General features: G+C 33.9%; 2 protein-coding genes across 2 annotated transcripts; both read right to left on the bottom strand.

The window, feature by feature from the left end:
* Window positions 1–2,842: 2,842 nt before the first annotated feature.
* On the bottom strand, window positions 2,843–19,454 carry LOC149413630 (uncharacterized). The gene is made up of 3 exons (XM_089644521.1): window positions 19,343–19,454; window positions 8,767–9,461; window positions 2,843–3,353 (listed from the first exon to the last, which is right to left on the bottom strand). Exons 2-3 carry the CDS (start codon window positions 9,447–9,449, stop codon window positions 2,843–2,845), a joined length of 1,194 nt encoding a protein of 397 aa, XP_089500647.1. The 5' UTR covers window positions 9,450–9,461; window positions 19,343–19,454.
* Window positions 19,455–36,449: 16,995 nt separating this feature from the next.
* On the bottom strand, window positions 36,450–50,269 carry LOC149413631 (uncharacterized). The gene is made up of 5 exons (XM_089644649.1): window positions 50,053–50,269; window positions 40,376–40,634; window positions 38,261–38,384; window positions 36,873–36,995; window positions 36,450–36,607 (listed from the first exon to the last, which is right to left on the bottom strand). Exons 1-5 carry the CDS (start codon window positions 50,094–50,096, stop codon window positions 36,477–36,479), a joined length of 681 nt encoding a protein of 226 aa, XP_089500775.1. The 5' UTR covers window positions 50,097–50,269; the 3' UTR covers window positions 36,450–36,476.
* Window positions 50,270–72,089: the final 21,820 nt, after the last annotated feature.

Consider the following 72,089-nt stretch of genomic DNA (forward strand, 5'->3'; position numbering starts at 1 on the left):
ACACAATAAAAAATCAATTTGAATGAGGGTAAGATTATTGTTACCGGGAAATTATTTGTAAATGTTTAGATGGTCATGCGCTTGATAATAATGGTCCTGTTGTAACATTTCTTTCTTTTGCATACATCGGTCATGAGAAAGAGGGAGATGATACAAAGAATCAATCAAAAGATTTCCTGTACATACAAACATTTTGATATAATCCTGCCGATCAGTAGGCGACGCAATAAGAATAATTGCAAAAGCATGCACTTTTGGTTTGAAAATTTGATCACGTAGAAATATTTTCATACATGCTTTTATTAAATACTGCGAATGGAATAAGTCTTGGCCTTTGCTTAAATCAAGCATTTTAAAAATCAAGAAATAAAACAACTGAAAATAATAATAATAATAAAGAAAAGAAAATGAATAAATATTTATTTATTCAAAAACATACGGCACAACATGTACCATTAACATAGAATATAAAGTGCATGAAAATATCAAAATAAGATAATTTTAAAATGGAGTAGGTATTATTGAAATGCGATAAATTATTTTCCATTGATGCCGATCTGTACAGACCTATAAATAACCGTAATTTTCAAATTATAAAATTACGGGTGACTTAAGTAGCGTAACTCTTTATTTGTTGTCAGAATAACCAGTTATTTATTATAATATTTGGCTAATTTATATAGCGCCGTTTTCGTGAGAAATCACCTCAAGGGCGCTGTACAAATATATTTCTTAAATAGTTAATACTAGAACTACTGACTTATATCTAGTGACTTACGACTAAGACCTATAACTACTATCTTAACGACATATACGAGTATTTACATATTTAGCAACTTGAAAAATTACTAAAATTAACATTAACAATCTAATCTTATTAACGCCAGAAGAAGAATGAAGTTCTATTATATTAGGGTGTTTTTATTGTTAGCTGGATATATATGTTAAATGAATGAAATTAAGGAATAAAATCAATCGTCAATCTTAAACGCATTTAGATGATTCATCTGCCAACAATTAAACGGATTGACTTGTTATGTTCCGCTGATATTGTCGAGTTATGGTTCGAAGAAAGGCAGTTTGAAGTTGAAGAAAAAAAATTGCAAGTTAATCAATAATCTCTTAAGTGAGAACTTTAGTAAGAGACAATATAAACGTAATACTATCAGATAATACACAAAGCAGTTAAAATACCTGGATCAAAAACAAGAAATACAAAAGACTTCAAAAACATTGTCATATCAAACAACTTTACTTTGCATTTGGATGAATTAAGAGATTGTTTTGACTACGTGATTTCTATTTATGCATTACATATTATAATCTACCACAATATAATGTATTATATAAACAAAGTCGAAACTCATCAGAAAATAAATCATGAAATACATTCCTTACAAATTGCACAATCGATCTTATGATTAATTATCTTATTATTTTTTTTTTTTGATAAATTAATGTTTTTAAAGACAAGATTTTATTTATGCATAGCACAAAGGATAACAATTATTTTTATATTGAAAAAATCTCCTGATAAAAAATACATGACGCCAACGGGACTCGAACCCGTGTCCATTCAATTTCCGGTCGAAAGCTCTGACCACTGAGCTATGGGGGCTTATTTCTTATTTTTCTCGGGTAAGAAATAAGCCCCCATAGCTCAGTGGTCAGAGCTTTCGACCGGAAATCGAATGGACACGGGTTCGAGTCCCGTTGGCGTCATGTAATTTTTATCAGGAGATTTTTTCAATGTGGATGAGTGTTTCAGGCGAACAATTATTGCTTATAAAAATAATTATTAATTATCTTGCTGCAACTGTGTTTTTCAAAATTTTATTCATTGAGTGTACGTAAGTTGTTTTCAGATATTATAAAAATCGTACACAACTTTACTTTCCTGTATGTCCTGAATTATTAAATGGGATTGAATTGAAAATACTCACGCGGCAAACGTATTCGTTAATTATTTTTAGTGAAATAAACTGTAAACGTTGAATCAAAATGCTTAAATTGTGTTGAAAATAAAAATAAAATCTGCATTTAAAATGTATTCATATCCCAAATAAAGTATAAACAATATGTGGTAATTTTAAATAATATGTAGAAGGTGTAGGGTCTGTATTATTATTAAATACATAATTTGTTAGTATGGTAATGAAATCTGTAATTAATTTCTAATTTAAATTACACATTCACAATATTATAAACTGTTGTTTTTTCAAATAAAAAAGGTTACGATAATTTAATCAACACCATACAAAATGCAGTTAGTGAATATAGTACGCATAATTACTTATCTTTGTTTCTTGCAAATGAAAAAATATAAAAAAGCATCTTTTATAAGATAACAGACTTCCTTCATTAGTAATATCAGAATATACATTTCCTAACCTATGAAGGCAATATATTAATGAATTTTGTTCTGCGTAAGCGGCAGTATTGTAACAATAATATGGTGTTAAGAGTCGAGTTGGTCTACTAGGTGCATGATAATTTATCAAAGAGATTTGATCAGATTATAAAGATATCAAGACAAATTATTTGTTTTCGCCCGTACATAAGCAATATGAATATGAATAATGTAAGTTTGCAATATTGTTCAGCAATACCTTGCAAAAAGCAAATAAATTAATTAACGCCATCTATAAACACATTGATTATAACGAGCGTCGCGTTTAACAACAATTTAATTTTTCATTTTGAGATTTTACTCATTATTTCACTATAAAGAAAAATAGTTTTGAATATTTTTCACTTCATTTCTGTTTTTATTCCATGTAGATTGACGTTTTTTTTTACTGAATTATGAAATGTATCTATCTATTGTATTCTCATTAGTGTCTTAAGGCTTGACCTCACTAATCATGGTCTCCCTACTCAAGGACTCGTCGTCGATTAAATCATTGCCACCACGCAAACGGAGGACCAATTGAAGGGTCGATTGATTCTGGATATTGTAGTCGGGCAGGGTATGTCCATCTTCAAGTTGCTTGCCGTTGAAAATCAACCTTTGCTGAGCCGCAGGGATTCCTCCCTTGTCCTGAATCTTAGCCTTGACATTGTCAACAGTGTCTGAAGGCTCGACATTCAGGTTCATGATCCTCCCATCTATGGACCGGACGTAGATCTTCATACCAAGATGCAAGTGAAGGGTTGATTCCTTTTTGATATTGTAATCGGAGAGGGTTTGGTCGTCTTCCAACTGCTTGCCAGCGAAAATCAGCATTTGCTGGTTTAGAGGGATTCCTTCTTTGTCTCGAATTTTCACCTTCACGTTATCAATCGTATCAGATGGCTCCACCTCCAGGGTTATCGTCTTGCCAGTGAAAGTTTTCACGAAAATCTGCATGTTGTTTGTTGCCTGTGAAAAATATTTGAAAAAAATAATAATGAAAGAAGTCAAACAGTACAAATTGATCTAGGAAATCAAAACAAGATTTTGATACATGACCAAGAAAAATTTTGGTAAATAAAAGGGTGACCGTTAAAACAATAATTACGTTGATTATGTTCAAATTAAGGATATCTAGATGCGATGTCAAAAGAGGCATATTTGTATGGTTTATCGTCGATGATACTGCAAATCTGAGTAACCAACAATTGCAACACCGCGTAAGTGCTGAAGTTAAAAAAAAAATTAAATCCGGAAAATTAACTCTTTAACTCTACGTGTTAGTCATTTCGGTCTCGCGTATAACACGATTTAGTTATTAACCTTGTAGCTAAACAATTATGCAAGATATAACATAAAGAGGGAAATTATTTCTTCATGGCCTCCTGTGTGAAGTTAATATCCTGCGGGGAAACGGCGTGATGTTTAGTTACTTAAATTAGAAAAAATAGGCCTCTAAAGAATTCAATTTTAACGATTTTAGAGGGCCAATTTCGGGAGTTAATGATAATTATAAAAAAACCTAACATACTATGTAAATACAATTATATATGAATTAAAACACAAAACATGGTAAAAAAATGAGTTTTTGAGTTGGAATTTAAAATGAAAATACGGCCAATTTGTGTTCCAATGTATATAAGTCGGTCGTTTAAAAATTAAATTTAAACCCATCGATATGGTTTTGGTAATAATTTATATATTTTTTTTATTTTATATTTCATTACTTTGCAAAGTAAAAGAGGCAAGATTGTTTTTATAGTATTTACCTATTAAATCGTGTTTATCGATTTATGAATTGACTATGTTTTATAATTTAAAACAAAAATAAAGGTGCACAAATTCGTGCTACAATTTTAAATAAAATGATTAATTCTAGTTTTTTTCTTTATTTTGGCCTCAAATCCAAAATTTTCTTCAATAAAATTGTAAACTAGCGTCATTTTAATTTAATGAAAATAAATAACTGATCATAAATTATTCAGTATTCTCTACCACCATAAAATCATGTGTACCACTATTTACTCCTAAAAACACACATATCCAACTTAATTCTCATCAGAACTAATAGTCTCACTACAAAAAAAATACTTCACAAAAAATTCAAAGAAAATCGATCATACAAATTTCAGTGAAAGTAAGAAAAATGCAAAGATCTCTCTAAAATCTGTTATAAAACATATATAAATTCTATCGAAAACACAGCTTTAAACTCAAAAAATCTCTGGAAATTTATAAAAACAATAAACAACGACAAAAAACGGGAATCCTTCCTAGTTGGACAGTCAAAAGCGTAAAATGTAATCAATATTATAAAAAATAAATAAAATAAACAGCACAGACTCTCCTCCCGAAACGCATATGGACGACAAATACGCCAACAATACAAAATCTCTTTTCTGATTTTTTTAAAAATGTTTATGATGATGACACACTAGAAGAAAATATTCATTCATACACATTAAAAAAAAACATACATTTAACAGACTGCTACATCACCGAAGAATCTTGCAAAAAAAACAAAGTTCCTTAGACATTAACAAGTCTGCAGGCCCGGTCACCATCCCGCCAATTTTCCTAAAACAGTGCTCCTTCGTATTGTCTAAACCACTAAACATTTTATTTAACCACCTACGATCTTCTGGATATTTTCCCGTCTACTGGAAATCCAGCTATATTATTCCAATATTTAAAAAAGGTGACGAGACTCACATTTCAAACTATTGACTGTATATATGCATATAATCTGAATTACCCAAAATCTTTGAATCTTTAGTTCTGGAAGAAATATATCCCACACTAACAAAGGTAATAAATGACAAACAACATGGCTTCATTAGATGCAGATCAACTACAACAAATTTACTACTTTAAAACTAAGTTGACTGTATATACACTGATTTCTTGAAAGCTTTCGATAAAGTGTCTCACAAAGTACTGATCCAAAAACTTCATGCTATAGGAATCAGAGCAAACACGTTAAGCTGGTTATGTAGCTTCATATCTGGTAGAACTTTATTTGTTAAAATAAAATCTTTTTTATCTAAACCATTTTTGGTCCAATTTTAGTTATTGTTTTTATAAACTACATAGTCAAATGCTTTAAAAATGTCACTTTACTGCTATTCGTGGACGATATTAAATTATATGAAGAAATAACCTTCTTAAGCGACTGTCAAGTTCTTTAATCTAATATAGACAGCATGCTAAAAATAACAGGTGTTCACAAAACAATTTATATTGAAAAAAAAAAATTTTTGATCCTTTCCAGAAAAAACTTCACAATTTTTTGGCTATTCAATAAATGAAACAAATTTAGAAAGAGTAAAGGAAATTCGAGATTTGGCGTAATGATGGATGAGAAACTAGACTTTACGGTCCACATTCAACAATTTGTGGTTTTAAGGGTATTTAAACATTAGGATTTATATAAAAAACAATTAAAAACTTTGAATCTTTACAAATCATAAAATTATTGTTCATATCCCCCGTTAGAAGCCTGATAGAGAATAACTCCGTAGTTTGGTCGCTCTTCTACAATGTAAATATTCATAATGTGAAAGAATTTAAAGAAAATTTCTACGCTTCGTAAATTTTAAACTTAACACCCCTTTAGAACACATAAATTACCTGTCGTTAATGAATCTTATTACCTGTTTTTCCATCTGCACAGACGGTACGGTTGGTCTTCTAATAAATGTAATATCAATGGTAATGGAGTGTGAAATAGCTGATGTAAAATCTCTTTTCAGTATTTTACCATAATGCCCTCTGTGTGTAAGGTAGTAAAGTTGTTAATAAAATTGTGTGTTTTTTTAAGTGACCTTTACCGCCAGGTTAGTATGTTTTTTTTCTGTATCTGTTGGTAAATAATAAAATTAGATAGAGCCTAGGAACTCGTAAATAATTGTACAGCGCCCTTGACGCGATTTCTACAAACTATCCAATTATTTTTATTATTTTTAATGAAGTGAGTTAATTATCCGTGGTATTGTAACACAAATTAATATTTTGTTTTGTGCATTTTAAAAATTAATTATTATGAAACGCTTACAATCATAAATGATTAATGAATGTTCAAATAATACGTATATTTATTAAGACTTTTAGAAAAAGTTCAATATAAATAAAAATCGTTTTTGTTTATCTTGGACACTGTCTAGGTTATAAACCAAATCTTTAGAACTTTGTAATCTGGCTAAAATAAATTACAATCGATCTACAGAGCTGGCCCGTGAACGAGGAACAAGTGACCGCTAAAACGTGGTTAATACAATTGAACAAATTTCATCGCACCTTTTACAAAATATTAATCATCATTACAATCAACGTCGCGTCATGAAAAGTCAAATTTTCACTTTTTTATTACATGAATATTTATAATTTATTGCAGAAGGTATGCGTATGCAGGGCTCCATCGAAGCGAATATAACCACTCGGAAAGTGAGCGTACTGTAAAGGGCTCACAGATACTTAAAAAAAGTCCCACTGTTACATTTGGCAGCCACCTCTGGTCTGGAACCCCAAAATACTTGAAAAATCCCTTGACAGCCCATCTTCACAAAAGGATTGCAATCTTAAGAGCATAAGCGTCAGGTAGTAATAGTGTCCTTGTTCTACCGGTATAACAATGGAAGAGGCTACGAGGAACTAGCGTCACTAATCTCTTCGGCACCAGTGCATAGTCGGGAAACACGCCAAACGCGCGCACATTGACATTTGTGTGGAACTAATTGAAGGCCTCAGTGTTTCCTCCCTACTACAACGTGGGCCTCTTCAGGACCAATTTTAACTCCTTCCTCTCCTTAAAATAACCCTCCACGCAGCATCCCCAAAGGTGATATGGGCCCAAAAGGAAATTATTTGCGTATGGGCCTACTGTTTAGAGTTAATTGTAAAAAGGATAGTGCAATGTAATAGATAAAGAATTTTGTTTATCTTATTTTTTCAAATTCGAAATAATAAAATAAACAAAATATCAATTCCTAGATGGAATAAAAGCATAAAAGAAGTGAAAATATCCAATACTATTTTATAGTGAAATAATTCAATTAGTAAAATCTCAAATTAAAACATAGCGACGCTCGTTATATTCTATGTATTCATAGATGGCGTTAGTTAATTTTTTTAATTAAAATATGATGTTTGCAAGGCTTAGCAACGTTAAGATAAATAATTTTTTTCGCCCTTACATACGCAATATAAATATAATAATAGTTTTATCTGGAAAAACAATCAATTCTATCCCGAAAGGTATACAAATACAATATTGGATTGAATCATTGGTAGAATATTGTATTTGTATGCCTTTCCCGAAAGAATTAAGTTTGTTTTCCTATTGCTTACGTACGGGCGCAAACAAATAATTTGTCTTAATGTTGTAAAGCCAATACCTTGCAAAAAGCGAATACATTAATTGACGTAATCTATGAACAAGTAGAATATCACGAGCGTCGGGTTTATCCCTAACAACTCTCAAACGAAAAATTTAAAACATAAAAATCAGAATAAGATTTGATCACATCTAGGAATTGAACCCAGAACATCTTTCCTTCGACACCCAACCGTCTGGAGAATAAGGCATCCCTAGTCAGGACCGTTGAGAGTGAAAGGAGATTATGAAGGTTGGGAAGTACCTGGCTCTTCAGATCTGGTCACCAAATACGGCTAAAGCCATTTCAAGCAACTTTTCCGTTGTGAATTGTGGTATTTCGCCGGGGTGACTCTGAAAGTACCTACCATTCTGGAAATCGCCGCAAATATGCTATATATACAGAGTGTTGTGGGGTAACGTGCACAAACTTCGGGAGGTAATTCTACATGATAGTAGAAGTAAAAAAGATACAAAACTTTTTTTTCAAAATTCCATTAATTTTTTTCCTATCCAAAAATATTCTTCCATAGAAGTTCTTCCATAATTAAACTTTTTTACCGGAAAATTACCTTAAGACGTTGAAATTTCATCTCTGGATATATTTATCATTTTTAATCGTACTATATACATATTATTTTAAATGAATAAATTGTGAATTAACACAAATAGAATTTTATTTGCGCTGGGATATAAATATGTGACCTGCCATTTTGTAGTAAAGGATTGTAATCACTGAAACATTATATTCTTGTGAACAACGGCGAAAGAAATCAAAGCGTCAAAATACTTGTACCTGTTATTTTTACAATGTTAATGCGATAATAATAACAATAATGTATTTAGATATATAGTACTATAATTTAATATTATAACATAATAAATCATAAGAAATAATCATCATCGTCGCTTCAGCGTCAGAGTTATTTCCATCAGTTATTTTCAATAGTTGAAAATCGCCAAAGATAACGTCGTTGGCGTTGGATGCAATTATGATCATCAACCACGCCGAAGAAGGTCCAAGTGAAGAGTGGATTCCGTTTTGATATTACAGTCGGAGAGAGTACGTCCATTCACAAGTAAATGCTTTCCAGCAAACTTCAACCTCTGCTCTTGTGGGGGGACACTTTTCTTGCTATGGATCTTGGCCTTCACATTCTCAATGGTGTCTGAAGGCTGGACCTCAAGGGTCATGGTTTCCCAGCTTAGGGACTTGACGTAGATCTGCATACCACCACGTAGACGGAGGACCAAGTGAAGGGTGGATTCCTTCTGGATATTGTAGTCGGACAGGGTACGTCCATCTTCAAGTTGCTTGCCGGCGAAGATCAACCTTTGCTGATCCGGAGGAATTCCTTCCTTGTCCTGGATCTTAGCCTTGACATTGTCAATGGTATCTGAAGGCTCGACTTCCAGGGTGATGGTTTTGCCAGTTAGGGTCTTGACGAAGATTTGCATTCCACCACGCAGACGAAGGACCAAGTGGAGGGTCGATTCCTTTTGGATATTGTAATCAGAGAGGGTTCGGCCGTCTTCCAACTGCTTGCCAGCGAAAATCAGCCTCTGCTGATCTGGAGGGATTCCTTCTTTGTCTTGAATTTTCGCCTTCACGTTATCAATCGTATCAGAAGGCTCCACCTCCAGGGTTATCGTCTTGCCAGTCAAAGTTTTCACGAAAATCTGCATGTTGTTTGTTGCCTGTGAAAAATAATTGAAATAATTATTCAAATAAATTAGTACGAAAACCAATTAATCGAGGCAAAAACAACAAGATTTTGATCCATGACATAGAAAAATTGTGATACACAAAAGGGCAACCATTAAAATAATAATTACGTTGATTATTTTTAAATTTTGGATATCTAGAAGCAAAGTCAAAAGAGACTTATTTGTATGGTTTATCGTCGAAGATACTGAAAATCCGCGTAACCAACAATTTGTTCACTTTACTTAAACACTGCGAAAGTGCTCAAGTAAATTTAAAAAAAAAACAGAAAATTAACTACGTGTTACTCATTACGGTCCCGCGTATGACTCGATTTTTAGTTATTAATCTTGTAGCTATACAATTATACAAGATATAACACTTACGCGGTTTTAACCGAACAAAATATATTTAGAATCACACCAGATTACCAGATTTGCTACTTCCGCGTACATGAAACTTTTTTTTCACCCCAGTGTTTAAGTTCTATTTACCCGACAAATAAAAAAATAATACGTAGATAAAGTTATTTTACCAATTTATACACATTTTGTTCTTCACACATATGTAATTCACTTATTTAAGCTTAACTGGACTAGATGCAGTAATTTTTTTAACAACTACTAAGTAGGATTCTAAGAAAATAATTTAAAAAAAAAACTATTGCTTCACAAGATAGTCGTGAAGCTTTAGACGAGGAAGACACATTTTTAGATAATTATTATTTTTTTGGTAAACTAATGTTTAACACAAGATTTTTTATGCATAGCAAAAGGGTAACAATTATTTTACAAGCAATAATTATTCGCCTGAAACACTCATCCACATTGAAAAATTTCCTGATAAAAGATACATGACGCCAACGGGACTCGAACCCGTGTCCCTTCGATTTCCGGTCGGCAGCTCTGACCACTGAGCTATGGCGGCTTATCTCTTATCCGCGAAATAATTCAATATATAGGTACTAGTGTTTCATTCAACAATTACTGCTCGTTACATTTTTTCACCTGAAAACAACCAACTTTATTTTATATGAGAAAGGCATTGTAAGTGCTAACTCTCTCACTAGATGGCGTCGAGGCAAATTGTCTACATTTTTAGGTGAAATATTAGAACTTGATATAATAAAGTTGGTTGTTTTCAGGTGAAAAAATGTAACAAGCAGTAATTGTTGAGCTTTGGCCAACTCGTTTTTTTTTAATTAGCTGAATCTTTGAGCTTTATGTGGTTATTGTAATGATCTTCAAATATATTTCCCACTTTATCAGGACAGCATAAATCACTCTAATATTTCTTTAGTTTGAATATGGAAATATTTTCTCTATTGTAAGCATCATCAAACTACTTCCTGGAAGCCACTAGAAGCATTTATTCTTTGGCATCCTGCTCGTAAATACATATGTGTTAAAATATTATCATAAAAGGTATAAGCGGTATTTTATAATATTCTTACACACCAAAAATGCTAACTATATATATCTTGTTCAACTGACAAAACTCGTGGCAGCTTGCAAACCACATGCACGTGCAAGGGCGGATCCAGCTTTGGCGCCAGGGGGGGGTCACGTAGTCGTGGTCAAGTTTTTTTTTTTTTTTAAAGAAAGACAAACATTCCCGGGTTACGAATAACCCAACAATAACTCCTACCACCACCACAGAAAGCCGAAAATGCTTGCTTGTGTTGTGATGGAGGACTTAGGTCCGGTCAGTTACAGTTACAAGAAGTTATAATTTAATTTTGATAATAATATATACAAGAAAAAAGTAGGTATTGTTGGATATGGTAACACTAGGTATATCATTAAGATTGTCTTTTGCTCCGCAAGCCCGGGCGGCGTAGGCTCGTGTAATGTCAATTGTCAACCAATACAGTACAGATTACAATTATTAATCGTGTTCTTATTTCACCACAATATAACATGGTGTCAGGTGTGTCTTCAACATAGTATTGTGTGTAGGAATCTTGCAACTTTTTGAATTTCCTTTTCCTCGTGGTAGTTATTCGCCATCATATATAAAAGAAATGATTGCTTAAAACGTTTCCACTCGCCAACCATATCCGTAGCATTCTGCATTTGCAGAATTTGACTCGACATTATTATTGTAACACTTTGCTTGTCACGACAAAATAGACAAATAATAACAGCTTGTTGACCGTTATTTCTTTGCTTCCTGGTAAAGAATTTGAATCGTTCCACTGTAATATTCACTGTAGGTATGAAGTGTCTATCCAGTCTATCGAAGAGTAAAATAATGCCTTCCAGCGTGCTCTTCTCAATAGTGAGGCCGAATGAATTAAAAATTTGAACTCCTTTAGGACCAATCGTGTGCAGCAAATGTTATTAATAAATGTAAGTACTGTACTTCCATATTTAAGAGGAATATAAACGCTGGAAATATTTCGATTCTTGTGCTTTATAAATTTTAAAACCGAGCGCCTTGCACCGTCATATTTTGGCCTGATTTGCAAGAGGCAAGTAATTTGAAATAAATATTGTTGCCATGACGCGGTGCTTGCAATACGTAAGAAGCGCCCAGCGAGATCTCCGTTCGCCGATGCTTCCATACGCTTGTTAATACCTTATTACTTGGTGGATGAATACCGTCCATTCTATTTTCCCAGCAGCGGCCGAGCCGGCAGCGTAGTCAATATTATCGACAATCCTCAAACTATGGGGAACGCTAATAAAAGTAAATATTTATAAAATTTGAATTGATTTTATTTATTTACAATCCAAACAAAAATATTCTGAAAGTGAATTATTAATAGGTACATATAAATATTAATAAAAAGAAACTTGATTAAGTTAAATATAATATGTATATATATTAACAAAATGTAACTAATACGTTCTTTTACAAAACTAGGTATATGTACTTTTATCAAATTTACATACACTTTATCAAATTTCCACATCTAAAATTTTTGTAAAATTTATTTACAAATAATTTTTTTGGAAACAAATCAACAAACCAATCTCAATATGAGAAATGATGATGGAACAACTCACAGCTAGGTTTAAATATATTCTACAATAGATGCATCAATTTATGGATACATACACTTTAAAAAAAGGTTAAAATAAATAACTTGCATCTAGCTATTCTGAATTTATCCTAAAAGAGCATAATTAAAACAAATACAATAGATATCGCGGGTTCGAACCCCGGCAAACAAATCTCAGTATTAGACATTTTCAAGGAACAGCTCACAGCTACATATATTTAAAAATTATTTTTATAAAATATTAACTCTGATCTACCAATACTGAATTTAAGCATTATCAACCTAAAATTTCTCAAATGAAAATATTCTACATTAGATACATCAATTTATGGATACATAGACTTAAAAAAAAACGGTGAAAATAAATAACTTGCATCTAACTATGCTGAATTTATTCCAAAAAGAGCATAATTAAAACGAATACAATATATATTATTTTAAAACAAAAAGTAAAATTTCGACGGCCTCCATGGTAGAGGGGAAAGGCTGCCAGCTAGCGATCCGGAGATCGCGGGTTCAAACCCGGCAAACAAATATCAGTATTAGACATTATCAAGGAACTGCTCCCAGCTACATATATTAATAAAAAGAAACTTGATTAAGTGAAATATAATATGTACATATATATATATATTAACAAAATGTAACTAATACATACTTTTAAAAAACTAGGTATATGTATTTTTATCAAATTTACATACATCATACTAAAGGTCCCCATAAGGACGTCAACAACAGAAATTTTTAAGCATTTTGACGTTCCAAGTATACAGAAAATCTATGCCAAAAACATTCAGGTACACCACCTCAAAAATAATTCAGAAGTAAACACCTCACATACTTATAAAACCAGAGCCAAAGAAACAGAGATACAAAATATACCAAAGTGTAACTCTACTTTTGGACAAAAAAGTTCTAATTTTTTAGCAATAAAGGTATATAACAAACTCCCACTTAGTATCAAACAAATTAAAACCAAAAATCACTACATTAAGGACATTAAATCTTGGCTTAAGGAACTACCGGAAAAAGAACTCACTAGCCTATTAAAAACATCGTCGTAGAAGTTTCTGGAAAACCTTACCCAAAACATGAAGTCGAACCATAGAAGTCGCTGAAAAATTATTCAAAACCTAGTCCCCCTCAGCACAGGATCTCCTAGTGAGGAGGACTATAAAAATCTATATCAATTAATCATATAAATATATATAATTCTTATAAAAATGTTTAAAAAAATGTAATATAGTTACTAAATAAAAAAATAAAAATAAAATAAAAAAAAACGTATAGCTTCATCTTAATTAACAAAATCAATTTTTCGTTTACTTCTTCTCCCGAAACGCGTTATCACCTCATCTACTTCAATTGGTAAGTTTTTATGAACGTGGAGAAGTGCCAGTCCGGTTAGGCGTTCTTCAACCATTGAAGCTCTTAGCCACGATTTGATTCTTCGTAACGTAGAGAAAGATCTTTCCGCTGTCGCTACACTAACAGGTAGTGTAGCCATAATACATAAAAATTTTCTTACATTAGAATACATCTCAACGAAATGTGTCATAATAATATGAAAGGTGGCGGCCGAAGCGCGCGCCGGTGGCGGTGCGCGGTGACGCGGTAACATTCGAATTTTCGATGCGTTCGTTCCCGAATAATGCGTTTGCCGTCAAACAAAGTATTATATTAAATTAATTAAATATTGAAAGTACTTAAATAAAATTTATATTGTGACAAAAAATATATAAAAACATTATGTTTAACAATTTTAATTAGTGGTCCACCTAGGTCCTGGATGGGCCCAGGACCTAGGTAGTCATGACCCCCCCTGGGCTGGGGCCCAGGGGGGGGGTCATGACCACCGTGACCCCCCCCCTGGATCCGCCACTGTGCACGTGTACTAGTGTTTGAAATTAGATACAATATTGTATTTGTATGCCTTTTTGAGAGAATTGAGTTTTTATACCGACCAAACTATTTATTCATATTCGTATTGCATGTGTAGGTACGGGAGCAACAAATAATTCATTTTGATTTTTTAAAAGCATTACTTGAAAAAAGTGTATTTAATAAAATAATTAAATTAAAGCCATCTATAAACGCGTAAGTTATAACGTACGTAACGTTTAGCCTTAATGATAGAACGTCCAGCGTCCTGCCAGCAGGACTTTACGTACTACCGGTAGGACGTAAGTTTTTTGTTTATATGCGGCTTTGTAGGCCTGCTAGCAGGATGCCGTTAACTGCATTGCATAGTGCGTCTCTTTCTGATTCAGCGAGTTTTTGAATCGTATTTCTGCGATCAGTCTGGCCAAAATGGCGGCGAGTATAAGACGTGGGGTCCGCGTTCGCGTCAAAGCCACGTATTTCGACGAAAATGATGGCCTAAACACATGGAGTCGCAAACATTTTGGTGATAATTACGACATTAGTTATTGTTGGGGCACTGTAAAAAAGTTAGAAAACAATTATGCAAGGGTATATTGGGAAATTGACAAAAAAATATCAACCGTGCCCGTTGGAGTTCTAATTGCTGAAACCGAAAATGACAATTTAGTGGAAGCAAATACAAATGAAGAACATTGTAAGTACAAACTTTCTTATTTTATTCATAGGCTTACGTTTATAGTAAGCCTAGTATATTCCCATAGAAAAAATAGTACTTGGAGGTTGCTTGTTCGTTTCCATTATTTACGTGATTGACAATTTTTTTTTGACAGGCACAACATAAATTAACTTTGCTAAGTTTGACTTGTATGGGTATGTATGCGTATGTATTTGCGTGTCTGTGTGTGTGGGCGCGTGCTTGCCTGTGTGTCTGTGCCTGGGTGTGTGTGTATTAAAAATATTTTTATTATTTTTTAACTGATAAACTTTATTAATGTTTATAAGACAAGGTTTTTATGCATATCACAAAGGATTACAAATTATTATAAGCAATAATTATTAGCCAGAAACACCCATACAAATTGAAAAAATCTTCCGAGAAGATATAATAACTGCCGACGACGAAAAATAATAATATTTGACAATTCTAAGTATTCACCAATAAAATGTAGACATAATTTGTCGCGACGCTATCTAGTGGGGAATTTAGCAAGTAAAATTGCCTTCCCTACTATAATAAAGTATGTTGTTCTTAGGTGAAATAATAAAATAAGCAATAGTTGTTGAACGAAATATTTCTAATACATATTGAATAATTTGACGGGACAGGAGATAGGCCGGCGTAGCTCAATGGATCGATCACCTGACCGGAAATCAGGAGGGTGTGAGTACCGTCGCGACGCGTCGGCGGTTATTATTTCTTCTCGGAAGATTTTTTCAATTTGTATGGGTGTTTCTGGCTAATAATTATTGCTTATATTTATTTGGAAAATAATTTTAAGTTTAAATATATTGAGTACCTACACCCCTTTGCGTCTGTTGATCACTAATAATGGATTTTTTTTCAGCATCGTCTGAATCGGGTTCTTCTTCTTCGAGCGAAGATGACGAGACAAGTATTTCAGTACATCCGAATTCAAGTACAAGCAACGTAAATTCTGCTCGAAATACAACAGTTGCAAAGGGTGTTACCTGGACTTTTCATGAAGCAATACGTGTCGATCAACGACAACAAGGCTATTTCAAAGCTACCTTGCTAGTACCATTGGGGCCCGCACGAAGTATCAAGGATGCATTTTTCATGATATTTCCGAGAGAGAAGCTTAGTTACATAGTCCATTGCACCAACTATTCGTTTCCAGCAAGACAAAAACTGTTGAACGAGAAGGAATTATTAACTGTTTTTGGCATATTATATGCTATGACTCTTCAAGAACTTCCAGATCGACGATCCTATTGGAATACCACCTCTGATGGAATATATCCCCCTGCAAATTTTGGACAAAGATTTGGTATGAGCCGCCAAAGATTTGAGATCATTCTCATGGCATTGCGCTTCACACAATCCTCAGACCTTGATTTTTCTGATAAATGGCGTAACACTAGAACATTAGTAACGATGGTGAATGATAAACTAAAAGATACCATCCATCCTGGGTCAAAAATAACTGTAGATGAATCCATGTTCGCCTGGTATGGAAGGGGTGCGTACTTCAAAAACGGAATGCCAGCAGTTATGAAGATTAAAAGAAAACCAAAAGGAGTCGGTTGTGAAGTAAAAACAGCGTGTGATAGTGACACAAACATTATGATCAGAATGGAAATTAATGAGGGCAAAGAAGCAATGAGTACGAAGAAATGGCAAAGAGAATTTGGCGCAGGAACTGCAACTACTTTGAGATTGACAGAGCCATGGTATGGTTCTGGCAGAGTTATAGTTGGTGACTCTTGGTTTGCTTCAGTCAAAACAGCTGTGGAGTTATTCAAAGTTGGATTGTATTTTATTGGACTGGTAAAGACAGCACATAGTTTCTATCCTGTGTCTGAGATGGCAGCTCAGTGTCCTACGCATAAGGGGGCATCTGTTGTGAGTACAGCAGAAAAAGACTCTGTGCAGCTCACTGCCTGTGCCTGGAGAGACAAAAAGATTCATACATTTGTAGCCACTTGCGAAACGACACTGCCTGGCCTGCCATCACGCAAAAGAAGGTGGGACGATGAAGGAAATTTATTTTACCGAGAAGTCGATCGGCCTAAATTAGTCCAGCAATATTTTGACGGGGCTGCGGCTATCGATATTCACAATCACATTAGGCAGGATGGATTGGCATTGGAGAAAGCTTGGGGCACACAAAAATGGGAACATAGAATATATGCCTCAGTTCTGGGCATTATAGAAACGAATGCGTATTTGGTTTTTAATAATTTCTTTCGCTCCGAACATGATCAGGTGTCTCACAGGTGGTTTACTACCAACCTGGTATTAGCTCTAACTATTAATGACGATGATAACCTACAAGAGAATGAGCCGCCACCACACGAGAACATCGCTCACAGCGGAGAACACATTCTTGAGGCCCTGTCAAAATCAGATGACAGAAAGAGAGTTCAACGCAAATGTATAGTTTGCTCCAGAGTCAACAAAAAACAGCAGAAGGCGAGCTTTTTTTGCAAGACATGTGGTCCGCGATGTGTTTTATGCTCTCCACAGACAGGAAGAAACTGCTTCACCTACCATATCGCGAATGGAATTCCAGCATAATCCTTTTTTTAATTTTCTCAAAGTAAATACAATTTTCACTTACGTTTTTTTTTCTTCATTTTCTTGTTTATTTTCTACCCTGTTATATTAATAAGCGCCCATGTCTTATTTTATTATACCTTTTTTTAATTTTCTCAAAATAAATACAATTTTCACTTTCGTTTTTTTTTTCATTTTCTTGTTTATTTTCTACCCTGTTATGTTAATAAGCGCCCATATCTAATTTTATTAAATAAAATACAGAAAGTTTGTCACCTCTGCCTATTTTTAACATGCATAAAAGTCGAGTACTGCTAGAAGGACAGCCTCTTATATTCATACAAAAACCGCAAAAAATTGCGTACTGCTGGCAGGACGCACACTCGTCGAATTGTCCTTCCGGAAGCTCCTTCCGGCAGGACAAGGGTTTGGACGTTCTATCATTAACGTCTGTAATCGGACCACAACCGGCATGTCAACATGCGTCGGCGAATAATCTTGACAGCAATAAATTATGAAGAATGACATGATTTATCTATCACGTAGGTACATAAAAGTTATTCAATAGATCAGACTTCGAGAATATTTGGTAAATCAGATAAAACTTATCTTTTTATTAAATGATTGGTCTCGCAATTTATTGATAAACGATTAGCAAGATAATGAAAAAGTCTAATTTGGGAGACGGGTTTGGGAACCGCTGCCCCGTAAACCATATTGGGGAACCAACATCTCTGCCATAGGTCACCCCAAGTTGTTTGATATGTTTGGTGACTTAGCAGGGGTGCCCAGGATCATAATGTAGGTCTGGGCGGCGGATGAAACCGCCCTCCTACTGCTTGGCGGGCCAGATAGGAAGAAGCTCGTAGATAGATGCGTCCGTCACTCCTGCATACACTGATACCCGGATTTCTACCATCCCTCATACCCTTATTATTCCCGGAACTTAATTTTCATAAAATTATTCACCACACAGCATCCCTAAAGATGACATAAGTCCTGAGGGAACATATTTCTTCTGGGCCTCCTTTGTGGAGTTAATGTAATAAAAAAACGGCATTGAGATATTTGTGTCGGTATTATTTTAGTTTTCTACATACGATATTCTACAGGTAGATAGTTTATTATGTGCCCCTAAAAGCCCTTTACCACAGTCTATCTCGGCGATCACGCCTGCTCTTTTATGTAGGTAATTAATAAGCATATTTACTTCTTTAATTAAACTTACATCGATACGTTAATAAACAGTAAAAATCTATTTAACAATTACATCCAGTTCGCTGGAAATCACAAACCGCAAAACTTTTCCCCAAACGATCTATGATCCCTAGCAACGCCAGGTACACTACAGATTTTTGACTGCCTCTGTCTAAGTCTAACAAAATTTTATTTGATTTATTTGTGTTATTTGATAAATTACTCTTTTAAAATAATATACAGTATGGCGTGGCACATTCCAAAGTGGAAGATACTATCAGTATCGCCCTGGTATAAGACCACAATTCAGAATTTAAACGTTGCTTGAAATGGCTTTGGCCGTGTTTGGTGACCACGTCTGAATAGCCGAGTACTTCTCCACCTTCCACTTCGCACCTCCTTCCACTCCCTACTGCCTTCAGCCACACAACATACCGCAATTGGGGATGCCATAGATTCACTGGCTCCAGACGGTTGGGAGCAGTAAGAGGCTTTTTCAGTTTCACTTTTAAAAAGCATGTAAATGTTAAAAATATGTTGTCACTAACCTGTAATTCGGTTTGCTCACAATGTCACTTTTCCGCAGCTCTGAATACTCTCATACCTCACTTTTCAATTTCAGCAATAAACTAAGCGTCAGGTGACAGAGCTATCGATTAAATAGCTACAGAAAATAGATCAATAACGATATAAAAATAAAGATAACAATTTTTTTTTAAATCTCGATGGTATTGTTAAGAGGAACGGCTGCGCGACTTTCGTCATACAAAACTTAAATTCGGATTTTAGGCCAAAATACTTGACCAAATTGAATTTCTTTATTATTTAGTTATAGCAAATATCTAGCACGTATAAAATACGCCGTTAAAAAATTCAAGTTTCACGATTTAAGAGGCAAGTTTGACAAGTTTTTGAGAGTTAATGCTAATTATTAAAAAAAAAAATTTATCCTTCCTAAGTAAATACAATGTAAAGAAGGAGTTTTTGTGTTGGAATTTAAAATGTATACACGACAAATTTGTGTTACAATGTAAATCGGTCGTTTGAAAATTAAATTTACACCCATCAAAATGTTTTTTTTTAATACTTAATATTTTTAATTATATATTTTATTTTCATAGTAAAAAAGGCAAGATTGTTTTTTTTAATTATCATTAAATCAGAAATAATTGCCAACTTTTCCTTAAAATCGTAAATCGAACTTTTAACTGCTTATGTTTTATAATTTGAAACACAAATAAATAAAGAAGCACATACCTTTATTAGATTTTTGGTATTCACCCTTTGATTAAAATAATTATTTTTCATTTTGGTTGAGAATTTTGTCCTCAAATCCAAATTTAAGTTTTCTATGAAAAATCCGCGCTACCGTTCCTCTTTAGTGATATCTCTTTTTTACGCAGGCCTCACAATTTTTTTTTTTGGTTTTTATGGCTAAATCTTGCATTAATTAGACATTCGAAACGAACGACGATCGGTAAATGCACCCCAGATGTTTTCAACGAAATTCTCGGAAACTGGGCATGTTTGGACCCTAGCAAGTTTTTTTACTAAGCCCAGGGTAATTTATTATCCTGAACGTCGCTTTTTATTGCGAGCAGAATGCACCATTTCAACAATTACCAGGAACAGGATTACATGGAGATAAATGATGGACTAGCCAAACGTTACAGCAGTGCTGCCAGGGTCTCTTATCTATGTGAGGAGTCAGCGCTTTATTAGCAGCAGATACATACCTGGACGATGTTGTTGGACGCGGTGGACTCTCTTGTTGCAGCAGCTGGTCCAGTTCCTTCACCACCTAGGATTCTTGCTGCAGAGTCTCCATCTTCTATCTTCGTAGAACGTCACAGCGGTGATGCCAAGGTCTGGTATCTGTGAGAAGATAGTGTGTCAGCGCTTTATTAGCAGCAGACACATACCTGGACGGATGATGAATCTCGTGCTGGCAGTGTTGGTGAACACGGTGGACTCTTTCGCTGCAGCAGCTGGCCCAGTTTCTTCACCACCTAGGATTCTTGCTGCAGAGTCTCCATCTTCTATCTTCGTGTCACCTGTTCCTATACTTCATTTTACTTAACTTAACTTCACTCTATTTTTGTAATATTTATATTTTCTGTAATACCTGTATCAACGGTAAAGCGCCGCTGAGGTGATATCTCACAAAAGCGGCGCTATACAAATTATCCAATAAATAATAATAATAATAAAAATAATTGTCAGCCGGGACTAGCGCCATTAGAAGGCGACATAGCGAACTAGCAGAAACGAGTATCGGTATCTACCGGAAGGATTTTTCTTAGTTTTAATATTTTTTCTTCAATAATTACAAAATTTTTGTAGCGTCATTTTGATTTCGTGAAAATAAATAACTCAGTCCGAATATTTTTTAAATTTATTTAAAATAAATCAAATTAAGAAATGAGTATAATTTTATTTTTTATATATTATTTTTTCATAATTATTATTTTTTTTTTGTATTTTTTTTTAATTGTTATTATTATTGTCTTCGTTTATTGTGTATGTATTATCTTACAATATTTTTTTATATTTACTTTTTTATATATTTTATGGATAATATGGATAATGGGATTGCACCACTCCCCGAGATCTGGAATGAAATTAAAAAAAAAAAAAATTATACAGGGTGTCCAAGAACTAAAAAAATAAGTTAATTTTTTCGAAATTATGATGTTTTCATTCACTTGCAAAATTATATTTCCATAGAAGAATATTTATTTTCCCATTCAAACAATGCAATTTCTTTACCTAAAAACAACCTTAAAACATTGGAATTTTGAGAAGAGTTAATTTCTGGTTTTACTACTAAAATCATTTATAACCCCATGTCACAACAACACCTACTATCGTTTAGCAGTTGATAAGCAGTGGTCTCTGTAATTACTGTTCTTCTAATTATCTGATCTTCAAGCGCTGACAAACATCAATATCCAAATAAATAATCCTTGTTACTATTATGTGCAAAATAATAATATTGAAGTGAGAAAATAGTGTCGTCACCGCGGAGATCTCTCACTGGTCATTAAATCTCCACCCGTACTGTTATTGGTTAAGCGTTTGAAATTAAACCAATCATTATTATTTCTCAATAAACAAGTGATGTCTAATTTAAACAACAAAATGAAAAATAATACGAGGGCAAACAAACAAAGTACTGACGATAATCCTATAAATTTAAATGAAATCGAAGAATAATCAAGAATACGTATGATTATATTTGATTTAGATGTGGGTGTGGATGTGATTTTAGAAGCTGCCATTGGCCATGGTCATTGATCGCACTCTATGAATGAAGTCAATGTCCCCTTTTTGTAGTTGATACCCAACATTCTGGGATATATTCGTTATAATATCCTGAAGTTTTTCGCGTCTTGACATCGAAACTCCGTAAATTTCAACATTACGTAGTCTATCGTATTGTTCGCGTTCATTAATTTTCACATTTACTTCCTTTATAACTTCCTTCAAATGAATAACTTCGCTTCCAGAGAATCAATTTTTGCGGTTTCAAAGCTAACATTTTGGTTATTTTTTAATGATAAACTATATATATATATATATATATATATATATATATATATATCCCGCTACATTTGTTGCGTCCGACCCCTAAAAACTCCATAGCATTGCAGCGTCCACCGACTTACAGCGTCCGATATACGGACGCTGCAATGTTTTGACCTCAAAATTGGCCAGAACGATGCTTACCCCATGTAGAATCGTATGGCAAAAATTTTTGTGGAAGCAAAAAATGTCTCAGAATGTCTGGAAACGAATATTGAACGTTTGAAATTTTGCCGACAGGTTTGCTACACGATGTATATATCGAGCAGTGTATGTTTTTATTCATTTCTACGATCTTGCCGCGTCCACGAAGTAATATAATTTTCGATACATAACGACGATCATGCTGCGTCTACGCAATACATCGTTAGTATTGCGTCCTCAAGACCGATTACGAGTAGATATTATTTTATATACATAACGACGGTCGTGCTTCGTCCACGCATTACGTCGATAGTACTGCGTCCCCGTAGCCGCTCATGAGAATATACTATTTTTAACTCATAATGACAATCATGATGCTTCCATGCATCACGTCGATAGTATTGCGTCCCAGTGAACGATCACGAGTAGATATTATTTTGAATATACAACGACGGTCATGCTGCATCCACGCATTACTTTGATAATATTGCGTCCCCCTGGCCGATCACGTTGAAATATTATTATGAATACATAACGACGGTCTTGCTGCGTCTACGCATTACGTCGATAGTACTGCGTCCTCGTGGCCATTCGGAGTACATTGTTAAATATTATTTGAGCGTTTGGTTGAGTAAATCATCAGATTTGGCAACATTTGGTTAATTTACAACGATGCCGCTTGATACTCAGAACTAAGAATCGTCTTGCGTGGTTTTTAATGCATAACGATGATTTTGCTGCGTCCACGCATTACTTCGATAGTACTGCGTCCCCATGGCCATTCACGAGTACATTTTTATAAATTATTTGAGCGTTTGGTTGAGTAAATCATCAGATTTGGCAACGTTGGGTTAATTTACAACGATGCCGCTTGACACTAAGAACTAAGAAGCATCCTGCGTAGTTTTTAATGCATAACGACGATCGTGATGCGTTTACGCATTACGTTGGTAGTATTGCGTCCGTTGTTGTTTTTTTTTAAAGAAAGAGCGTTTTTTTGGGAGCGAAACCCGGTCGGCACATAGTATAAAAAATAAAAGTGGTGTTTACAAAGTTATTGTTTTATTTTAAATTAAATATTGTTGTCAATTAAACAAACAATTTATAAGTTACCGAATATTATCTGAATATAAAATAAATCTTATAGAATAAAATAAAAACCTCAAGATATGAATTGAAATCTAGCAAGAATATCGTAACACAAATTGTGAGGATTATTATTATATATATATTTATAGAATTATAAATATATATTTTATCACACCTTCATAAATGCAATGAAAACTTTAACTTAAATGAAATCAACAAAAAATCAAAATATAGAAGAATACGTATGCGAAACATACAGCGAATGCACTAAAATCGAGAACAATATAATAAATCTACTAACAATCTTGCACTTAAACGTAAGGAGTATAATTTGAAACATGGACGAACTTCTGGTATACCTATGTATTTAACATTATGTCCACAACCAGATTTTTTAATACTATCCGAGGCACACTCGCAAGCAATACATAAAAATATACCAAGTATTCCAAACTACAAACAATATGTCACAAATTATCACAAAAATAAAAGTAGTGGAATTGTAGTCTATGCTAAAGAAAAATTTACTGATATCAATGTTAACGAAATCCCAATATGTAACGCAAACTGTTTGTCAATTAATGAATCTAAATAATTAGCCAATCAATATAATCGCATGTATCGAATACATAGCTCGTTATACCCTTATAATCCAGTAGGTACCCAAGCGATTCCTTCAGAAACTTGATCAGGGTGCTTAGGCTGTGAACATCTTGGAATAATTATCGATAATAACATCAAATGGAAAAGTAAAATAAACTCCACAGTAGACAGAATGAGAAAACTCATCTTTATGTTTTTTAGACTTAGAAATACTGTATCATTAAAAATACGTAAAGGTATTTATTTTGTACTTGCACATTCTACACTACTACAATATGAAATCGTGGTTTGCGGGGGGGGGGGGGTGCGTACAAATCATACCTACGTCCACTTTTAACAATTCAAAAAATATTAATAAAAATCATATTTAAAAAAGCCATATAACTATCCAACAATAAATGTTTTCCAAGGTTTCCCGGTTCCCCTTCTCACAAAAATTTATGACAAAAATACTCGTACATTAAGAACTTCAATTACATAAAGATTTATTTGATAAAAATAATATTCCATAATTAATTTTAAGATAAATAATTATTTATATTGGAGGACTAACCGTACCACTAGTTCGAACTACAACAGCAAAACATCATTATTTATTTAACGGTATAAAATTATTCAATAAATTACTCCTGGATATATCTGAGGAAAATTATGACAGTTACAAAAAAAAACAATTTAAAATTCTCAAATACCACCTAATAAATTTTCTTATTGTTTTAAATTATTTATTTATTTATTTTATTTCAGGGAAATCAACAGTTTACAATGTGGTTCATTTATACACGTGTAATTTACCTAACTGAGAAACCAATTGCAGATTTCCGCAATATTCTATTCTATTATGTATGTAAAAATTTAAAAACTATACTTACAAGAACTAAAAAATATTAAATTTATCGAAGAAAGCAAACACTTAGTGGCTTGACATTATACAAAATGAAACAAATACTTTGTTTTAAACCACTTTATTTTTATTTATATTTCGTCGACCGGTTTGGATTGAACCCAAATATTGTATAAAATAAATATAAAGTGGTTTAAAACATAGTATTGTTTCATTTTGTAAAAAATATAACGTTATTCAAGAGGGAGATTATTATAACATGAGATTATTTCAACTGGAGATTATTTTAACAGGAGATTATTGAAAACAGAAGATTATGATAACGTAATACTACATAATATATGTCATTACATAATATAATAACATTTTATGCAGTTTGGTACACGTTTAATACATTTTTAATATAGTTTTTATATTTATTTTGGTTACATCGAAGATAGAATCAGAGAGAATGTTAATGTTATCAGAGAGAATGTTACATATGTTGAACATATTCTTCTAAGACAAGCATTTTTATTTTACTAGATTACATGAGCGTGTGTGCCGTGTAGGTACTTTCAAATCAATTCTGCTTAATAAACTCCACATATTATGTTTCTGCTTATCATTCCTTGGTATTATTTATAACTAACCTGTTTTTATTACTTTTATTGTATTTTCTTGTAAGGCTATTAATAGTTTTTGTAATAATATTTGCAATATAAATATGTAAAAATATATTGTTGTCCTCTCCTAAGCACAAGCATCTTACTTATCAGAAAAGAGATTTAAATATTATTTAATATTATGTTGTAAATATTGTAACACTAAAGATGTTAAGAAATAAAAAAATAAAAAAAATATTTTTAATTTGAACTTAATGGTATTAATAAGTTTAACTCATTAATTAAAATATTGCAATTTGAGGTTGAACTAATTAAGTTAAATATAAAAACAGATATTATTATATTGAATACGTAACGACAGAAGTTCTGCGTCGATGGCATTGTATCCTCGTGACCAATCACGAGTAGATATTATTTTGTATACATAACGACGGCCGTGCTGCGTCCACGCATTTCGTCGATAGTATTGCGTCCCCATGGCCGTTGGCGAATTTGTACATTTTTATGTATTGTTTGAGTCCTTGGTGAAGCAAAACCTCAGATTTGGCAACATTCAGTTCATTTACAACGTTGCCACTTAGCACTCAGAATTAAAAAGCGCCTTGCGCGGGTGGACATTTTTGTAAGATGGTTTACAGTGGACGGTAAATTGATATCCCGACCTAAAAATGTCCGACCGCCCTCTGCAATGGAGCGAACTGGCGCGTTATGAAATGATACATTTTTACTAAGAATATCGTTGTAAAAAAAAATGTCGCACGCCTGCGCCCAGTAGGTACGTTTGTATACAAGGTGCAACAAGATATTCATTAAAACTTCTCACTATCAATAGACAGTTTGTTGTCAGGTCTGGTGTGTTTCTGGATGTCAAAAAAATAAAACATAAATATATATACATATATTTTTTATATACCGCACAAGAGTCTCAACCGCTCCCGTCTGGAACAGCGAGACTGTGGCATCCCCAATCTGAGTACTAGGGTGAAGGTATTGGGGAGGGGAAGAAGATGAGGAAGAGAAATGTAGAAAAGTACCTGGCTATTTATATCTGGTCACCAAACACGGCAAAAGCTTGGAAATAACGTTTCCATTCGGAATGGTGGTCACACACCAGGGCGATACTGAGAGTATATTTCACTCTGGAACGTGCTGCAAACACACTTTATATTATGTTTAATGTATTAATTGTGAAATAACACAAACAAATAAAAATTTATTTGCGCACGCCGGGTTTGACCGTCAGATTACGGGCTTCGGATTGCGAGTCGAGAGTCTTATCTCTCAACCACAGATGCTGTAATTAATTAATTAATTCACTATGAACGTGAAAACTTCACTAGAAAAGTAAGAAATATTTTGTGTTGTTTATTTATTTGTTAATTTATTTATTACACCTAATAGACGTTTACATTCTAGTTTAATAGTTGAGTATCGCAGTTATTATAAATTCTTCAAAATTAAAACAATAGAGAAAACAAAATAGAATTAAAAAAAAAATGTTACAACAAAAGCGTATAATAAAATAAGATACATTGGTAAAAATGATAAGAAGTCTCAAATAAGTAGATATTCAAAATAAAGAAAAGATTGCAAAAATTATAGATGTCTATTTGTCTCGATATATAAAAGAATTAAAATAAACAATATTTATATGGATTATTTTTAAGGTGAAATATATCTCCCATATCAGAATAAGTCATGTAATCCTAAGGGGTTTAATAATATAAGGGGCATAACAACGGCCTAAATTTACCTTTTGAAACTCTCAAAACAAATCCAAGAGTCTTAAGGGCCGTATATACGGAAGACGTAAAAATTAAATCGACCTTCAAAACGCCATGTAACAAACAAATAATATACACTCGGACGCAAGAATATATTATTCAGTATGGACGTGAAACCTTTATTAGAATAGTCAGCAATATACGGCAGACGTAACAATTAAATTAGAGTGAACGGACGTGAAACCTATATTAAAAGGAACCTTCAATATACAAAAAATATACACCCGGACGTGAGTATGTACGTGACGCTAGAAATGTATGAGAGTGTAATAAACATCAAAACCTGCATTATTATGAATATTAAAAAAATATGATATTAGCGATTATCGTGAGTAAAACATAGTGCAATATTCACAAAAACAATCTAAAAAGAAGAACTAGAAGTGCTGGACGCCCAAAGACGGATTTACGCACGGACGCAATAAATGTTGTAGGACCTATATATATATATATATATATATATATATATATTTTTTTTTTTTTTTTTAATTATTAAAATTAACATAATAAGTCGTATTTCAAATTATAATTAAACATATTTACTTTAACGAGAGTCAAAGACTCGTATGTATATATTATATACAGATATAATGTGTCTCGGCGTCACCTAGTGGAAAATTTAGCACTAACAAAGCCTTTATACAAAAAAATAGTTGGTTGTTTACAGGTGAAAAAATATAATAAGCAGTAATTGTTGATTTAGGTACTAGTACATATTGAATTATTTGGCTTTTTGGAAAAAAGCCGACGTAGGTCAGTGGTCTCAGAGCACCTGACCGGGCATCAGAAGGCAGAGGTTCATTCCCGTAGGTGGCATTTATTTTTACTCGGGAGATATGTATGGATATTTCAAGCGACTAATTAATGATAATAATAATCTGTTATCCTTTGTGCTGTGCATAAAAAACCTTGTCTTATTTAGTTTATCAATAAAAAGAAGACATTTTTTAACGTACTGTTTTTGTATATGATCGTGAGCTGCATTATTGACTCACCAGCTCTATTAGAAAAGATTGCGTTTCGATGCCCTGAACGCAAAACCAGATCGAATACCTTATTTTACATACAACATTTTAATCAAAATACGCCCTAAACTCTACTTGGACGTATCTGCAAAACTTACAACACCCTAAGAGATATTAATATATTTTCCACCGTAGCCTAAAAACTTTTAAAATCAAATTAACCTTACAATGTGACTTAATCGCAATGATTATTTTTTTACTGTTCGTCTATTCTTTTAATTAATTTTTTACCAATGTCTTTAAATATCTACTTTCTTCCTAACCTGTAACCATAAAAAAGATTGTAAATGGAACTTAACTGCTTTATTTTATATTCAACTTAAATGTTATTAATTCACATGTACATTAGAGGTGGGTCCTATGAGTATTTTACGTTACTGGGTACAATAAGTACAGGTACAAAGAAATACCCGGTAAAAATACCGGTTACAAAATACTCAAAAGTATTTAATACCGACCTGAGGATTGATTCAGAATAAGTAATTTCTAAGCTGCACTCACATAAATTCTTCCTACATATTCCCAAAAAAAAATTTCTACGTAAACTTGATTCCCCCAACAATGATAAGACAATACCCGTCAAAAATACCCATCAAAAATACCCATCAAAAGTACCTATCAAAAATACCCATCAAAAATACCTTCAAAAATACACGGTAAAAGTACCTATTAAATATATTTAGTCGCAGTATAAAATACTTGTGAGTATTTTGGAACCAGGTGTTTTGGAGATTTGTCACAAGTACAAAGAATCGTATGAAAATACCCGGTACTTTTACTGGGTACGATAAATACGCCTCACCTCTAATGTAGGTACATTGTACAACTGTCTATTTCCAAAATAATCTAAAATAAAAAAAATCTATGCACATGTCTGTTTTTATCTTCATTAAGTACGTTTATCATTTATATCTTATCAGCAGGTGTGTTTCTGAATCTTAATTATTTCTATTTTTAAATATACTTGAATTTCACTAATTGCAATAAATTTTGATATAAGTATATTAAAGTAAACAAATAATAATCGAGGGCTTCGGAAAGTATATACCTAAGAATACTGGTCAATGCAAAATAATCAACACTTAATCATACATTTTAGAATGAGAGATAATTTTTAATTCTAGAATTCGTGACATCGTTGAAAGATTTTATGTTTATAAAATGCCAGGCTAACGCAAATGAGAATGGTAGCAGAAGTCGGGGACGCCCGAGGAAGACATAGCACGATCAAGTGAATCAGATACTTGTGTCGGGCCATGTCAAGAGTCAGAAGAATAGAAGAGTTATGACGATGTATGAATGTGAATGAGGCAAGGAGTGTGTGCCAAAACCGAGTTGTTTGGCAATCCGTCCTCTCTGCCTACCCCGTCTGATAAATTATTTTATTTGGGATTTTACTTGTTCACAGATGTAGGAAAAAAAAAAGATTTTATGATATTGTTAAAAATGGTGGGAAAATGAATCTTATGACTAAATTATTTACAATACTCATATGTATTGTCGCATTCATTCTGGAATGAACACAAATTATCTTTATTGGCGATGTTCATATTAATTGAAAAGTCTCCCAAGGTGGTTTTAGTTGCCCCTCCATAAGATAAACAAGGGAGATGTGCTATGAACATTGATGTATTATACTAGATTAGCCTTGTCTAGTTAAATCTATTTTAAAAATGACACCACATAGCGTACGTCACAAATATGGAGATGAATTTAACAACCCAACTCTGTTTAAACTCCTTGTACAAACGTTCAAACTCGTAAGCGAAATCAGGGAACAGCGTTCATTTTGTTACCGAGTTGTTGTTGTAATTTGAATACAAAACCGTCACCAAAATAACATTTTTTTGCTTAACCAGGTCTGAATCAGGTAAAGGACTAATAAATAACGCAAAAAGATTTTTATTTTCACATTTTAAGTTTTGGATTCTGTACACTACATATTGAACCAAAACGGGAAACGTACACATATTTACTATTGAGTAGAAGTTTTATGAATTTACGTTTCGTTCTTTAAAGGCCTGCAATCCGCTTTTTTAAAATAAATTAGCAAACACTCTTTTTTTTCCGTATTTGTAAATATTTATTTACTTATTTTGTAAGAAACAAACAGCTTTTATATAATATACAATGATAGATATAAATATACAAGTTAACTGAAGTCAAGCCACAGAAGTTTCTTATGTTAAAGTTCATTAGAAATGAAGTTTTAATATCTTAAAATTAATTTGGTGTTAAAAGAAGGGGAGAAGAAGAGGAAAATAGGAAGATGATAGGAGATGCTGCTGATACATTCCATACTCTCATATTAATAATCGATCGTACGCATTACTTCATATCGATATTTCTTTAGGTTATTATCAAAAATGTCACTGCTGTAAAATTTTGTATTAGATTGTGCACATATTATACGAGGAATTGGGGAATTTTTTCGAATGTTATTTATAATAAATATTACCTAGTTATTTTTGTTATATTTTTTTGGGGTGTTATGCCGTGTTACGCTAACTCCTTCTTTAGCCACCGTTTCGGACAGCATTGCAGTGTCCATCATCAGATTGATTTTCACGGCCAAAAATACTTTTGGCCGTGAAAATCTTAAATCATATTACCTAGTTATTTTCATAAAATTGAATCTGGATTGCTTATATCCATTTCTCAATTTTTTCTCGGTTTGTGGGGAAACCTAAGCGAAAATAAGACACTTTAAGAATAATTATCGGAATGTATATAGAAAATATTTATTCCTGTACCTAACATTTTAAGCCTACATGAACGTTCCTTTTCATGTAACATCACCTTCATCACCTCTACAGCAATAGTTATAATAAAAAAGGTAAGTGTAATATATATATAAATACTTTGTAATTTATATTTTTTCATTGAAAAGAAAAATTTAATTAAAATAGTAAACACAAAATAAATTACTCAACGACGCGATTTTTTCATATAATTTAACACGCAAATAATTTTGGACTTAATACAACCCTGAATTAGTGACAAGACTAGAAAATAACCAATACTTATAAAGTTTTTTGCGCGCATCAAGTAAAAACGCGTGATTTTAACCAACACATCAATAATTATCATGTGGCAATCTCGTGCCATGTACTATTGTTTATATGTATTCGTTAAAAGCGTATAACATACTGCATGACGTCATGATTGTGACTAGTTTGAAAGATGACGTCAGAAAATTTACTTGTCGTTAGTGAAATTCTATTAATTTCTGATATTTGTTAATGCGTTGCCTTCAATCTATCGGTAAAGTACTAATATTTTTTTGTATTCAGATAGCTGATTACATTTTCTAAAATTAAATCCGCGATAGGTACAATCTAAAATATTTGGAACTGGGTTATTTTTGTGATTGAAAAAATGAACTTGCCCAGCATAGCTGACAAGCAAAATAGCTTAACTCTAGACCAACAAAAGGTAAAAAGCAATGCACAGTGCCCATTTCGCATTGCGACACAATGCGTGCGCCTTTTCATAAATGTGCACGTGAACCAAACCAAAATTGTGTTGAGGTTATTTTTCACTGGTTACGGCTTGTCTAGTTGTATTTAGTCTATGACTATGAACCAATATTATTGTGAAACACCAATACTATTACAAATTGCAACAATGCAAGACACGCCCATCTTTGTTTATTCCTACGCACATGTAATGCTGCGTATACATTTTCGAACCGCAACGTGAGCCGAGCCTCAAATTATGCAAAAGGTACGAAGCAACAGCAAATGACGCGAAATGCTGCTTGCGATTGCTTCAATTGTCTTCCATAATTCGAGGCTCGGTTCGCGTTTTGTTTCGTAAATTTATACGCAGCATTACGTGTTTAAAGTAAGCATAACTTTTACTGGCTTCACTATTTCGATGGTCCATGCAGTTTGGTCATAGTTCGGTGACAATCGGCATGCATATGGGGAAGTGTTTCATGCTTGTAAAAAAACAATAAATAGCCATACAGGTAGGTACTAAAAATAAAAAAAGTGTATGTTTACATTTATGTCAAAAATATTTTATTGGTTCGATATTAAAATCAGTAAAAAATATATAAAGTAACTCATTTTTATAAAAAAGAGCTAGTCAGCAGTTAAAATACTTGAATAATAATTTATAAAATTACTATAACGTGAAGTCGATATTAAAATAAAAAATTTATTTTATTCTTCCGTTTTTCCCCCAAATAAGCTGCGTCCTTTCCTATAAGTCCATGAAACTGCACTCATCACTCCTTTCGTCACAACTGAAAAAGAAATACATTAATGTCATCAACATGATGAAACCAAGCTAGCAGTCTTTGAAGGAAAAATTTAGAATAGAACATATGGGAATGGTAGGTATTCATTCGCAAATACTTGGAAATGGAGAACTTGATCGATGGAAAACCTCAATATCAAATCCTCCAACTGTTCTACCTACCGAATGCACCCATCCTAAAATGTCACTATAACCGGTATAATTGTAGCAAGATGTCAATAAAAGTGACATTATGCTTATTGGAGCTCACCACAGCTTAGTGTAAAATAATACCTCAGACAGGTCGGATTGATGTACATATAATGTAACCACAACCACGGAATAAAATATTGTGAATATATATTCTAACATTTCTAAATTGAAAGAAACACCCAGAATCTGGCAGACTTTGTGGCCCCAACTGCGACGGATGACTTCCTTTCTTCCTATAAGAAATATACTCATACACAGTATACTCCAATCTGGGATTATCTTATGTAACAGAAGCCCACGTTAAAAACATTGGGGAATAGTGTACATCAATTTTCGCGGATGCATGAAAATAGATTGTCCTAAATAAGACAATAATTGTAATTAACATAGTTCTGGAACTTGTCTTTCGGATGTATTGTATAGGGCTTATTCCAGCAGCACCTTCTAACATCAACTAATACGTGGAGTCGCAGTTTTGTGACACCACAGGATAAAAATGAATCAAGAACTTGAAAATCGCATAGAACATCTATGGTTTGCGCCATTGAAGGAATAATCGTGTATTGATTCATAGTGCTTTCACGCCAGCGAAGTACTGAATTCTAAACTCTAAAAATTAGGGCGCACTGTTTAAACACGCGCTATGAAAGCGAATTCCCTACATCGCATCGGACCATCTCAATGAGATCATTGTAATGCTGCGTATAAATAGGAGTCAAACACACGAAATATGGGATAGGAATGAACGCTGTTTGCGGTTGCTTCGTTCCTTTCCCATAATTCATGGTACGGCTAGCGGAAATGTTCTCAGAAAGTGGAAAAACGATCTGCAATAGCCATCCCAAGCTAAGGGGTGAGCTACCGTGGTCAAGCTGAATGACCTGGGGAACAGAATCACGAACGGTCCCTCCGAGAAACAGCGTCGCATCTCGGAGTATTTAGACCTTTCCCCAGCACTTGGGGCTCTGCTGGAGTAGACCTTCTATTTCCCTACTTGTGTGAAAATTGGACCATTCGAAAACTCCCTCTTCCCTCGTGGGGACTCCAGGCAACAAAGGGACAGTGGACTATTCCATCATGGAACCTTTAGGGAACCAAGGTGGAGTGGAGGAGAGACGAAACCCTCTTCTCTCGTGGGTCCTTCAGGGAACCGTGGGTGGAATCTTCCGCCATGGGGCCTTCAGGGAACCAAAAGGAGTAGACTTCTCCGTCGCGGGGCCTACAGGGAACCGAGAAGGATTGGAGAGGAGAGATGATGCCCTCTATGCTCGTGGAGCCCTCAAGAAACCAAGGAGGAGTGTAGAGAAACGAAATTCTATTTCATCGTGGAGCCTTTAGGGAACCAAGGAGGAGTGGAGAAAAGAGGTGAGGCCACCTCCGTAAACTCTTCCCTTGTGGGGCCTTCACGGAACCAAGGGGGATTGGAGAAGAGAGATGAGACCTGGGAAGACACATTGTGGAACCAGAAGACATAGCCAAATATTCTATTTATAAAAGGGATCAGGTGAGAAAATAGGAGATAGGAAAATGGCCTTAGTGGTCATGGGAACTACATTTAAACTGTCTCCGCTCTATAAATAATGCAATTGTTTGCATTTGTTACACTTTTTGACTGAATAGAATTTTGGAACAACTAATGATATCAACAGATAATTGAAATAACTCGATAAGCGTTGATTACAAGATCAGCTGCGATATACCCACATAAGTGATAACTTATTACTACAATAAAATAATTGATATTAATAATTTATATTATAATTGATATGTACAAAAAATAAGTTACGTAATGTTGAAAGAGTATGTAGGTATCTACTTGTAGCATTATCCTTCATTGAAAATCTTGTCTCAAGCTACTGAATGTATAATATAAAAGAAATTATATCTAAATTAATAGACTTGCCCTAACACGAAAGCTGGTTATCATTTCGACAAGCTGTAGACAAACCAAATGACTATGTTTTTTGCACCAGGAGGGTTTGGGAATGCTTTAAATAAACTAAGACATCCGTCTTACATTGAACAACGAAGAGCGCACATTGAAGTACCAAGATAATGCGCGGAAAAGAAAAGTTCGTTAGTAACGCAAAGGTTTACAACGCTCTCCATGCGGGACTTCTCTGCGCAGAATCTGAATGTTCGTTCTTAAACGATTCGCTTGGCGTAGCGACACTAAAATTGAGTGATGTGGGTAAATCACAACACATTTGTAAATGTGTCTATCTAAATAGTATAACAAAAAATAATTTTTAAAACAAGTCCAAACTTTTGTTTACTTGTTTCGGGATATGTCGTAGAGTTTTTTATGTAGCCAGCAACTTGCGCCCCATTGTAAAAAGGACTCGTAGCAGATTTTATTTTCGAGAACCGAATGGCGATTACAATGCGAAATACCTGTATTCTGAGATTAATTTATTGATAGAAAATCAAATAGCTTTTAATTGTATCACCAATGAATGACCTTATTGATTTTCGAGTAAAGTGTAAGCATCGCAATAAGTGGAGAACTCTTCAAATTTGATAATTTTGCTCTGAAATCACTAAGGGCATTGATAATTTTACTTAGAAATCAATAAAGATATTGATAATTTTACTCAGAAATCACTAAGGACATTGACACTTTTACTCGGAAATCACTGAGGGCATTGATAATTTTACTCGGAAATCACAAAGGGCATTGATAATTTTACTCGGAAATCACTAAGGACATTAATGATTTTACTCGGAAATCACTGAGGACACTGGTAATTTTTTTCGAAAATTACTAAGGACTTTGATAATCAAATTAAAGGCAAATTTGATTTTCACTATAACCCTGACGGCTAATTTGTTCGCTTTTAGGAACAACTCAAGTATGGTCTCACAGAAATCGTTGTCTCCCTTAGTGTTGCGGTAAGAAATATGATCTTAACAGTGTTAGAAATAGAAAACACCACTCTTTGTATTCAAATTTAGAAGTTAACCACAATATAAAATAACATGTGCACCTTTACGAAACCAAAGGTTTTGACTAAAGGTTTGAAAAAACTCTTGAGATTTTGGGAAACGATAAAAAAGTGAGGTAAGTAAAACGTCGTCTGTAAGTAGCCTCTCCAGAGTTTGATGATGCATTCGGAAGGCGAAACAGCTGTCACGCGTAATAATAGTCACACAGCAGAACTTGTTTACAAGTAAAATGTTTTTTGTTTTTATTAAATGTAATTTTTTAAAATTAATATGGAGTTCTACAAATTAAACTTGATAACAATAAACATAAATGATAAACGTGTTTGTTAACTACAGCAATTAATAACTGATCACTACGGATAGGCTAGTTCCAGTACAATGATAATATGTAAGAATATTAATTTATTTTTTTAGTTAAAGGCAAACATTTCCAGGTTAAAAATAACCTAGCACTAGTTGAATTTCTTACTACCACCACAGTAAGCGGAAAATGTTTACGTCATGATGAAGGACTTAACCAGCCGAGGAATTGAACACACGACGCCTGGTGGGAACCAAACGCGATGCCAACAAAGCCACTGACCTATTAGTTACATTAGTTATGTACCTTTTGTCGTATCGTAGATGGTTTCCATTTTCGGAATGTAAGAAGAAACTGCACTCATTATTTTCCCAACATCTGGTTTTGGAATCCACTCTTTTGTAAAATTTACAATACCATTGCCCCATCCTGCAAACAAAAAACATTATTATTGATAATATTTAAAACATTTACCCATACAGTAATTATAAATATTAAATTTCCACTGAAAACACGTTTTTAATATTATTTCGTATAACTCTCAAAGCAACAAATACAGGTAGACGAAACAGACAGCATGAATATTGGTTGACTGCTATTCGAAAATTTAAACAGTCACAATATTACCGGGTGGGACGGAACCATACGCGATGCCAACTCAGCCACTGACCGGTTAGTTACATAAGTTATGTACCTTTTGTCGTATCGTAGATGGTTTCCATTTTTGGAATGTAAGAAGTAACTGCATTCATTATTTTCCCCACATTTGGTTTTGGAATCCACTCTTTTGTAAAATTTACAATACCATTGCCCCATCCTGCAAACAAAAATATTATTACTGATAATATTCAAAACATTTACCTACATAGTAATTAAAAAAAATATACACCTATATCCACTGAAAACATGTTTTTTTATTATTATTTCGTACAACTCTCAAAGCAACAAATACATGGTTTTCCAATAAGAGGTGTTATTTTGAATAGCCCGCTATTTCGGTAGATGTTACTTTTAAAGCTGTCGTTTTTTGACATTTGATAAGTAGAAACTACGCCATTAATACAAATGGAACGATACACGCTTCAACAACGCATTGAAATTATTAAAATTCACTTGAGTGAATCAAATGCAAATCATCTTGAGTGATGAGGCCCATTTCCACCTCTGTGCTACCTTGGGCTCGGAAAACCCAAGAATTATTGTTGAAAAGCCACTCTATCCTCAACGTGTGACTGTTTGGAGCGGTTTATGGTCCGGCAGAGTCATTGGACCTTACTTTTTTGAAAATGAGGCTGCAGCAACAGTTACGTTAAATGGATTGCGCTATCGAGAGATGATTAATGATTTTTTATGGCCGGAGTTGGATGGTATTGATCTGGACAACGTTTACTTTCAAAAAAACGGCGCTACGTGCCACATAAGCAACGAAACTATTGATCTTTTATGATTGAATATCATAAAACCACATCTTATTGGAAAACCCGTATAAGTAGACGAAATACTCGAAAATTAAAACAGTCGTAATTTTACGGAGAAGATACAATCGGTCTCCGTTGTCGAGAGTTAAGGCAGACCTAGCAAACCGGAGGTCGCGGGTTCCAATCTTGGCGTGCTTGCTACCACCACAGTAAAAATGCGTAAACTATTGCTTGTGTTGTGATAGAGGACGTAGCCAGCCGAGGAATTGAATACACTACGCCTGGGTGGGACCCAAACGCCAATGTCTGCCAAATCCAGGGTAAGGAGAAATTGAATGGAAGCCATCTTGTATAACAAATTTTGAAATTATTTGTACACAGAGTGGTTTAAACAGAATTCATTTTAAATTCGTATAACGCCTTATGAATGTTTTTTTTTCAATAGTTGAAAAGACATGGAATGGGCCATGTCATGATAAAATGAAGAATCCAAATACATTTTTCATACAGATTTCAGTTGTGTGTCTGTCCTGCGTAACTCTTGTTCAATTAACGGATTAGCTTTGAGTTAAAGTATAATTTTCAAAAATGAACTGTTTTTTTGAAGAATTAAGACAAGCGATGAAGTACCTACCTCAAATACAAAGTGATTAGTGATTCTTACCATAAATGGTTTCCTTTGCCGGAATGTAGGAAGTGACCCCAGATTTCAATTTACCCAGATCAGGCCTTGGAATCCATGAAAATGTCAATAAATTTACACAGTAGACACGAAAATCTTCGTACATCTGAAAACAATTTGTATGAAGGACGAGTTGTTTCGCAGAATTTTAATATAATTCATGTTTTGTGAAAGTTCTATTAAAAAATTCTATTCTAAAGACACGTATCAAGTTTCATAGAAACAATAGTGATTTGTTTTTGGGGTATTATGCTGTGTTGCGCTACCACACATGTGTGACACATCTGCCCTGATGATGCACTGCAATGCTGTCCGAAACTTTGGCCGAAGAAGGAAGTAGCTCAACATGGCATAATACCCAAAAAAAAATCACCATAATGTTATCAATTATTATTTTGTGTACATGAAACTTCAAACGTGTCTTAAGAATGTGAAAATCTCAAATCATACTAATTGATAACATGTTAAATTTGAATTTCTGTGACACACCCCGACCTTAATCAGCTTTAAAGACTTAACCCTTTCCTGTCGGTGCTGTGTACTGATTTGACATGCCTATAATAATATTTCAATATCTCAAAAAATATTTTGTCGAAAAAACTGGAAAAAAGTGTACACGTATTTCTGCGTCTGTTGCTTTCCGAGCGGTACGGTAGTGAACGAGGGAGTTTTGGTTTTTCGCTTGACGTTACCGTGCCCCGACACACGGTTGTCGGTAGTAGCCGGTGATCTGCCGGGTATAATGAACATATCACATGTTTATCCTAACCGATGCAAAAAATCTTACATATTAATGACGAAATTCTAAATGTCAACTCAGCGATTACACTGCACGGTAAGGGAAGTGTAAAGGTAGTATTAATACTTAACTCGTATACATGGGTCAAAATAGACCCGAACAAACCTTTGATCGACCGTAATTAGACACAGTTCGGTGTTATTTGGTTTTCAGAGTTACGTCATCTCTCTGGTCAAATTTGACCCATGTACAGATTAAGTTTAAGTTTTTCCCAAAAAAAAAACGATAAATTTTTTCTCTACTTCTATTTATTAAAAAAATAAGTGATTTATGTATCAATATGTCTTAATTTGAATTAAGAGCAGAAGTTATTTTGAGTTTAAAAGATTTTACTAAAAAAATAGCTGCACTAACTTTTTTTTTTCTTTACTTTATTCGTAAAATTTATTTGTATTCATTTTTTTACTTGCTTTTCGACTATCACACTAGACACATGTCCGTATTATTTATTTATTTATTTAGACGCCGTAAAAGGCTTTTACAATATACATGATTTATGTTTACAGTGTTCACAGGAGCGAAACAGTATTATGTTAAACAGAATAATTACTGAGAAATTATGTTGAAAATTAAACAAAAATAACATCTGGTATACATAGGTACATTAGCATTTTTATTTTCAATCCGTACAGTAGTTTAGTATTGAGGTTATTGTTACCTTCAATATTGAATTTGGTTGAATTTGCTGAGAACTAAGAGTTAGCTCTATTGAATCAGGGCTGTCAGTAAGACATCTCATAACAATTTTGGTAGTCTAATTATGTCGATTATGATGATAGTCTAATTATGGTAGTCTAAACTAACTCAGTCTGTTTATGCAAATAGAGAAACAATATCGCGTGTTGTGTTTACGTCCAACAGATGGCGATATAAAAAAAATGTGTTTCTCCAACAGATGATTTAAAAAAAAAATAACCTGTCACAGGTGACATCTATACATATAATATAACACACGCGTATTCGAATGCAACATTGTATTAAAATTTCAAAGCAAATCGGTGAAGAATTTTCAATTTTTCACCAAACGAACATTTACAAATTGAATGTAAATTGATGAGTCATCAACCTAAGGGTGTCTTCTTGAATAAAATATCTCGTCTTGTGTAAAATATAATATTACTATAAATTTAAATACAAATAAAATACCAAAAATTACCCAGTAAAATGTTTAAAACTTCATAATTGAATTTGGGTTCAACTAGACCCATGTGTACCGTATACATAGTTAAAAATATCTATACCAGTTAAGTGTTAAAACAAATCGATAAAAAGTAAATTAAACTAGATCATTGAAATACCTTTAGACCCTTTGCATAAAGGTAATAGAAAACCCCAGCAGGTAAGACATATTTCAAAGCGGGTAGATGTGCAAAGGATTTTAAGGCTAATCTTCCATAGTTTGGTTTTGCTGGACTAGATAATTTCTTCCTTTTCAGTAATCTTCTTTGAATCAATGGAGATAAGTTAATTTCTTTGGTTTCATTGTGCTTCTTGGTCTGTTTCGTTAAGAAGTTGAGGTCATACTTCTTTGGTGCATTGTGATATAAATAAATTATTCTGAAAGAAAAATAAATATAAATTATTCAGACAATATGAATATAACTAAAAAACAAAATCTACACGTAACACACAAAACCAATATAAACACACATCACTTACAAACACACAAGATTATCTTCAATGTATTATTTTTTAATTTTAAATATGTTATTATGTATTATGTATTTTCTCTTTAAATGTATTATGTAGATTATATTTTCATATTATGAAATGAAGGCCTCAGCACGGGCAAGCCACCCAGTGAGGCCTACATTACTGGAAAACTTAAAATGTAAAAAATATTGTACCAAATAAATAAATAAATAAACTAGGTGACCTGTACCCGGTGTTGCTCGGGGTTGTGAATGATTTGGAGTAAAGTTTTGAGGTTGTGAATTCTAGGATAAAGATCGATTTTTCACTACTTTCTAGAAATATAAAATGCATATATTTTATATATCAACCTTCCGGAAAAAAATCCTCTAAATTAAAGAGAAAACCCTATCAACGCCCGTTGCTTAGTTTAGAACAAGGCTGCCCAACCTTTTTAGCAGTTGGACGAAATTGACGATTTTGAATCACTGGCGGGCTACTGAATACCTGACGGTTCCTATTTCCATCATGGGGGGGGGGGTTGTTAGAGAATTTCTATAAAACATAATTCCCCACAAAAAAAGTCTAAATAAGTGCTCCGCACAAAATATTTGAAATCCAAAAAATTCCGCACACCCGAACATCGTATGTGATACCCCACAACAATTTTTCGAATTCCATGGGGGGGGTGGCTACAGGATTCCATTTCGACGCAAAAAATATTATGTCGAAAACCGGTGTATTTTTGTTTCAAAAGTAAGTTCAACAGGTTAGATTTTTTCCTCGCTGATTCTCGTTCTGAGTAGCCTAAATAGCGATAAATCACCGTCGTTGGCAACACTGGTGACCGCGCGCAAGCTGCATTGTTTGTTTTACCGCGCGACACTTTTTCAAATTGGCGGATTGGCGGGTTTTTTGAAAAAAAAAACTTCGGGCCACTTATAATTCGTTCGCGGGCCACATTGTGGCCCGCGGGCCTGGGATTGGGCAGCCTTGGTTTAGAAGAACTAAAAGCACAAACAGACAGACACCGATATACCATTTAGAGATTTATAATGAAATAACAAAAACGTATTAAGGCGATGCACTACGTAGTAATGCAAAATCATGTGTTTTTGGTTTGAAAATTTGGTCGACTACAAATGTTTCAGAAGCTTTAAATAAATACCGAGAGTATAATACATCTTGGCCTTTGAAATAATCGAGTATTTTTTACATATGTCTTTTTATAAGCCCAGAAAAAAATAATTTATAAAGCCTATGAAAACTGCTTTAAGGTTCGAAATTTCCTATTTACGAACCCATTTTCGGTTATGGTTTTATTGTATAATGTTGCAAATTTAGTTATTTATAAAATGATCGGAAAACATTTAAATATTTATGTCTGAACATCCACTGAACACTAATTAGACCAGTGCTTACGTACGCAGCCGAAACGTGGGTTCTAACTAAGAAGAATGAGCGAGCACTGTACGTTTTTGAAAGGAAAATTTTGAGGCGCATCTTCGGACCGGTTCTAGAAAATGGATTTTGGTGCAGACGTTATAACAATGAGCTCTATACTCTGTTTAAGGAGCTAAACGTCACAAAATTCATAAAACTGGGAAGACTTCGGTGGCTAGGTCATGTGGAGAGAATGACCGAGCATCAAGAACCAAAGTCCCTGCTGAGCTCAAGACCGATAGGGAGAAGGAGCCTGGGAAGGCCAAGGTTAAGATGGAGCGACAACGTCCTCAAAGATTTGTCTGCCTTGGAGCTTCGAAACTGGAGAGAGCTGGCGCGGGACCGAGATGAGTGGAGGACGACTCTTGAGGAGGCCAAGACCCACCAGGGGTTGTAGAGCCAAAAGTGATGATGTCTGAACATCCACAAAATAAAATAAAAGGCACTTTTTGGACATGTTTTTTTCTTGCGTAAATCAAAACAGCTGGATGGTGTTAAGCGGGAATTTAAGCCTTATCGCCATCTACGTAAGGAGTGTTATTGATGGCGGCTCGATTCAAAATATTACACGACGTAGTGCATCGCCTTAAATATTGCTATTAGCTTTCCTAATAATTTATTATCTAAATTCTTTTTTCGTCAGTTAACCAACTTAACTATCTCAATATATAAAAATTGAGCCTGATTATGTTTGTACTCGCCAGACTCGAAAAGTAGTTTACCGATATCGCAGAAAATTTTAAAGTTTGTTTTTATCAGTGCCAGGAATGTTTAGGGAATAGTATGAATGAAGTGGAAAAAAAGTCGTCACATGACAATGTGTTAATACATTACTGAATGGTAGACAAAGTTAAGGACACTTAAGGAAGACATGGCACGATCAAATTAATCAAATACTTAAGTGTGGTAAAATGTGGCGAATGTGATGAAGAAAGAAAAAGGTATAAGGAGAATGTATGATTTGAAAGAGAAAGGTAAAATAAATCGAGGACGCCCAAGACAGTGATGGCAAGATTAAGTGATAAAAATACTTTTAATATGTAAACTTGTCAATTGTGACGATAATATTATTGCCACCTTAAAAATATATGTTTGCATATATTTTTAAGGTGGCAATATAACAAGGTAAACAGATGAGTGAATCACCAAAAACTGCACCCGTCCAGCCAAAAGGGACAGATAGTTTATCAATTACAACCACAGATGGCAATGGGCTTCTTACTTCAGGATTATTTATTAATGAACTATCAAATTTTAAAACTGATATAATGGAATTTGTTGAAAAAAAACTAGACTCATATACCCAAAAATATGAATCGATCATCTTACAAAATCAAGAAATTATTAAATCAATACAATTTATATCGGAACAACAGGATGATTTAAAAAAACGCATAATTGACATTGAACAATCACAGAAAACAGTCAATACTGATATGATGGAATTAAATAAGCGTAATTCTATCCTACAAAATACCATATCCCAACAAGAAGACAAAATTGACCGACTGGAGTACCTAAACCAAATATGCAATATCGATATAAGAGGTATTCCAGAATCAAACACTGAAAATCATATTGAAACACTAAAAAAAATATCCAAAATTATTAACTATGGAGATACCGCACTACCCTTACAATCTGAAATTACGAAAATACATAGGCTAGGACCGAAACTGTCCGAGAAGAATCCCAGATCATTAATAGTGTCTTTCAATAATATTAAATCACGTGATGATTTTCTTAACAAAATTAAAGCATATAAAAAATCCACTGCGACCACCACAAATAAACTAAACACAGCGGACCTAGGACTGTCACAAGAAGCCAAACGTGTTTATGTGTCCGAACACCTGACACAAAAAGGAAAATATCTACTTTCGCAAACAAAAAAATTTTCAAAAGAAAACGATTATAAACACTCCTGGACGGCTTCGGGGCGTATTCTGCTGAGAAAAACGGACACCTCCAAAATCATCACAATAAAAAATGTCCTTGATCTCGATCGACAAAAACGTCAATCACTGTGACGGTTGATAAAAGGTATTTCATTCTTTACTGTGCTACATAATAATAATAATCATTCGGCTGATATCTTTTTTTTCGCAAGTTTTTATATGTGCCGGATCTCTAGTAACAAAGTATATACAAAAAATAATGCATCTTTACTGTCTTTAGTATTTTTATCTTGTAACAGAACGATTATTGTAATAATTGCTAATCTTGCTACTTACTATTCTTACTATATTTTATCTCCTTTGTTTGAAACTCGAGTTTTTTCAGTACCCTTTAAGGAAAAATTTGTTCATTCCGTAAATATTATTTTCCTTGCAAGTTTCTCTTTGTCTCGTATCACTCTTAACAATTTAAATACTCTAAATAATGTATTCTTACCTTCTTTAGTAGATTTCTCTTGTATGAACATAATTTTTGTAATCACTGCTAATATTGTTGTTAAACATTTTCACCATATTTTACTTCTTATCATCCAAACACATTATTTTTTAACATTATTCAAGAAAAAAATAGATCATTCTGTAAATATTTTTTTCCTAACATGTTTTTGTATGATCCATACAACTATTTTCCATTTATTAACCATTCAAATTAACATATTCGTACTTTCTTGTAACAGCATAACTACTGCAAAAATTGCTAATCTATCTTGTAATTACTCTTACCATAGTTTATTAATTTTGATAAAAACTAAAGACTCTTTAATATTCTATAAGAAAACAGTAGATAATTCTATACGTATTGTCCTACTCACATGTTTTATATGATTTACACCATCATCAATAATGTATTTACCCAAAATAATGTGTTCATACCTTCCTTAACAGATTCCTCTAGTTTTGACATAACAACTGTCACAAATTCTAATGTTTTACCCTATCTTTCGACATTCTCACCATATAAACAAATAATACCACTTTTATTAACACGAATATTTCTCACCAGTATTAATATTTGCGGTTGTTTCTTGACAACACTTAATACATTTACCTCAATACTATTTAAATCTTGGAAAGAAAGTTACTGGAAATGCTCTAACTCTGTTTTAATTACATCTTTGTTCACTAACCTTGTTTTTATCTATTCATCACACTTACCCATACTCTTCATACATGCTCGTGATACAATTAGCTGGTACTAGCCAAACGAAATGATTGATATTAATCTACAAATAGAAAACCACGGTAACGTGATTTCTCCTGAAACCAATGATGCCTCAAAGTGCATAAATATTCTAAAACCCTATAAACGATTAAAAATATTCTCAACAAACATTCGAAGCATTTATAAGAACTATAATGACCTTCTTGTAACACTTGCCGATTTGAATAATATTTTTGACATAATAATTTTAACTGAATGTTGGATCAAATCAAATTACACTCACAAAAACATTACAGGATTTACAGTTTTCAATACACAAAATAATAAGACACAGTCAGATGGAGTAATTGTCTATGTAAAATCTGAGCTGGACCCGATTATCTCTGAATTAATCATTGATAATGCCAACTGCCTTAAAATAAAAACCATCCAAACCACAATTCTTGCACTATACAGGTCACCTAAACACCAAAATATTTCATCCTTCCTTAAATCCTTAGACTTGGCCTTATTTAACTGTACACCAAATGAAGAGCTAATGGTGATCGGTGACATTAACATAGATTTACTTAAACCAAAAGCATCACAAACTCTCGACTATAAAAATCTCATGACTCAACACGGGCTTATTTCTTATATTAATGCTCCTACTAGAGTAACTGATACTAGTAACTCATGTATTGATCACATATTTCTACGAACAAAAAAAAATGCAAAGGGAATTATATATCAATCAACCATAACGGACCATTTCTCAATAGCAATTGGTCTTATGCATAATAAACCCACTACCGGAACGTCACGTAGTAATATAAAAAAGAAACACATTAATCTCGAGAAACTAACTTCTAAAATTATTTTAGAAAATTGGCTCTCCACTCTAAACTCCACAGACGTAGACATTGCTTTTAATACCTTCTCTGAAACTCTCTTGCAACATATTGAGGATGTCACTGAAGAATCCCATGTGAATAATTCAAAAAATAAAAAACTGAAACCATGGATAACAGATGGCCTAATTTTTTGTATTAAAAAACGGGACAAGCTTCACAAAAACTTACTCAATAATCCAGACATTCAAGCCCAAATATTTTATAAAAAGTACAGAAATATATGTAATAATATCATTAAAACCACAAAAGAAAACTACTACAAAGAAAAACTGTCCAGAGTCGGTAATAATAACAAACAAATTTGGAATATCGTCAAAGAAATATCTAACACTGATCACCCAGTACAACCAATCAATAAATTAAACATCAACGGCCAAGACACCTCCCTAAATGACCATCCAGACACTGTGACCAATCACATAAATGAATACTTTTGCAATATCGGTAAAAATCTAGCATCAAAGATTTTAAATAAGACATCAACCGATGAAAATGCCCTTGCCGACATTATCAATCAATGTGCCAGTGAAACAGATAATATACTCACCTTAAACCCGACCAACTACGATGAAATTTCTCAAACTATTAGACAGTTAAAGCCCTCTCATTCGTGCAATCATGACAAAATTTCCTCAACTATACTAAAAACAGTTGAACCCTTTATAATCCATCCATTAGTACATATCATAAACCTCAGTCTCACTAAAGGTGAATTCCCAAACAAACTCAAACTTGCCCTAGTTCAACCAATTTTTAAGTCCGGAAATCCTACTGACATAACAAACTACAGACCAATTTCTATATTATCATCACTATCAAAAATTATTGAAAAAATAGTAAAAAAAAGACTTATCGACCATCTTACAAAATATAACATACTCTCGTCAAACCAGTATGGCTTTAGAGAAGGACTCAATACAGATTCAGCTATTTTAGAACTAACATCACATATAACACAAGCCTTAGACAAAGGTGATAAATGTCTGGCAATATTTCTGGATTTAGCTAAGGCATTTGATACAGTATCTCATCCAATCCTTCTAGCCAAGCTCAAAAAAATCGGAATAAAGAATAAGGCATTTGATTGGTTCAAATCATACCTCACAGACAGAAAGCAATGTGTTAAGCTACCATCGCATAAACCATCCCATTCAACTAGCATTAACTTTGGTGTGCCACAGGGCAGTGTACTCGGTCCCACACTTTTTCTCATTTATATCAATGACTTATGTAAACTATCTATTATTGATGGCAATATAATCACTTTCGCCGATGACACTGCCCTAGTACTAAAAAGTAAGACATGGGAAGAAACATTTCACAGAGCGGATCTAACATTGCAAATTATTAAACAGTGGTCGGATGATAATCTACTCACCTTAAACATAACTAAAACGAAATATATAACGTTTAGTCTTAATATTCAGAGTCAGCCTTCAATCAATCATACACTAAAAATACATTCTTGTAGAGATAACTCTAGTTGTCTGTGCAATCCACTAGAACGAGTAGATTCCATTAAATATTTGGGTGTAATAATTGACAATAAACTACGATGGGAAGATCACGTAATAAATGTTACAAACCGTATACGGAAACTGGCATATATCTTCAGGTCATTACGAAATATTCTAAATAAAAATACACTAAAAACGGTATACTTTTCTTTATGCCAATCAATTATATCTTACGGTATAATAGTCTGGGGAGGATGCTCTAACACGATATTAGATCCATTAATTAAAGCTCAAAAATTGATAATGCGGACTATTTACAAAGTACACTATATTCACCCCACGAAGGACTTATTTAACGACTTCAAAGTACTCAACATAAAATCCTTATACGTCAAAAACATATCCTCCTACTATAAATTCAAACATACGAAAAAAAATATTTTTGAATCGACCCATAATACAAGATATTCCAACAAATCGAATTATACTATTCCCCCAATAAAAACCTCAATGGCACAAAGACAATTTAACTTTCTTGCTCCAAAAATATTCAATAATTTAACGTTAGAAATAAAATCAATAGCCAAATACGACAGTTTCAAGAAAGCGCTCGGGGATTTTTTGATGTGTGATTGTTATAGTGTTAGTAGCCTATTCCAAGTACTCAGATAGAGGTGTATATATTGTTTATATGCGTGAGGATGCGTCATATGGGTGTATGTATACATGTGCTGTTATATGTATATAGGTATGTCTGCTGCTATATACACATGTGTGCTTGCATGCACACATATTAAAAATTATATATATAATTATGTACATTTTTACAATCTAATGCTAATTTACTTCTTTCTCCTTTCTAATTTCTATCTTCTACTTTTTATTACAATTTTTCCAAAATTTTAGCTTCATCTTTAGTTACTAATTTCATATGTTTACACTAGATTTCATATTTCATACAAATTAATTACACTCAATTGGTCACCATGAAACAGGCAGCCGCCTAGTATGGTGATTCATTATATCTACTTTATGTAAATTTCATAATAATGTAACATGTATTAAATAAATAAATAAAAAATAAATAGTATATAATATTATTACTAGCTGTATCCTGCCACGCGATGCTGTGGTTCAGTCTGTCTGTGAAGATAGATAAACATTAGCGCCTATGGCTTTTACGTCCCACAGATGGCGCTGTTTTTTTTTTAAAGCATGTTTATCCAACAGATGATATTGTTTTTCGCGTTAGTCGCAGGTGACATATATATAATATAGGTTTATTAAAACACACGCGTATTTGAATGCAACGATGTGTCAAACTTTCAAAGCAATCGGTGAAGAAGGAGTGAAAATGGAAGGGGTTGATGATAATAATTTTGCTCTGTTTACTCTATACTTTGCTTACTCTATAAGATGAAATATAACAAATCAGTGTATTTCACACGTCTAGTGATCAACTATTTTCTTTCAAATTAGTGTATTTCACATGTCTAGTAATCAACTATTTTCTTTCAAATCAGTGTATTTCACGCGTCCAGTAATCAACTATGTTCTTCAACAAGTCCCCGTTCTGTTTACTATAGTCGAACTGATTTAAATGGTAATTATTCATTTATTAATGGTATTTAGTCACAATAAAAATATGTTTTGAATACGTCTTTTAAAGATGAATAGCCAGTCCAAAAATTATTGTCTATATTTAAAAAAACTCTCTTCCAACGGAAGGAAAGTTTTTTCGTAAAATACAGAGAAAATAGGGACACGGATAGTACGAATTTTTAATTTTTTTTAAAAAATACTGTGTATTGTTTGGATAACAATGAGATGTAAGTATTTCAGTTTTCGTTGAAAACGGATAATTTGACGTCTTTTCTTCACGCCATGTTTTGACATAATAATTTTAATTGTTTTATTAAGACTAATTAATTATTATTTTTTAATTAAACCCAAACTGACGACTGACAACTGTCATATATTCATAGTTTGGTTTAAATGAGAGATGTAAGAAAACCTAACCTTAAAACCTTGACATCAACAACACAATACCGCTAAGTAATAATCGGTTTTAATTTTAACAAAATAACTATTAAATTTAGTGTTTTTTCAATACTTTTGAAAAATGTCAAAAACGTCAAATTTCGCAATATAAAAATGCATATAAATTTTCAATGTATTTATTATTCAAGAATTTTAACTACACCCACCTACATATATATATTTTTTAAAGTGTGTAGCTTATAATATCCTCCATACTAAAAAACGCGTTTTAAATTTTACACAACTGATAAACAACCATGTACCCTTCAAACGGTCGCAGCTATATCAGTTGTGTAAAACTTAAAAGACGTTTATTTTAAACATGCATATTTAATTATGTTTTGCAAGAACTCCATTTTATTATGTGTACACAAGGATTGTTGTACCCACCCGGTGCATATATTCTTCACATATGTTTTCATGGTTTTTACCATTTTCAGCACAAAACCATCAAAACCTTTAAAAATACACTTAAGTAAACATCAAATTGTCTATATTTAAAACGATTTTAATGCAGAGGATTTCGAAATTCCCGAAAACTTTACAACGATTTGAACAGCACCGAAAAATCACTGACAGCCAACTAAGCTACAGACTGTCAACATATCTGTCCTTGAACTGTTTTGGCAACAGAGGAACAGATACCGAGCTATGCCACGAACCGGTGAATGGGCAGAGAACGAGGAGGGGTAACGTTAATTGTTGCATCGTTGCATGGAGATGCCAGTGATGCCATACCCAATTTTTACCCACTGTTAAGTTAATAAAATCCCTAGTAATTAAACAGATCCATGAAATGAACTAACGAGGAACAAACTGAGATAAACCTATTGAATTTTGTGTGTGGCTTGTCCGTGTGCCCGATGAAAGCACATTGTTTTATGTCTAATGAGGAAATCTCTATTATATAAAATTAATTGTCTTTTTGTGGCGGGCGGCGTAAATTTGATTTGTATACCAATCTACAGTTTTATTTCGAGTTTGATGAAAATATGCAGACTTGACCTACATAACAAGAGGAAGGTCACTGTCTATAAAAGAAAAGTCACTGTCGAAAAACCATCCCCTTCCCCTTTTCCTACCTCTAAAGCAGTATTTTGATACAACTCGACGAATTTTTGACAAAATAAGACGAAAACTACATTTTTTTATTCTGCATAAAACCCCGGCAACGCCGGAGAGGTTAGCTAGTTATTCAATAATTTTAAATATCGAAAAAAAAAATTAATAAAATGTACCCATTAAGTTTCCAATGAAAAGTTCTTAGACTGAGGCTTCTGTATAAGATATGAGGGTTCTGTATGTGTATGTATAAGAATTTCACGTCATAAAAACAACTAAAACAAGTGAAACCATAAACTGGATACAATTAGTTAGTGAATTAAGAAATCTTTTTTTATTATTTAATTATTTTTTTTTAAAAGTCCCTGGTCGTTGATTTCTCTGCGGTAAGTATTAAATTTGTGACACTTTACATTATGAAAAAAAGTTAACTATTCAGGAATAGAATTCATCAGGTTGGTAAAAAAATTAAAAAATATATTTTTTCCCTAGATCTAGGGAAATTTCCCCAAGCATCACAACACCGATTTGCTTGAAATTCTCAGAAAACTAATCTTTTTACCCGGACTATACGAAACTGGAAAATATCACTATCTCATCGTACTACGCGTCGTACGTCCCGAAAGAAAGAGACGCTAATAGCCTGTACCAAAACCGGCTTCCTAAACTGGTCGCTTGTATGTGTAGGATTTGTTTATGTAGGCTCGTACAAACTTCACTGCATAGTGAACATGTGGATATAAATGTTATTATTGAAGATAATTGTAGATAGCAGAACTGTGAGTGGTTTATTTACGGCAGAACTGTAATCAAAACAACACCGAGCTGTCAACTGTCAAAATTGTGATGTCATCTGTCAAAACTATAGAAAACTTTTGTGGCAGATTAGTAAGCTTCTTGAATCTGGACACCTGTTGGAGAGGTCAAACGGTTTTCAGTCTCGATCCGGCCTGCCACACAGTTGGTGCCGTTGGTGGACAGACGGATCATAATATTATAATGCATAAACCTAACACCATGAACACGGGAGCCTCTTCTCGGGGCGTCGGTACCCAAACCCGCCTCCCAAATTAAATACTTAAGATTATTCTGTGCGTGTAGGTACTATTTACATAAGCTAGGTTACGGCAACTTGTAATCAGTGAAAGTATATAGCTATCAAAACCCAACGTCACACATTACCACCAAAAGTGATTAAATCACGAAGTGATAACAATCAATAATTACACATTGTTTTACATTATAAAGCACTGTTATTGTTATTATTTGTTTGGTCATTGTTTTGTATAAACTGTACATTTCGTATTATTTTATTTTATTTGTACTGGATAAGGCGAACTGAAGGAATAGTTTTAAGACCATGACTACTAATAAATAATAAATTACTGATTTAAAATTTGTAATAGTAAAGCGCACTTGAAGTGAAATGACACAAAACTGCGCTATATTTTATTTATTTTTATTTTAATAAAGAAAGACAAACATTCCCGGGTTGCGAATAACCTGACAATATTTGAAAATCTCCTACTACCACCACAGAAAACGGAAATTGTTGCTTGTGTTGTGATGGAGGACTTAGCCAGCCGAGGAATTGAACACACTACGCCTGGGTGGGACCCAAACGCGAGGTCAACTCGGCCACCGACCGGTCTATGCATACTATGCTATTATTATTATGTAGCAGATATATTGATTATATATTTTTACTTACATAAAATATGTTTTTAAAGAATTCAGTGTTTTAGACCCCAAGTTTAAGAGGAAGCTACAAGCCGAAAATGTGTATATTCTTGGTAAACATTATGTTGTAGGTAATAGGCATTAAAATCGCTCGACAAACGGAGTCTAGAAACGTTCGATTTCAAGCACAAAACTGGTTTTTATTTATTTTGTAAATAATTTTATAAGAAAGCATAAAAGGTAATCAAATGAAACTGTCTCTGATAATCTTAGCTATAAAACTGTATTTTTTAAAAGTTGTTTCCTTTAGGCGTTCATATATTTCCATTGAAAAAAAATATTTTTTAGTAGTTTACATTTATATTTTTTATTGAGTAATTTATGTTTTTATTTGTATTCTACTCAAGCGAAACTATAGGAAAACCTTCAATTTATCTTAAGTATATTTTTTGGTATACATAATGTACACCAATTCGTTATAAAAATTAATCAAAATAATGACATTAAGCTTCGCCTTGAGAGCAACTTCTTCCAACAAGTGGACGTTTTTTTTAGTGCGCCTTTGACCGTGACTCCGATAGGATGCGAGTTCCTTTACACACCATGAAAAATATTTATTTTTTTTGCCTAATTATAAACGCTGTCAAATATGGGCTATGCGATTTTTATTATCAAAAATTTCTAAATTTTCTAGAACTATCGGTATCGTACATTGAAAAATTGCCCATCCTCGGGTTATAATTATTTCACAAATCAATTAAAATTTACTATAGTACACTAATAGGTGAGTACCGGTGGCGGGGTATGTTATCAAAATGACAATTCAAAACACCTACAAAAAGTGATATAAAGTCATGAAAAGTGATGAAACAAAAACTAGGTTTAATAGTTACCTATTTAACCTAGTTTTTGTTTCATCACTTTTAATAACTTTATTTCACTTTTTAAAGGTGTGTGAATTTTCATTTTGATGAAATATCATGGAACCATTTTTTTTAATCGATCTTACTTTTCAAAAGTGTCGTCAGGGAACTCCAATCAGTTTCGTTGGAATTCGTTATTATTTTTCTCAACCTATTTTTACAATGCCATCTACGAAATAAGTAGCAAACCATTTTCGCTACAGCTTTTAAAGTGATTAATGATTTTATATACGCGAGAGAGATGGCACTTTTTATAAAAACTTCGATAGTAATTTTGTTCACTTTTGAAATAATGGTCGAGTAAGAATGAATAAAAAATTAAAGGAAATCAATTTATTGTTCAGTTAATAAAATAATGATGTGGCGTGTTCTGACAAGACATCTAAATTCATAGACGAACCAATCATGAAAAAGAGGGAGAACACAATTAGTGCGGAGCGGCGTGACCGTTTCATCGGTGATTTGTCAATACATGAATCCGACAGTATACACGCAACTCGCTAATTTTACTATTTGGTCCTCGAAAATAAACTTTGCTTACGAATTGCCAGTCCTTTTTACATTGGCGCGCAAATTGCTGGCTGCGTAAAAAACTTAACTACGTATCCCAAAACGGGTAAAAAAAAGTTTGGTCTTATTTCAAAAATTTTACATTTTGTTACGTTATTGAGTTTTACACTTTTACAAATGTGTTACAATTTACCCGACTCATACAATTTTAGCATCGCTACGCTTGGCGATTCGTTTAAAAACGAACATTCAGTCTCACCACGAACAGCGCCGCAAACCTTTGCCTTTCTTTAGTGAACTTTACTTTACTGCGCATGATCCGGTTGTTTTAATGTGCGCTCTTCGGCAGTCAATGTATGACTCATGTTCTAGTTTATTTTAAGCATTCTAGAACCCTGCTGGTGCATGAAGCCCTGGACAGAGCATTTACGCAATTTTGAATGGGTGGAATTGAAGCCAATATTGCCTGGCAAACATCTTGTATGACAAACTTTTGAAATGATTCGAATACACAGTGGTATATAGTTAACAGTTTTAGTTTTAACAATTCAACCGAAAACCGGCCACAATAACACTTGCTCCGTGCAATTCTCAACTCTAAAATTCAAAATAGCGTTTTTCATTAAGAAAATAAGTGCTCAATCGACGTAGAAAGTCAAGAGCTTTCCGCCAATTTATCAGTTTCATAATATTAAAACTTAAAATCAACGTAATTATATGGTTTAGTGTTTTTGAAAGTGACAGTTCGGCCCGGTCCAAAGGACCCGGTCTTTAAGTTAGTGTTTTAGTACTTAAGTCAGTTCTAATCTAGTAAATAAGAGACCACCCAGAAGTTAAAAAACATTTCCCATCGAGTGAAATCTGGCACGGTCAATTCAGCATAGTTTTAGATTCCTTTTTTTGTGTTAATTTTGACGTTTATGTTTGCGGTAGTTTTTGACAGTTGACGTTTGTTTTCGCGGCTGTACCGAGTGAAGTTTATAATATTATTAACTAGTGCTTAGTAGAGGATAATAGTTATATGTTTACAAAGTGAACAATAACGCAGAGAAGACCACTCCAGAATTACCTTCCATCATCTATGGATCAACCGGACGATAACGTACGCCGAAGGAAGAAGAGAGGCGGCGCCCCCCCGCACTCTCCCACAACCGCCGCCGCCGAGATCCCGGGCACCAGCTGCAGCAGTCCCAGGCTAGAACTAGGTGATATTTCGGACGAGGATTCGGACAATTCTGAAGAATACTTTAGATCTGGGAAAGAAGCTCTAAGCGATGTCCAGATGGCGCTGGAGGAATTGCAGGACACTTTAGCTGAAAAGCAATGTAAGGTAAGCAAGGAGCAGCAACTAAAAATTGCCAGAAACGTAACCTACGTAATTGGTGCTGTATCACAACTTACATTGGACAGAGAAAAACTGAGAGCTGATCTGACTACTGCCCAGGCTGGTTTGAAAGTGGCCCAGGCGGAAAAACGTTCGGTTGAGGACTGCAACCGTCACCTCGCGGAGAAAATTCAGCAGCTAGAGGCGGACCTAGGACCTGTGATGCGACGTGTCGCTGAAGCTACTGAGGCGACCATGTCATTTGCGGACATCACCAAAATAAAAACTAAAGATGCGACTCCATTGCCGATCACTCGTACAGGACAAGCAGTAGGACCTACAAAGCCTACTATATGCGTTTTTCCTAAGCTGGATAGCATTAAAGACAGCGAGGAAACAAAACAAAATGTAAGAAAAACTTTAAAGCCCTCAGCTTTAGGTGTCCGAGTAACCGGCATGAGAAACATACGAAATAAGGGAGTAGCGATTCATACTGCCAGTGTTGAAGACCAACAAAAATTATTAATTGCGCTCACTAATACGAATTCAAGTACTTTAAGCGCACGACTACCAGCAAAAAGACATCCCAAGGTAATATTTTTCAATGTACCTAGAGAGTTATCCGATGAGAGCTTCCTGAATAGCGCTTTAGCTGGAATTCCAAACATGGAGCAAATGGACACTGGAGAGATGATTTCGAATTGCCGACTCAGCCATTTGGCTGGCGCTCGATCTGGCTCAACCTGTCATCGAGTGTATGAGGTTCCGGCTAAGCTACGTCATCTGTTAGTAGAACAGAAACGGGTATTCGTGGATTGGACGGTGTGCCGTGTACGAGATTTTATAGGGCTTACTGTGTGCTCTAATTGCCAGATGACTGGACATTCATTCAAATTTTGTAAGGAAAAACCAAGATGCGCTCACTGCGCCAAGGAAGGACACGGACGTGAATCGTGCCCAAGCGCTGAAGCCAAGCCGGTATGTGCAACATGCACGAGGTTCGGTAAGGCCGCGGACCACCCGACGAGGGACAAGGAATGCCCAGCTTATCAAGCAGCACTATCCAGGGACTTGGCAACCATCGACTATGGCTTTAAATAATTATATAGAAGATGACTGTGAAGTGGACTTTATAAGAACAAACAATTTGAATCAATGGGTAAAAATGAAACGTAAAAGTGAGATAGGAGATTTAATTTGCATCCAAGTTAATATTAGATCAATATGTAAATATTGGGATGTATTACATGTATACTTAAATAGTTGCTGGGAGTTTGTAGACATTTTAATGCTATGCGAAACTTCCATACAAACTGACCTTATTGATTTATATGAGATACCGGGCTACACATGCTATAACTATTGCCGCACTAACAAGTCAGGTGGGGGCATTCTACTATATGTTCGGAATAATATTGTATTCAAACAAAAACAACTAGAATCGTTTTATTTTGAAAATGTATTCGGTGTAATTACTCTTCCAAATAAAGAAAATATTAGTATTTTAGCAATATATCGACCGCCGAATCTTAGCAAACAATCATTTATTGGGGAAATAACATCTGTTTTGACAAGTTTCATAGATCCTCTCGATAATGTTTTGTTCTTTGGGGATGTTAATCTAAATTTGATGAATTACCAAGATCCTGCTGTAATCTCATATGAAAATATTCTAGCTAGCAATTACTTAATCAAGTGTATAGACGGCGTGACTAGAGAAGCAATTGTAGACGGACGCGTTACACGCTCATGCATCGATCACATTTATGTTAGGTACAATAACGGGCATAAACAAGTGGACGCGTTATCAGCGTGCGTATGCGAGATTGCTATAGCAGATCATTACATGGTCGCAGTTAATATTAAATATGACGAGCAAAAGGAACCTTTAAACATTGCGAAGGAGATTATTGTTTTGTCCCAAAAACGTATAGACAGCCAAATACATAAAATAAATTGGAATTCCTTACTTGATGAACAAGACAGTATTACACTGTATCAAAAAATTAAAAACAATTTTATTAACCTATACGAAAGATGCACAGTATCATTCCTGAAAAAACCGAATAAAAGACCAAACAGGATCAAAAATTGGATAACTACTGATATTTTAGAGAAAATTAAAAAAAGAGATTTGCTATTTCGAAGGTGGAAGAATTCACCAACCAATAAAAATTACGAAAATGAATACAAGGCCTTTCGAAATAATGTTAACAAACTAATTACTAAACAAAAATCATATTTTTTTAAAGATAAATTTAAAACATGTTTCAATAATACTAAAAAAACGTGGGATGAGATAAATAAAATTTTAGGAAGAAAAACTAAAAGCAATTGTGATGAAGTCATCTCGCGATATGTGATAAAAGATCAGACAGTGGAAAGTGTAACTAACCAATATGTGAATTATTTTTCAGATACTATATGTCATATGTTGCACAAGTGTGATTTTAAAGCATCTAATATTGATACAGTAGAATTACCTCACAGTATGTACCTACCTAAAGCAACTATCACGGAGATAACAAATATTGTTAAAAAAATTAAAAACTCAAAATCTGCTGCAATGGATAGTATAAGAATGCACGACATAAAAAAACATATAAATATTTTAGCCCCAATTATTACGCACTTAGTAAATAGACTTATTACTCAAGCAGAAATACCTGATGATCTAAAGTGTGCTATAATTAGACCTATTTACAAAGGTGGAGTACACTCAGAGATAGGAAACTATCGACCTATCAGTATCTTGCCTGCACTTGAAAAAATCTTTGAAAAATATATTTCTTTAAAATTAAACAAATACTTACAGAAATTTTCCATTATAGACAAAAATCAATATGGCTTTCAAAAGAAAAAGAGTACTGAAATATTATTACAGGATTTCTCGAATTATGTAAATAATGAATTAAATAAAAAATGCATGTTTTAGTATTATTTATCGATAATTCCAAGGCGTTTGACACAATTAATCCGCAAAAATTATTAAATATTCTAGAAGCAATAGGAATCAGAGGAAATCTACTAAATTTATTTAAAAATTATCTATCTAATAGACATATCTGTGTAAAAATATTTGAAAAACTGAGTGGAAAAAAAAAAATGTACGCCGGTGTCCCGCAGGGGTCAATTTTGGGACCCACCCTCTATATAATATTTGTATCAATAATGAGTAAACTATTCTCACATGTTAAACACTTTGTATATGCTGACGACACGGCACTGGTCATATCGGATGAACAATTATATACTGCGATGAAATATATGCAAGAAGACTTTATATCTCTGATTAAATGGTGTCATGACGTAGGATTAATTATAAATACAAAAAAAACTAAACTCATGCACATAAGATCTCCACATGCAAAAGTTTCCATCATGCCTGAAATAATTTCTCATAACTTTACCTGCATCCATCAAAATATTGTGCAGCCCTGCTCATGCGAAACGATTGAGCTAGTAAACGAATATGTTTATTTGGGCGTGACTGTTGATTGCTACTTTAAATGGGACATACAAATACACAAAATTTGTAAACGGCTGCGGGCGATAGTGGGTAGAATATACAAATTGAAGTGTTTCGTTCCTGTGAATACCTTAAGAATTATTTACATGTCACTCGCGGAATCAACTTTAAGATATGGAATAACCACTTGGGGACATTCTTGCAAAACAAATTTAAATTACGCACAATCAATACAAAATTCTATCGTTAAATTACTAGTTAAAAAAAATATTTTTTCGCAAAGACGAAACATTTCACTTTTGTATCAAAATTTAACAGTTTTGCCGGTGCAGGCCTTATTGTGGTATAAAATATTAATTCAGCACATCGTCGCCCCAGTGCTTAATTGTCCAAACGACCATTTTAGCGAAAATGAGTTTTTAACGCAATATTGTTAAGGATCAAATTACGCGTCGTTCGATGAAGAAAAAATAGTTTTATCAGCCTACTACAATTAATTATAAGCATTTTAAAATGTCAATGTCCACAACAATATTCTAAAAGTGAGTCCTTGTTTGGCCAATCTCCTTATTAGGCCAACCTCCTAAAGTCGAGAATTAAAATTGCATGCTAGTTTGTTCAAACTCCACCAACCGACCAATTACAACACGATGCGAGGATCACGTGATGTCGCCATCTTATGTTTTTACATTCCAACGGTGTTTGTTTAATGGTGTTACGCGGAAGTAAAAAAGTATTTAAATATATACCAAGGAGTTTTTGATTGACAATACAACAGGAAAATGTCAATTACTAATTACAAAAGTGCATACATACGCAGCAGTGCGGAAATAGAGCGGTAAGTGTTAGTTTTAAAGATCTCTATCAATATCAAATTTGTTTTGTTTTTTACATTGCAATGAACTTTGTTATACAGCGTGTTCACTTTTCTGTTTTCGCTCAGACTCTACTTTTTGCAAGTTTTTGCTGTCAAAATTGGTTTTTTGACTTACAATTCATATTAAACTAGTTAGATTAGTATTTCAATTCGAAATTTTCAGTATATCCGTATTTGTATGTAGCCGTTTGAGATTTACAAATTGATCTATAGTGATTAGGCAGTTTGTTGAAATAAATTATAGTTATATAATAAATTATAATTCTGATTTTTTCCTCATTTGTGTGTTTTGGGGTTTTGATTACGAATCTGAGTATTACCAACAAAAAGGGTAGGATTTTAATTTTTAGCCAAAAAACATATATAGGTATATTATTCACTGAAATAATTTGCATAAATTTCATATAATTTAAGTGATGTAACGGCTTGAAAATTTGGTCTACGAACGGCGTCGATACCGCATCGCGCGCTTACCTGCCGCGTGGATCGATGTCCAACATTTTTTCTGTGTAAAATTTACTAGGAAAAATCAATTTTTAAATATTGAAAATGTTTATATTTTACTTGTTCATCCCCTCGGCGGTAGTCAAATAAACACTATTTTCTATATACTATCGCTGAGGAGATATTAAAAAAGCTGTTTTTCACACATATGTATAACCATTTTTTGAACAATATTTTTTACCTTTTTTGCGTGTACAAAAATCCAGGAACCTCGTAGCATAGTGAATCTTATCTCTTTCTGAGCGCTATGTTACGGGGGACCTGGGAAAAATACCAACTTAACAATGTTTTACAAATTTGATTGCTTTGAGATCATTTTTACACATTTATTTACAAACTTTTCTTATTTTTTGTCGTATCTTGGCAAACAAAAAATCTAGTTGTCAAGATACACATTCTTATAACTACTATGCATTTAAACTATGTAATTGTTATTCATGTAAGCCTTCAAAATCTTTTCTAACTCGCAAATTTAAGCGACTACCTTCGACTGTGCTGCCGGCAAAATGAATATGCGACATTTTTCCGGGGCATATAAACTCATTATTGGCGCGGGTACAATCCTCCACCACTTTTGGGCTCCCAGCCCAATGTCGGGCGCGAGTCATGCTTATTGAATATAAGCAGCCACATAATTAAAAATAAATCAGTTCATCTTTACCACCGAAACCAAGCGTTTTATTTATCTACAAGTGACTCCTGCCCAACATCTGCCTCACCTCGCCAAGTCGTCTGCTCCAAGATCTTCTGGTATTACCTCCTCAAGACAAGCCGGCCCTCCTCTGGAAAACAGCCAACGCCAGAAGCGAGCAGAGACGACAGCACACCCAGTGCCCAACATTCACCAAGCCTGGGTGCGGGATGCAGATTTCATCAAATATTTCTACTATCATCATCATCGGCCGTAAAGGAGCATTCTCATCGGTTGAAGACACGGTTTGGACCCGGCGCCTAAATCTACAGTCTTGTGCGGACTCCCGTCCAGTACAATTGATTTAGTTTTTTGGCCACGCGTACTGTTTAGGCGCAATTCTATGGGAGCACTCTCCCCAATAAAGACTCCATTGAAATGCTTGGAGTTAGTATATCAGACCGGCTCAAGTATCGGGGATCCATAGAAGCCCGAGTAAATCAGGCTTCCAAGAAGCTGAACGTCTTGTACACCGCTAGGATATCCTTCAACAGTGACCAGCTGCTGACCCTGTACAAGTCTCAAGTCCGCCCAACAGTTGAATTTGGGAGCCACCAAAATACTTAATTAACCTACTTGAATCTGTGCAAAGGAGGGCGATCCGTCTGATTGACAATCCGTTGTTAACAGACCGATTGCCTTCTCTAATGCATAGACGCAATGTGGGCATGCTGTGTCTGTTCTACAGGTATTTCAATGGGCCTGCTCCAAGGAGCTAGCAGCATTGATCCCTGATGCACCGGTGCACGTGCGCGAAACTCGACGGACACGAGCGGAACACCCGTTTACGGTTTACGTTAGTTTCATGAGAACGGGTCGTTTTTACGACTCGTTTTTTGTAAGTCGGCTCGTATGTGGAACGAGCTACCGGCATCTCTCTCCTATAATCGGAGCCTCTTCAAAGCCCGTATTAATAAATCCCTTCATACAGCCCCTACCTTAACCCGCCTTACAACGCCGCCCGACCGGGTGGTTACATAGTTCCCCTGTCTGTACACTGGCAGGGACGCTCTTGTGAGGTGTCACATAAAAAAAAACATCTGATCGTAAGAGATTCAGCCTACTGCGGTAATCTTCAGACTGGTACAGATATTCCTTAAACTGTGCTTTATATACATTAAATTTAGGGAGGGGGATTAAAAGGGGTGGAATGCAATGATTTTATTCAAATTATATGGATATCCCATTTTCGTTGCTATGTCGTAACGACGAAGACGGAAGTCTAAAGATGGTTGATAGGCTAAACCCGGTCACCGTCAGAAATAAAAAAAGTTGGACATTGTTTAATATATTATTATCATAGAAGTAAATTATTATAATGGAACTGTCGAATACCTGGAACGCGTTTCAATGCCACTCAAAGAAAGATTTGTCCCGCATCCCACGAACCCTCCCCCCTCACGGATTACCATCACCCTTCCCTCTTTCAGTACCTACTGCTAAGCTACAAGAAATAATGCACACATTTTTATAACAAATCGATCGCCACCTATTATACAATCTGAATGCAAATTTCATAACGCCAGAGTTCACCTTTATGTATGGAAACCTTCGCCAGCGTGCGCAAAGCAACTCACCAAAGTTTCATCGCAATCGGATGAATGATATAGGAAATAATAAGAGAATCTTTATAAAAATTTCACAACGCCATAGTTCAATATAATATAGGGAAACCTTCGCGGGCATGCGCAAAACTCAAAGTTACAAAGTTTTATCGCAGTCGGTAGAGTGGTATGGGAAATAAGATGTGAATTTGTATATAAATTTCATAACGCCAGAGCTCACTTTTATGTATAGAAAAGGTATAGGAAATAAGAAGGAACAAACAAAGAAAAAATCACTATTATAAATATATATATTCCACCACGAATTGTCAGTATCCAAAATAGAAATATTGAAAATAAATTCATCCTGTATATAACTAAAGGTGGTCGTTTGAACAAACAAGCACGGAAAGTTCTACGCAAGAGTTGCCCTATCTCCAATTCCAGTTTGTTCAATCTCCTTTTACAAAATTCTGGTGGTGCGTTTTTGTTCAATCTCCATTTTAAAATGTAAAAAAACGTATCAAAAACTATCCTTAGTCAATTTACAAAGAATTACTTAAACTGATCAGACCTTTAGCTTGACGGAAATATCTTCATCTTAAACACCTGTCATAATGTTTCATTGAAATAATCAAAGAAAACCTCCTCCTGTAAAATTTGCAAATGGTCGTTTGGACAATTAAGCACTGAGGTGACGACATATCTGACTCTGAGTATAAGAGGAAAGTTGAACATGGGCACAATACTAGGTTCACAAAGAATGAAGGCATGCTTGTACCTAAACATAATAATAAATACGGACAGCGAACCCTTGAGTATAATGTGCCTAAAATATATAATATGCTACCTGGTAATATTAAGAAATGCGAATTTCCAAATAGAGTCAGATATTTGCTGAAAACGTGGCTACTAGGTAGAAATAATTTGTATTAGGCGATTTAATGTGTAAGTTTATTGTTATTGTATAAATTAAGGTCTAAGTTGTAATCTGTAAAAAGTTGTAATAAAAATCCTGTTTGACAAACTACTTAACTGTAGTTTAACGGGATATATATGAAATAAATAAAAAAAATAAAAAAAAGTTCATTTTTGTATTTTATTTCAATATAACGGCATTTTGGGATATTTATTCAGACAAGGAATGGGACATCTCAATAAAATTTTAAGAAGGTTTTGGCATTTTTCATACATCTTTCCCCTTTTAGTATAATACTTTCTCGAATAGTTTCGTTCAGAGCTTATTAGGTCCATGTTTTAGTGCCAAAAACAAAGTCACAAGCATTGTCTTCAGCTGGTCGAAATCACATCCAGTTTTCATGTTAAGGCAAGTCTATTAATTTGAATATCTATGACCGGTATACATTTTGTATTCATATCTACATATTTACGTATGTATAAGTGATGGAATAACTGCTATTTGTACAATCATTGTAATGACGATGTCTATGACCGATTTACATTTTGTATTCATATATAAATATTTAAGTATAAAAGTGATGGAATAAGTGTTATTTGTACAATCATTTTAACATATCGTAAATTGATTGTTCACTTTGACGTTAGAAAATTTTGTTTTTGTACTTGCTATGTTTTTCTCACCCACCACCTGAATCATACAAAATCCCATAGAAGATTTCATAATATGCAGAAGTATTTAGACTAATTTTCAAAAGATTAGGCCAGATTAGGTAACTAGTTAAATATTCTCCACCTCAAAACTTGTGTAAAAGAATTTCCAATGTTTTGGACAGTTTATGAGTAGTGAGGGGTACAAAAGTTCTCTTATTCATGTACAGTCTGAAGTCCAGCTTTAGACATCTGCCTCATGAAAACATAACATTTATATATCGCAGTTTTGTATTATTTCACTTCAAGTAACTTCAGTAATTATGTATCCAGTTTTGTTGGTTCTTGTTCTCTACTTTCAAAGCCGGAACCTCTTCAAACTGCCAATCCGATCAATTTCGTCTTTTTAGGCGACCTTTGCTTCTCTTACTCTTTTTTTTAAATACATCTTGAATTTCGATTTTTTTTTCTTGAATGAATGAATAAATAAACGAATGAAATGTAATGATAAATGTTGGTACTATCCGATTAGGATTTGGCTTAGATGTTCGCGATTTTTACACAAATCGCTGGGAAGAAAGGTTCAATCCTCAGTCAAACAAAAAAACAACTTTGAAATTGGCTACTAGCCGGCCGAAGAGATGGGGCAACTAGATTGAAAACAGATGTTTCATAGATATTTCAAAAGTACTCTGTTCGCGCAACATGTTCAGTATTGTTCGTGTGACATGTTCACCATCGTTCATGCAACATGTTCAGTATTTTTCATGTAACTTGTTCAGCACCGTTCCACTTGAGGTTGACGATTGTGTTTCGTTATCTTAGATAAAATCAAGAATAATAAACATACTAGCATACCTCTTCAAAGATAGAAATATTTTTTTGACAATGTCCAAACATGTGTAAATCAAAAGAACATGGTCTCTTACTTCTCCCCTTTGCTATCAAAATATGGTCAAAGAAATCACAGATACTTTGCAACAAACTTAAATAAAGAACTTCCACTATATAGAACGTTAGACAGAAAAAATTACGCTAAATATAAACAGACCATGTCTTGGATTACCAGTCAAGACAGACCATTCATCAATATATTTTTTTTGTTATTATTGTTGATACATTATTTTACAATATTTCATATTCTAATTCAGTAATGTTGGCCTCACTGGGTTGTTTACCCGTGCTGAGGGCCCCATTTTATAATATAAGAATTTATACATTTAAAAAAAAAGAAAAACAACATTAAAATAAAGATAAATTTAAACTAAAAATAAAGATTAAAATATAACTAAAAGAAAAATATTAAAAGATAATGTAAATCGGCATTTATAATGATTTATGTGTTTGTGCGTGTTGGGTGTTTTATATATTTTTTTGTGTTGCGTGTATATGTTTTATTCTTTAATGTTATAGAATTTTGGTAATATTTTCTTTTTGTTCTCCATTTTTTTATTTTGTGTTTGAATTTATTTTTATTTTCCTCAATTTTTGTTTCAAGTGGAAGACTGTTGAATGCTTTAATAGCGTGGTATTTATGGTGTCTTTGTCCAAAGGTAGTGTTTACCGTCGGAGTTTTTATGTTTTCTTTGTACGCTTGTCTGACTGGTCTATTAGTAATATTTTGTGTTTGTTGGGGTTTGTTTTTTTGGTCGAAAATGTAGTTTAGTAGTGTTTTAACATATAATTGGCGTATATCAAGTACGTCACAGCTTTTAAATATTTGGTCTGTGTCGGTTAGTTTATGTTTTTATATATATTTTATATATTTATATATATATGTATATAAAATTTTTATATATATATATTTTTAAATTATCTATTTGAATTTCACTTTTTATAAATGTATGTCTCGGATGCGGAAATCAACCCACTTCCCGATATCCGATCGACCTGAAACTCGGCAGATATACTCGTTGTCGAAGACAATGAATTCTATCAATTTGGTATCAATGACGTACACACAACACGGAATTCGGACGATACTACAGTAGTTATTATACGAAATAAAGGTCAGACCTATCCACTCAGCATCTGGTAAGGTCGGTAGTGCGGTTGACTCAGTTCCTTGGGAAGGGAAGTTCAATCCTCAGCCAAACCTTTTTTTAAGTTTTAAAAAACATTTAAAAATAGATTTATGATAGTAAAATTACGTTGATTTTTTTAAACATTTTATAAATATTACCAATGCTGTAAAATTGACATTCTGTACTCCACCCATGAAGCAACGTATTTTAAAGAAGAAAAATAAATTATACACGTATGTAAATTTTATTTGTAGGTAGGTATATATTTATGGAAAACGCAGTAGAGGATGTCACTAGTCTGAAATGAATGCAATCTCGTTGATTTGTGCCAAGGGAAGATTGACTGAATACCAGCGGAATACGAAATCATCCTGATGGTAGCCAACCTCAGATTGGAGAAGGCACCAGAATAAGAAAACAAAAGAAATAGAAGAATAATGAAAGTCTTAGTTAAGAACAAGGTGTTACGCACAGCCAACAGGGTGATGACGAGCCTTGATGATAACAAACCTCCGAGGGGAGAGACCCCTTGTTACTTGTAATTTGTTTAAAAAGTTGTCACTGAATAATAGCTGGCGATTGTGTGAGGACGCGTAGAGCTTTCCTCCAGTAAGACAGGATATAAGACAAATAGTAGCCAACCTCCGATAGAGAATGTTGTAAGAAGTAGATCCTTCATAATAATTGATCAGTTTTGGATTATCATGACGATCGTTAATTGACAACAAAGACACCAGAAAAATAAGATTTGTCATAGTTTTTGCCACATAAGAGTCCCAACTGCTCCCAACCGTTTGAACTTTGTGAAATTATGACATCCCCAATTGGAGTATATTGTGAGGCTGAAGGAAGTGGGAAAGAGAAGGTGATGGAGAAAAGGAAGGTAGGGAAGAACCCGGCTGTTTAAATGTGGTCATCGAACACGGCAAAGTCCGGTCTGGAATGAGACACAGATAAAAATGCTATACGTTTATATAAATTAATGAATTGTGAAATAACAGAAATAAATCGAATAAAAATTTACGGTATTTGAACTCCCGACTTCCGGATTGCTATTCGTGAACCTTAATACTCGACCACGGAGGCCGTAATTTCATTCTTAACAAGCTTCCAATAAATTTAAAGAGCATCCCTTATAACGTGTAATGTTTATGTTTTAAAAGTTGTAACTAAATAACAGCTGGGGGAATGGGAGTAGGGGTGTAGAAATCCACCCTCGCCTCGGGTTGAACGCCTTCGCAGCGGCGTTATTAAGCGTATAAATACGGGTAGCATCCCTTATTAAAAGCGTTATTTCATACAAAGTTTGCTGATAACCTTCGGGATTAGATTTATTAGACCGCCTACCGGCCGAGGGGCTATTAGTGCGGTATACATCTGCGGGGAGAAAGTTCAGTAATGAGTGGATACAACGATAAAAGATCTGAAACACATTCAGTTTCGATAACAACACAGTTTTATTTTTAATAGAAAAACAGAGGTTACGCATGATTCAGAGTCAAATATTTAGTAAATAGTAACAAAATATAAATTATTCAAATTTTCCTCATAAATAAATTTAAGAAATTTATAAGACTACCTTTCTTTTTGATTACTTAGAATTGTTACATTGCTCTTTGCAAATATGTTGCTTTGCGTTCCGTTTGCTGCCCTCAAATGACTCCCCCCCCATTGCCTACTTTGCATGAAAATTAACTAAAACTTCAACACGCGTCATGTTGAAAAAAGCTTTAATGTTTACATTTCTTTCGGAAAGTCAGGGTTGCACTACAAAACTAAAAAAAATTGACGGTGGCGGTTTTCTGACAAATTAAAAATAAGTAAATTAATAAACCATTTGAAATTCCCGGAGTTGCCCAGGATTTACACATCAGCTTTACACAGGAATCAGATGTACTAATTTCTTGTACTGGACACCTACGCCAGTGACATCGACTGTAAATGCCGGTTTCCTCTGGGGAGTGCCTTGGGTAAGGATTTGCAAAGGAACACAACTTGCGAATGTCGTCGGACAACTGACTGGTTGGGACAGTTGTTTGCGTATTTATTGGGTTCGACTTCAACAATTTCTACACGTGTTAATAGGGAGCAATTATTCTTATATCTAAACAGAAATATGATAAAGCGTCACAGCGCCGAGAATTAATTACTAAGGTCCCACAGGTTGTCGTGCGAGTAATTCATCCTTGAACTGGCGATATGACACGTGTGCGGTGATTAAAAATCTTATCATCGTACGAAACAAGCCTCAAAGGAGTCGGCATCGTAAAATGTGTGACATCAGACAAATATTAATTTTATTGATTATTTCATAATTATTTAGGTGTATCCATCTGCTGTCCGGTAGATTACTAATAATTTTCCTCTTATTTTGAACGTCAAATATGCAAAATGTCATCCAGAAATAGCAACATTCTGCTTGAAGGGATAGGAAACGGGTATGGGGTGGTTTTGGGAAATCTCCTGTAGATAGTAACCTGCCTTTTGTTCTGAATGTCAGGTTCTCAAAATTTCTTCAACATCGAAAAAAAATGTAAATTTGTACATGTACTAAGTCCGCGACGCCCGCCAAGTACCCCCTCCCTCCCCCCGCAGCAGATACTCTTCTTTTTTTAAATAATAATAATAATATTACTATCCTCCTATTTTGTAACAAATAGAGATAATGATATCCTCACTTATATAAGTGATTTGCGTATTGCCCCCAAAACAGTAAAATTGCTCTTCCGGTATGGAGTGCGCCTCATGATAAGAAACACTAGCCTAAAACCTAAAACTGAAAAAATTCCTTCAAAATAATCTCAGCACAATTATAAACTACGAATATTAAAATTAAATTTCTCGCAAAAATAAACAATTTTCCTTCATCGTTCAGCCGCCTCAAGCCCGATGTATTTTTCTTTCTGCTACCAGGAAACTTGGACCATAAAGAAAAGATCCTCGCGAAGTATGTTCATCACTTTTACAAACTGCTCTGAAGAAAATACGGTTTATGGCCTTACGTAGCAATATAATCGATTTGTTTTACTAGTGCCCACTTAAGCCACCTTTCTGTTGAAGAGAATAAAGCTGGAGAGAGAATTGCCCGATGAGGTTTTATCGTGAAAAGTTCAAATTGACTTGGAGGTTTTAATCCGCGGTCTTATTAGAATGAAGTTTGCGATCTAATCAATTTATATTATAAAAGTAAATGTACAATGTGCGTGCCGCTAAAACTCAGAAAAGAGTCCTGTTACGATCAATGAAGCTACATATGTGGTGTGGTAGCCCTCTATCCCCCATCCATGAAGAGGTTCCCGATTTTACCCAAAGGCGTACTTTTGAAGATATCAGGGTTGGAAGTTTCGACTTTTATAAATTTATAGAACAGTCCAGAACATTCGAGAACATTACACAACATTCCAGACCACCCCGGAACATACTGGAATGTTGTGGAATATTCGGGAATAGTCTGGAACGGTCGGGAACATCTAAATATATAAAAAATACTTAATGAATCCTCAAGCTTACACATTCCTATCTAAATACAGCCATTTCAATATTTTTTAAAACTAATTATAACATTTAAAGGAGTAATTGAATATAAAACTTATTTTCTATGAGAGAAGCGACCTATATTCAAAAGCAGGCTACACACTTAATAAGTGAATGGTTTTTATGGTAATTTCAGGACGTAATTGATTAATAATCCTGTTTGACAATATAAAAATAGCTCTGATATTCGTATATTAATGTTGATTCACTTTTATATTCCTACCATTAGATCGAGGTTTTAGTTTTTACTATTTCGACAATTATAATACCGTTGGATACTCTTTTGCTATTGAAGCTGATGTTTTTTTATCACCTTGTACTAAATTAATCGCAATATACCTATATCATTTTTTTCTTCTACATTTCATCTTTGTTCCCATTAATTTTTTAGCAAAATATGTTATTTCATATGGTCACCCTACATGGACACTGGACACCCTACTTTATTGAAATAGATTACATGTTATTTTGTAAAATTATTAACCTCGACACAGGATAGTCCCAGTGAGGTTAGTAATAATGTAAGCAGTGATACCAAGTGTAAAGAAACAATAAATAAATTCTAGTAGTTAAAAACCCGCTCCGCGGGTTTATTTCTACTAGGCCCTTCGGGCGGCACTTAGTTGGGCTTCGCCCAGTTTAAGTGATACTAACAACAGTTACATTTAATAGGTAGATATTAGGTCATTCACAGAGAGAGGGTGAGTATATATTGTTGAAACACGGAACAGGAAGGAGTTTATGCATAATAAGAATGACAGTTGTTCGGGTAAAAAGAAAATTGATTTTTTATGTCACTAAAGACCTGCTCTATGGTAAACAGTGACATAAAATTATCTTCGGACAACCAATCAGATAACGAAGAGAGTTTTTACATCCATAACATACAAAGTTCGCCTGCTCACCATGAAGAGTTATCCGCCAGAGCCGGAAAAACCATCAATATAATGCATCAAAATGTACAATGCATTCGAAATAAAATCTTAGAATTAGAAAATATTTTGTGTGAAAAAAATATCGACGTTTTTTGTGCTAGCGAACACTGGTTACAAAAGGGTGAAGCGACATCTATCAATTTTAAGGGCTATAAATTAGGTTCAATTTTTTGTCGAGAGAGCCATATTCATGGAGGTGTCTGCATTTACCTAAACGAAAACATTGCTTTTACAGAACTAGAAAGTGTTAAACAAATAACGAAAGAATTTGTATTTGAATGTGTTGGTATTGAAATCCCAAAGCTTAAAATGATAATTTGTACAGTTTACTATAATGACTCTGATATAAATATTTTTTTTGAACAACTTGAACTATTATTAAACAAAATTTGCAAAAACAACAAAAAAAAGATAATACTCTGCGGTGACTTAAATATTGATACAAGCTACAAGAACAAAAACGCAGATTCACTCAAAAACACACTAAAATCTCACAACATACGCTTGATTATTGATAAACCTACTCGTATACAAGGAAATAAAAAAGTATAAATGATCATATAGGTACAAATATATCAAAAAGCTCTTACACATGGGAAGTCACAGAATTAGCTGTATCAGATCATATGGCACAGTTAATGCACGTAAAAACAGAATATAATATAAACCAAACGTGGTATACAAAAAAACAATTATTTATCACAGAAAACACAAACATTTTTAACAATTACATATCGTGTATATGTTGGGTGTTCAATTTTGCAGGCTACCGACATCTGTAGTCTAGAAATTTGAAGTTACTACGTTTAACCAAAATGGTGTGAGTCCTTGCTTAGAAAATAGTGTCAATTTGGTCGGTATAGCAGGTTTCATTTTTACTCCTAGACATCACAATGACAAGTGTTTTATTTACATGTAGTGGGTTTTGAAGTCTTTAAAAAGGCTCGCATTATGTGTTTTTTCGTTCTTTTCTCAACAATAACTCGATAATAAACAAGCTCATAAGTCAGAGCGATCGTAGCAGTGTTATTCGCACAGTTTCTTTATAAATATTGTACCTGTTTCAATAGTTTGAAATAAATGTAAAGTGGTATCAAGAAAACCAGTTTTTATTCAAAAAGGATCATCCCCAATTTTTAACATTTGATCCTTCAACCGGATTACGATCAGGAGATTGTATGTAAAAAAAAAACAAAGAACCAGCAGCCAAAAGGATACAAAATTGATTGAAACTGGAAATCATTAAGGAAAGTGGACCACATCGCAAATCTGAGATAAGTATTCAGTGCTTTCCTTCCTATCATCCATTTTATGTTTATTCAGGTCTCATGTAATTTAAACGAGATTAATCTTAAATAGAGTCAATATTATAAATAAAATCACTACCCACTTGAAAATAAGAATATAATATTATTGAATAGTGTTCTCAAATAGTATTGTCAAGATTGTCGTGGTATTCTTTCAAACGGGTGTTTGCTAAAATAAAATAATTGTCAACCGATATTAACAAAATATAATTAAAAATGGAAAATATGAAGTCATTAATAAACAAACGCGGCGTAATCAAAGGAAAACTAACCCGATTCGCGGATTCCTTAAATGCATTGTCGGTAAATGAAATTAAATTAAGATATGAGCGGGTGAAATCATTGTTAGATGAATTCGAAGCAGTTCAACAGAAAATTGAAATGTTACCGGATTCAGACGAAATTGAAAATTATAGTCAACGAGAAGCTTTCGAAAACCAATATTTCTCAGTTTTGGCAACGGCCAAAGGCGCG

This window comes from Hesperophylax consimilis, chromosome 21 (assembly GCF_061612785.1).
Source record: "Hesperophylax consimilis isolate HC1 chromosome 21, BYU_Hcon_1.0, whole genome shotgun sequence".
Lineage (NCBI taxonomy): Eukaryota > Metazoa > Arthropoda > Insecta > Trichoptera > Limnephilidae > Hesperophylax > Hesperophylax consimilis.

Coding starts and splice junctions, on each gene's coding strand:
- LOC149413630 (XM_089644521.1), bottom strand. CDS start 9,449: ATGCAGATTTTCGTGAAAACTTTGACTGGCAAGACGATAACCCTGGAG. Junction 3,354..8,766: donor TTGGACCTTCTTCGGCGTGG/TTGATGATCATA, acceptor ACAGGCAACAAA/CAACATGCAGATTTTCGTGA.
- LOC149413631 (XM_089644649.1), bottom strand. CDS start 50,096: ATGGTAAAAACCATGAAAACATATGTGAAGAATATATGCACCGG. Junction 36,996..38,260: donor GGCAAAGGAAACCATTTATG/GTAAGAATCACT, acceptor TTTTGTTTGCAG/GATGGGGCAATGGTATTGTA. Junction 36,608..36,872: donor CATCTACGATACGACAAAAG/GTACATAACTTA, acceptor TTTTGTTTGCAG/GATGGGGCAATGGTATTGTA.